This window comes from Calonectris borealis, chromosome 26 (assembly GCF_964195595.1).
Source record: "Calonectris borealis chromosome 26, bCalBor7.hap1.2, whole genome shotgun sequence".
NCBI lineage: Eukaryota > Metazoa > Chordata > Aves > Procellariiformes > Procellariidae > Calonectris > Calonectris borealis.
The window spans coordinates 2,011,520-2,076,530 of NC_134337.1; the positions used below are offsets into that span (position 1 = coordinate 2,011,520).

Sequence of the window (65,011 nt, forward strand, 5' to 3'; positions counted from 1 at the left end):
TGGGATTATTCAGATGTCAGCCTGTAGTTCCAAATTTTGACATGAGGCTTATGGGTAGATTATTAAGTGCTCAAAAATCCCTAAGGGTGATGCTTAATGCCATAGCGTGTGCTGGAATTAATTGCACATTACTGACTCTATCTGGATAACATTATTCAAAATTCAGGAATGAAAGTCAGAGAGATTCCTGTGAAAAGCCCCACCTGAGAGCATTTGGCAAAACGCAATCAGTTACTGCTTGGTAAAGTAAGTAAGAAAGACACAAGAGGCATAGTCAAGTCCAGCAGCTTTGTCTGTCCTATGGCATCTGCGCATCTGCGCATGTCTAAAATGCAACATCTGCACTGAACGCAGGAACAGCACAACTGCTGACTTTTCATCGAAACAAATACTTTGCATTTTGGGCTGATAGGATTCGTGATGAAAATCTCACAAACCCACATTAGGGGAGATTAAAAATAGCAAAAAGCTCATGGGGATCATGCACCGCTCCTTTGCCCCCAAAACCACCCCTTCCCTAGGCATGAGGGCCCCGTTCTCACCTGCAGCCTGAACATACACAGAGAGGCTCCTAAAATCTGGAGGAGAGGGTCCTGAAGGTTGTTCCAGCTAAAGATCCCATCATGTTCTTATCAAACCCTTGCTGAAAGATGCATATGAAGAGCAGTGAGTGCATACCGATTTCAAAACTGACAGCTATCTATTGCTGTGAGAGAGAGCCTCCTGCCCCACTTCAACAGCTGTCCTCCCCTTAAAAAGTGTGCTTCATTCTCAACCAGCCTCCTCTGTCCTCCCTCTGTGTGCCTTCGACACGTGAACCATCACCCTTATTGATGGACTTCATCTTCCTTGCATTGCTTTCCATCCGCCAAGAGCTGGACTTCTCCAGCTTTACCAGAGGAAACTTTTACTTAATCCATCACTGAATACTATTTCATCTTATTCCTCACCCTGGAAAAACGGCAAAGATATATGCACGATGCATACATCCTTGCAGACTCCCATCCTTCTCCTCTGAGGTGTACCTATGCAATGAACATCTGTGAACACAGGAGTGACTCAGTCACATCAAAATGAGTTGGCACAGGCTCCTGAGCAGAGCCTGGCGCAAAGCTACACAAGCTCCTACGGAGAAAGTCCCTAACTGTTAATAAAAGAATGATATTTAGGTACTCTCTACCTTCCTGCCCCCAGGGTACTCCCCTTTGTGGATGTTACTCCTTCTCTTTAATTTGGTCCTTTACTCTCTGCAGGTGCTGCTGCTGTTGGGTTGGAAAAACCCAGCTTGTTCAAAGCAAGCCACTGGGAGCTGGGAGCTGGCTCGGCGCCCCGTCTGGCTCTGCGCTTTCGCAGTTTCTGTTGCAGGGAGCAAAACAAATCCTAAATACTCCTCCTCTTGGTTTAAAAGATTACCCTGACTGTAGGGGTGATGTAACCACAGGGTAGGGTTATGGACACAGAAGAAAACGGGGGTAAAGAGAGAAGGAACCTTGCCAGGGATCTGTTGGGACACGCCGATCCTACATGATGGACTGCAATGAAGGGAATCTCCCAAGCTTGTGCGAAACGTCCAGGTCTGTTCCCAGCAGAGAGCAATGCTGTGCAGACATGACAGCGTTGACCCCAGGAGCATCATGGAAGAGCCCACCTAAGCTAGCATCATCCCCAGGGTGCAAGCTGCCCAACACAGACACACCGCCGACCACTTAGTCCCTAAAGTCAGTCCCGCCAGCTGCGGTTGCGACTCGCTGCCTCTTGCTCAGATCTTAGGCAGATGCCCATGTGCTGAGAGCATCGTGGTCCTCCCAGCGCCCTGGGCTCCTCCCAGCCCCTGCCCGTACTCGCTGCTGAATCATGGCCTTTGCAAACTCACCGACTTCAGCCAGTGAGTCAAGACCAGGGTTGTTCTTGTCAGCCGAAAAGCAGAAGCGTTTTCCTTACCTGCTTGAGCACACTCTGGAGCTCCCTGTTCGACCAAAGATCTGTCAGGAGGAGGCGAGCAGCTTCGGCCGCTTTTGGACAGGAGCTGGGAAGATGAAAGCAACCCCGGTGAATTATGGCAGGCCACAGAGCGGCACCCCGCGTGCATTACCGACAGCCTTTAAGTAAGCGCAACTCCAGCTGGGAGGCTGGCTAGACTTGATGGAGGACTGTCAATAAAACCGTCCTTGCTCTCTCAGCAATGTTACGTGACAACAACCTCTGGGACCGGAACAGGACAAATGAAAAAGAGGGGAGGATCCGAGTAGAAAAACGGGCATTAAACTGAGCTGAAGGAGTGTTTCTGGAGTGTGAAATCTGGGAGAGGGAAAGAGAAGGGAAATGGTGGCAACCCTTCCCTGGAGTCTGTAGGGACGGTGTGGGCGAATCACTGGGGAGGGCAACAGAGGAACGGGCTCCGTGCTGCCTGGCGAGGACAGAGGAGACAGGAGTATTTGTAATAACAACATCTGCAACCATAAGTCCTTACTCAGCACAAGTTAATAGATACTTGCCCACGTAACAGCTCCGAAACCGTGAGTCATAGGAGTACCTTTTATAATTTTGGAACATTTCATACGACAACCTAGATATAAACCTCCTTGCTGGTTCTTATTGCTGCTCCTGATCTGCTGGATCTTGTCCTGCCTGGACTCCTGATCTGGGTTCAGTGCGACCACCCCATCCTGTCTCAGCCAGGGTGGTGGAGAAGTACGAGACCAGACTCAGGACCCTCCCTGTACAATACAGCTTCACAAAACATTGTGTCCTCAACATAGTCCTCATCAGACTGTGAGAAATGGGACTGACAGCGGTCATCAGGAACAACCTGGGACCTGCGAGCACCACACACTGCGTGTGAAAGGACAGGAATGTAACCATATTCAGTAAATTTGGGGACATTTCTCTAATATACACAGCAGTTGTTACCAAAGACCTTGTAGCCTAAAAGAAATTAGCAAATTTAACCCGGTCATAAGCTCCAAAGGGACTGTGCCGCTCACACAGGTTGGTATTGCGTGGAGGACTGGGGGAGCTGTGGATAATCGGAAATTCTTGAGCAATGTTTTGGGACAGGAGAATTAGGTTTTATTGCAAAATCACTTCTCTGGTTATAACCGTCCTATGCTCTGTCACCAGAAGGACTATGTTTAAAAAAAATTTTGTGGCTGAAAAATTGTCTGTGGTTGAAAAGCCATTAAAAACCAATAAACCCAGAGGTATCTATGATTTGATGGTCAGTGCATGCCTTTGACACTCTTTTTGGAGAATATGTTGTTTCTCTCTTTCTAAGCTAAAGTAGTTATCTTTTTTTTTTATGATTTGCTTCTGTGATGCCAGATATGTACTTTTTGCCATTGTGACTTCAGAGCACACCTCAAAAGAATTTTTCTTTTCAAACCAAAGTTGCCAGCATCTGGTATCTGAGCCATTTCCAATTTCAGACAAAAGAATTTGTCCACTCTTAACTTGAAGGATTGATACTGTCTCTGTTTCATAGGGCATCTACCGCTACTATTTAGGTATAAAATGATTAAACATGAACTGATGGAGCTGTGATGACAACTTCAATATGTAAAGTAGCATATCCTAAACAAAAGTGCTGGGAATAGTTTGTGACTACAGCAGTGTAGAACATGGAGTAGAATATCAAGGACAGATGATTTGGGGGAAAACTTTCTTAAAAACAAGTTACATGAAAATCAAAGTTGATTTTAAGGACAGTCTGTTTTTTACAGGTAGAATTATTTGTAAAAAATTGTGGAAAGACAACACAAAGATGACCACTGGTGGCAGTGGCAGCAGTCATCCAAAAAACTATTGACTCCACAAAACACCAACAAGAACCTAATCAGAAGGAGATGGTGAGGCTGGAGGGGAAGCATGAGGGCAGCACAAAAGACGAGGTTTTTACATATCAAATAATGGGGGAAATAATGTTTCCTCAAAGGACAAAAATATCCAGAACGTTATGTATGTCACAGGAGATGCCAAGGAATTCTTGGAAGAAGGACTTCTTCAGGATGCATGAGTTTATAAAATTGATATCAAGGCGCAATCTTTGGAAGAAATGGGAAATTGGAAAATGTGCGGATGAGAAGAACTCTATTCCACAGAAAAGAATCAAGGAAAGACTTGAGTTCCTTGAAAGACTAATTTTGGTAAAATGTTATGGTAGAATTAAACTGCAAAATTAAATTGTATAACAGAAAAGGTGTGAAAAGTGAATGAACAAAGAGAAACTGAAAGAAATCTGTGATAAAGGGATTGTGAGATGAACCGCAAATCTGATGCTCTAAAGTTACTGAAAGAGATTTGGAAGAAAATCTTTCAGTGCAGCCAGTAGAATTCTTGAGAAAAATGATAATTTTATCAGTGAAATAATGTTGCTTGAAAATGAACAGAGGAATATTTTTCAGACAGTTGGAGAAGAAAGATGGAAAGGACATCAGACATCACAATAAATCAGTAACAATAGCTTGATTTTCAAGAACACCAACAAAAAAAGAAGGTAATATTCAATATTTTGGCAACATGAATTGAAAATAACAAAGAGTGAACGAACACCATCATCACTACGAAGCCTGCATCATAGATGAGGATATATGCAGGAGACGGAGGCAATTATTGAATTGGGTGCTCCAGGAAGGAGAAGAAACCACAGCTATCAGATAAACTGCTGAACTGTTGATGCTTTTCACTCAGAATACAGCTACAAAAAAACATCCAGAAAAAGAAACCTCAGCTTTGAGGAGGGCTGGTTGGCATTTGGGAAGAACATGGGAAAGGCAAAGATTCATAACTTACTTGTCTGTAACCTGGAAGCTCTTTCTAAAACATGAATACAAAAATGTTCGAGCATGTTAAACTAATGATTTACAGCTTCAAATACAACAGGAGACCAGTTAAAAAATATAGGTAAAGAAACATTTGTTGGGTGGCAGAAGAAGCATGTGCCACGGAGTCACTACGCAGACATGCCGACCGAACCAACTGGGGTTGGAGGTGAGGGAAGTGTGTCCATGGGGAAACCGAGGCAGATTAACAGAGAAAACTCTGCGAAATACTAGCAAGGTGCAACATGGCATGGTCTTCTCCATGGTGATTTGGTCACCGGTGAGACCTCCTCTGTCCTCTGTTTCTGCTGGCTGTGGTGCTGGGGAGGAGGAGGTTGATAGCGTGGGACTCGCCACACTCAACATCAGTGTGGGGAGCATGGGGTCTGCATCCAACCCAGGCAATAGCCCCCAGTACAGGTGTTGGATCTAGTTACTACCACGAGGGAGTGGGTGAGGCTCTTTCTGATGTAGGACTGGGCAAATCCCACCCTCAAATTTCCTGTTTATCTTCACAGCCTACACACAAAGTGGGAAAAGTTAGCTAATTTGTGAACTTACGGGTCCAATTCACTAGAGGGGAGATCTCTTTCACGTCTGCTCTATGGGAACAGTCTGAAATGATATGGCTTGAGTAAGTAAGATTACTTCTGGATGTAAATTGTTTTTTTTTTTCATAAGAATTGAACAGCATAAAAATCTTTGGGGACAGAAAGAATAATGGAGTAAAAGGAACAATTCAAGTTTTGGACATTGTAAGAACTGGGGAGTTTTCAGAAGGAATTTGTGATACAGACAGGAGGAACACACATCTCCAGAATTTAGTAACTCCTCGCAGTCTAGTGAGTCATTGCAAACAAAGCTCATCACACAAAACAGTCAAGACAATTAAGATACACACAATCCCAGTTGTGCAACACTTTGCTGAAGTAGTAAATTAGCTGACAACCGGTCTGAGGGATCCAAAGCGGGACATTAGGCAGAAGTTAATACCATTCAAAACAACGAAGACTTAGAAGAGGGCTGGGTTTCATGTTAATTGAGCTTGTTGAAGAGTGGAAGCATATAAAAGCAGTAAACTGACCAATGTTAGTTGGCTGAGGTCCAAACTAAACAAGGAGGCCACTTCTAATGACTGAGAGTCTCTCCGCTGCCGTGAAACAAGTGGTAGATTGTAAGTGGTTTATCAAAGGATGATGGAGAAGGCATATGAATGTCTTTTTACAACAGAAAACAATAGGTTAATTGAATAAGGTATTTTAAAACAAAGACAAATGATAGAAGAGATGAAAGCCTAGGAAGGAGAATACATGGTCAAAGACCATGTAAGTTTAACACCAGTTTGGCCAGAAATGAAGATACAGTTTGGCAAGGGTTGATAAGCTTTTGCACAGGGCTGTACAGAGTATGGATAACAAGCAGGACAGAATTACTACCATCAAAACTCAAACCAAGTCCTAAAAGAAAAAGTGGTAAAATATGTTGGGATTGCTCAGTTGTTATAAACTATATGTGAGTAGACCAGGGGAGGTACTTATAAACACATATACATATATGTTTCTATATATACGCTTCATCACAGCTGCATCTTTGCCACTTGAGGTGGATGTTCCAACAGTAAGTTGAACAAATCTGAACATTCAGGCTAAGCACAATCCCATTATATCGGTGGTGCTTGACTCTCAGACCTGACTTTCATGATAAGGTTTGCAGGAAGCTGTGAGCGGGAAGTCCGGGTGCTAATTAGTCAGGCTGCCTGCTGACATCCCCTGTTGTGATGGCTGGAATTTTTAACAGTGTTTAAGATGTTGGTCCTTCAGTTCTGTTTAGAATTTCTTAAAATTCAGCCAGCAAATTTCCTGAGGCCCCTTTACAAATCCCACCATGGATGACTCATGCCTGTTTCCAAGAAACCAGTGTTGAGGATTTGTGTCTACCAACAGTTGGAATTTTTTTGGCTTTCTCCATTTACAAGCACAGGGAAAGAATAATGGTTTACTATGGCTCGGAAGGGTATTGGGAAGACTCTGGGATTAATCTGGCTTTGCACAGAGCGCATGGGCTCAAAAATGCCTGTGCATGACCCTCTCCATGCCTTCTGCCCCAAACTCACCCATTTCGGCACAGGCTTACTACATTATTTAGCATGTTGCTTGTCAAGTAAGATTTTCCCAGGTGTGGGTTGGACATGATGAGGTTCCTCAGAGTGTAACAAGCTGATGTCATGATCTCGCCATAGCTGTTGGTATTTCCAGACTGGAATGACAGGAGACGTGATACATCTGGGAGCACCTGGTGAGCTAAAGAGGTGGAATGTTCCAATCAACATTTAAATAAAACCTAGCACAAGTGAATGACACTATTTTTGTTAGCGCTATTCAATGCAAGAATGTAGCGTTATCTCTGGAAGGAGGCACTAATAATGTTGGACAGTAACGGCATAATAGTCACCACTTGATTTTCAGAGACAAAATGAGTGCTGCAGGCCTCTGGAAGGGCAATGATATTGGTCATGGGTAGTCAAGTCCAACTCAGATCCCAAAAACTATCATCCTAATGAGGCTGCAGTTTTGTCATGGTCTATAAAGCATACCACATGCTTGTAGAGACTTTGAGATAGCACAGATAGCCTGCAGATATCACATGTAATTGCCCTTTTGGCCAGAAGAAATGACACTGCTTTGCCCAATTTTGGAGCTTGGCTAAGACCCATTATGGTGTTTTACAAAGCGAGGTGGGCAGATGTTAGAGCGTTAGAAATTAGACATTGTTCTGGAACCCACTGTGGTGGAAATTACTTACCCATGGTTTTGTGGAGAACAGGATGCCGGGACATGTTGCTCAGCAAAGAAGCCCCAGAACGGACAACTTCAGAGCTGTTGGACTGGAGGAGCCGTGCTATGCGAGGCAAACCTTTTTCCTTCAAACCAATCAATTGGCTCATTGCGTTGGACATCTGGGAGATAGAACAAAGATGTCTCGTGACTTCTAATGCTGGGACGACAAAACTGGAATGATGTACGGGGCCAGACAAACATGACTACACTAGAAAATAAGCATCTGTATAACACCTGCTTCTGCTACCATAATTCCACTTACTTTGTCATTTACCCCTTTTCTCCACAGACATTTGCAAAGTCAGTTTCTCATCTTTTGTGATATGACTAGTACTTCTGTCCTCTTTCTGGAGCCTGAGTTGCTCACCCAACTGATATTCCCAAAAGCTGGAGAAGTTTTACCTTCTTGTCCACGTTGCCCTTGCCCTTCACAATGCACTTGCAGCTCCCTGCCATGCCACAGGTAATAGGCTGCTTTGGAATAGGAACAGCTAATGATACCTTTAAAAAACAAGCTGAAGACCAAAAATACTCGTCTTGGATCCTGATCTCGTTTGCTTGTGTAAATCTGTAAGATCTCAGGACGTAGCCAATGCAGATGAGTGTTCATGGACGTTGAAGCACATACCCTTAATAAATTGCCCTCTTATTGATAGAGTTTAAACTGAACTTCTCAGCTGCTGCCCCACCAGAAAGGCTGCTGGAGATTGTTGCCACCAGTGACACATGTCCATCAACAGTGACATGGGGATGGAGGGAATGGGCTGGAAGTCAACCCTCTTCCAGTGGGCTGAGACCCAATTTCCCTCCCATGCTCCAGGAGGCACATGTGCCAAGTTACAGATTCACAGCAGCAGGACTGGGATGTGTAAAGCTGAGTCTGAGAAGAGATTCAGAGTTCTCCTCTATAAGCTAAAGGCTTCTAGTAAGCTTTGTAAGTTTGTCCCCAGCTTCCTTTTCCTTCAAGTGACAGCAAACCCAGCAACCCACCCCAACTCCAGCTCTGAGCTGGGATAAAGACCCTTGAAAAAAGAAGCCACTTCTGCACATCCAGGCAAATTCCAACCATTCCCTTCCAGAAGGCTGAGATGTGGTGCTTCAACACTGTCAGAGCTGGGTTTTGTTTGTTTGTTTTCTTCCCCCCTGCCCAAGAGACATTCTTGTGTAATGACCTTGATTGCTGAAAGCCTTTTCATTTCCATGGAGCACATAGCTCCAGCCCCATTTCTCTGATCATCTCTACCCATACTGCAACAGCCTCTCTCCACCTTGTTAGTGCCACTATTTAGTTAAACTGCAAAAAAAAAAAAAAAAAAAAAAAAAGAGGTTCCCAAAGTACTTCACATTGAAAGACCGGTAACAAAAGCTCCCAGGAGATCAGAGCTGGCAGGTTAATGCTGTCCTAGCAGCGAAGGCTCCTTTCGTGAGTCACTCCGTGTTTCTGGGTGGAACGCTTCACACACGTGACACGCCTCTCCTACGTATGAAATAATTATCTCTTTATCTCCCTAGCCATCTTATTTAAATTGGAATTGATGAAGTTTGACACAAACAGACAAGTCGAGGTTTGTCCACGTGAACGCAGCCTGTGAGGACATGCCCACGGTAGCGATATTGGGCACAGCAGAGCTGCTGTCGTGACGTGACCCTCGCCGTGCCCTAGCTGCTGCAATACCCACGGCGTCACGCAGCCTGTGTCACCTCCGCGCTGCCATACCTAGGGGTTAGGACATCTGTCGGAGCTATTTTACAAGCAGCTCTGATGTGAGGACAAGCCACAATCCACAGCACAACCCACCCTGTTATTAGAGCCACCTCCCACTTAAAAAACACACACAGGTGGTGGTGCACGCACATCCTTTCTCTCTCCTTTAATGACATCTGTCCACATGTGCACATCTGTGCACATCCTCACGGGTGTCCTGGGGGAGGGCGCCAATAGCAGTAGGTGCTGGGAGTCTGATCAACCTAGAGGAGCCCCTGGAAAGTGTATGGATCTGGGACAGACCCTTGGGATGTTGATTATAGCTCTCCATGAGACCCTATTTTTGGCATTAATAAATACCTCAGCTGCAGCATCCGCTGTGGAATGGCTTGCAATAGTGCCCTGAGGTTTAAGGAGGACATTTTCCTTTCTGATTACTGTAGGGTGCTGACACGTTTGGCTGAGCTTGTGTGCAGAGGAGAAAGGAGCGCTTACCAGCCCTCGGCTCGCAGTGAGATTCTGCAGGGCTCCAGCACAAGCTTCCAGGGTGGCATCCTTCTTGCTCTGATCCATCAGGGACAGGTAGGTGCGGATGGCATCAGAGTGGTAGAGCCAGCTGGGTCCTTTGGGTTTAAAATCCTCCTCAGGAAGGGGGACACCGTACTCGTCATTCTACAAAGAGATGAGAAACTGGAAGCTCAAATCCTGCTCCTCGCTTGCAGCCCCTGCCTGGGGCTGAATATCACATTTCCAAGCCCTCTGCGGCACATCTTACCTCCATTTTACCACTCCTGCTGTTGAAGCAGCCTGTGAGAGTTTTGTCCATATAAACGCTCCGGGCCATGTGGTTGAGCTGGGTGTATTTGTTGGGAACTTCGGCATCCAGGCGGTAGGAGAGGTTGTGCAGGATGCAGATGCAATTCTCCACAGACTGAAATCACCCCCAGAATAAAAATGCAAGCATCACATTAGGCAGAAAAATATGGAACAGCACCTGCTATAGCTTCAGAGAGGACATATACCATGCCATAATTAGCTTTTTTTAGCAGTTATACTGTATAAACTCCTGACCCTGCTTAAGGTAGCAATGGGTGGGAAGGAAGAAGGAGGTAGAGTAGACATGAATGAAGGCCACGTAGCCCAAATGCTATAGCGTGGATGTGAGTGAGCTGACTGACTCAATGAACCTGAGTTCCCACTGCCACAGACAAGTTGGTAAACAGGAAAAGAGAGCAGGAGTGCAGAGGGTGGTTACACCAAACCGCCCACCACGAAACGCCAAATCTTGAAAGTCTTCCTCTTGCCTTAATCAATTTCCAATGACTTTGTCCAAGTCACACCTACAGATTAGGGGACATTTTTTACCAAGAACAGGCTTTTAAGCCTCCTTTACCTGGATGTCAGCGTGCCCAATGTAAAGAGCAAGGGACAATTTTCACTAGATACCTGTAACCAACACCAAAACGTGTGGTTACATTTCCAAAGAGCTGTGTTCAGTATGTGCTGCTGAAACTGGTCGTCTTGCAAAAGCCGTCCCCAAAAGAGGATTTGCTCAATCCTGAGCTCATTTGAAATAATTTTGGTACTTTGCAGTACATTGAGGACTTCAGAGTGTCTGGCTAGTATCACATTTGCAGAACTCCTGAAAATGTGGCTATAAACACTATTTTGTCCAAGGTAAGTGCCTTTTACACATAGCAATCAGAGTCACAGTTAGGGGACTGGCAGAAAGATGCCAGCTCCTGGCTTGCTGAATGTGATGCCAATCTGGGGCTTATATGCTTGAGGATGAAGAGATGTGGTGGTGGGAAGAGCAAGAGATGGGGGTTAAGATGCTGGAAGGATCCCAGAGTGGGAGGGGAAGGGAGGAAAGAATTTTGGGGGCTCAGGAGCCAAAATATTTTGCTGTGTTTCTGTGTTTGTTAAAGGGAAATTGCAAACCCCACCTCTACTTCAGGCCCAGAGCACAGAGGACTTGCAATCCTACAACAGATCGCGCTGGGATTTGGAAGGACAAGAGCAGCCACAAAGAGTCCAGTTCCCTCTTGTGTTTGTTTGAAAGGGATTTTGAGATACTCTCAAAGTTGCAATTATTAACTACGGGGCTGAACTCTAGGAAACAGCTCGGGGTGAGCATCTGGTACCTTATCATCGGGTCGGTTAGAAGCCACGCAGTTCTGGGCGTAAGTCATGACTGAATCGATCAAGCCAGGGTAATTCCTCATGGTCTGGCGCCCCATGTCTGCAGAACTCAAGTTTCTGAAGAAAGCCATTGCAGAGCATGTCAGGAGAGAAGGAGGAGAGAGAATTAGTTGGATCCACTTACTAGTCTCTATGGGCTCTGTTCTGGCTATGGCTGTAATTGAATTCAAAGATATTTTTGTAGATTCAGCAAGGCTGGTGTACTGCTCTCATTTTGGAGGCCTTCTGTAGGACTGCACTGCTGCATAGCTCTCTTATGGCTCTTTAGGATTGACTTCATCTAGGAAAATGTCCTGTTAAGGAGCTCTGCATAGAAGACATACTCCTCGTGAGAGTAATTATCAGCAATATTTTGCCTTAGAGGCTATGCATGTGGCATTACACAGACTCATCACCTCCTCGGAGGTGTTTCCAAAGAGAAGACTCAATAAAGACCATCTGAGATTATTGTGAAAATCAGGAACGTGCAAATGGTTATAAGCATGGAGCTACAGAGGGTCAACAGCGATATTTGCATGGGAAATGAGGACAGAGATCGCTCTGACCAGAGGGACTGACCAGTTTGTAATGTTGTAATGTATTCCTGAGCACTGGTTGCTGCCAGGACAGAGGAGTTTTTCCAGTAACAGGAAATGTTTTTTGTTGTTTTGTTGGTTTTTTTTCCTTCCCTGTTTTATTGCCTTGTAGCTTGCAAATGAAAAACAAAGAGAGGTTGGCAGTCGTTGTGAGATATTCACTCCAGGCGTTCCAGAACTGGATTTGATGTTCACTGTGATTTGCAGCCTCCTCATTAACATGAATTCATCTGCAATCCAGAAATGCTTGAGCAGCAATGGCTCGAGCCCAGGGCAAACCCAAGGCTGTTCTCATCGCTGCGTTATGATGTGGCAGGGCAGTGAGTCAGAGCAATCCCGGCTCACCCCTGGGAGCAGGGTCTCCGGACCCAACCGCCCTGCTTTCCTCACTCAGCCTGCTCCCCAGTCCTGCCCCCCAGCCTTCTGAGCTCCCTCACTGACCTGCATCTGGCAGTCTTCACTGGGGGTGTTGGATATTACTGCCACAGACTGTGATAAGTCTCCGGAGAAGAGCCTGCCTTCAGGCTCTCCACAGAACTCCACGGAAAGCTCCTTTTACGAGCTACCATCATACTCCTTCCCTCGTTTTGGCGCGTTGAGATGGTCTTAAAAGTGGAGCACCTCATATGCAACGTACACCACGCATCCCGACGTGCAACTGCACAGGGAAGGTGCCTTCCAAGACAGGGAAGGGAGCAGCACTCGCTATCTTTCAGACACAGTTCCCAGCCACAGAAGACGATAGTATCAGGTCTCAAAAGGCCCCTACCGTATTCACTCATTTTGTTTCATAAGCAGATACAGCTCCTACTAGCTGCATGTCTGGTAAGGGTGCGGTCGGCGCTGCGCTCCCTCGGGGAGAGCTTCAGTTGATGAAAGTACCTAATTATACAGGGTATTTTTTTTTTCCCCACTTGTTCCCAGTGAGACAAGGAGCTCGCATCCAAGTGGAGGAGGGTGGTAGGAGAAACAGCAAGTCAGGGCGAAGATCCTCTATAAAAGGGCTCTGGCTTTCCTGTGAAAAAAATAAACTACTCTGGGCTCAATCTGCACCTCCTGTTTTGTAGCTGACCCACCTGATGAAATGAGCCGGGAAAAGTCCAGGGCAATGGGACTGTTCTGTACTAAAACAGTTATTAAAATCAGTGGGAAAATGCTTGTTTTCCCCACATAGAGAATTCTGTCTTTTTGTCACCTAAAACCCAAACTAGTTTGTTTTCTAGCAACCAAAATTTTCTCTGGAAGCCTCAAAAATCTAAGGGCAAAAAGCATGATGTTTCCTGGTCTGAGCTGAGCACTGTCAGATTTCAGTATTGCAGCTCTCCCATGACAAAGCAACTTATATTTTTTGATCAGAGACTTAGCAAGAACAAACTTATTTAAAAAAAAAAAAAAGCTGCTAGGAAAAATATTTTACATGTAATTTTTTGTGCACCTTCTCTTAGTCAGGAAAAGGCTCAAGGGGAATTTTTTATTAATACAATTGCAGTGAGCGTGTCTTTAGGTTATTGTAAGAGGAATTAGACAGCTTCAGCTTTTGTCAACAGACTCAAGCTACAGTAAGTCCTGCTTGATGACTCACCTCAAACACCCTGTAGCGTTGAAGAATACTTCTGGGTCAATAATTTCTCTTGTCCTATTGCAGCTGCCATCAGACCAGCCAGAGAACGGGATGATAACGCAGTCTGTCAAGACGGGGAGGGCCTCCTGTATCAACTCTTCTTTTAATTCATCGGTGGAGGAGAGGTTCCAGAGCAGTCCTGGGAAGGAGATGGGAGACAAGCTCAAGCAAAGGGTCACTGTGCATTACAAACTTTCTTTAGGTCAGAGTGAATTCCAGCAAGTGAAGTCCTTCACTCCATCCCTCTTTGAACTAAGGGTGCAGAGGCTGCCCTAAACCCTAGTCTCTGTCCACCCCTATGGGAGACAGCAGGATGGGCACCAGGAGTGTGGTACATGTGGAGGTGGGCGTCTAAGCATCCTCCCTCCTCCCAAAATTGGTGTTTATTGCCATTAGGTTGCAGGGGGAAGGCATTTCTCCAGCCATCTCATAAAGGCTTGCACACAAGTCCTCGGTCACAGCTGAGGGTGACCTGCACCAACAAACTCAAGTCAATCCTTCAAGAAAAGGTGAAACACCAATGAGATAACCTGCCCATCCATATCGGGATTGCCAGCACCCTTGGCCTTCCCTGGGAACAGCACGGGGGCCAGGGGTGCAGGAGGGCGTGGGCCTGGCAAGTGGCCACAGCTGTGGGGGGAAACCTGGGGCAGATGCTTCTCCCGAGGGCACTTATGATATGAGGAACCCTTACGGGACATCAAAGGGCCGGGACCTCCTCTGCCTTCTGTTTTAGATTGCCATTTGGTGCGACAGGAGCATAAAACATCCTCTTTGTGGTATGAAAGCACCATGGCTACTGGGCCTTTGCGTGCTGGAGCAACAGAGACCACTGGCAGGGAGGAGCATGGTCCTGGTTGAGGGCTGAGCAGTCTGCTCTGTACCTGTCAGTTGTTTCTGAATTTCAGTGTTCCCTGTCCTCCGTAGGAGGCTCACGCACTCCCTTATTCCATTCTGCCGCCGAGTTTCTATCTTATTGGTTGGATTCTTGAAGACCAAATTTCGGAGGGCTCCAGCTGCCGCCCGCTGTACGTTCTGGTTTGTGCTGCGGAGCAGCTCGACGAGCTTGGCGATTCCCCCCAGCCGATAGACCTGTACCAGGAAAGACGTGCTGCCATCAGCGTGGTGTGCAAGCATCGCTGGGACAGAGACAACTAGAACTGTCATGACAATGCAAGGAGTCCACATGGCACATACTCAGGGGAGCTGAAAAAGCAGACCTGGCAGCGAAGGATGGCTAGAGCTTGCAGATGGCATGTCTCGTTCAGGCCATGGGTCTGGAGCACAAAGGCGCTGGCCTTGAGGTTGGAGCTTAAACTCTGGAAGTGGATGTCTATGAGTAATGGCCATGGACCAAGTCCTTTGCTGATGTAAATGTGCTTGTTCCCACAAACTTTCACCTACCTCCATCAGTTTGCATCAGGTGAAAATGTTGCTCTGCCTATCTGTAGAGGCCATTTATAGCAATATAATGACACGATGTGGTAATTTATCTGCATCCTGAAATCACAGGCTGAGCTTAGAGGGATGGTCACGGTACAGTGTAAACACCCTGGAGGTCAGCCAGAAGCAGCACTGGGCCACACTCCAGCACTCAACAGGGGCAGCATCGGGAAGGGGTGTGAACCCCGACCTGCAGGACACCACACACATGCCGGGGAGGTTCCAAATTCCTCCAGCTGAGCTCTCCAAAATGATGAGGGTTCCCGCTGTAGCATGCCCTCTGTACGAAGTCTCCCGGGGACATGATCCCGCATGGAGCCCCTCCTAGCACAAACCAACCCATCGGCTGGAGATTTGCTGACAATAGAAAATGAATGAGCACCTTTAGAAAGGGAAGAAAACAAGCGTGCGCTCGGATGACTCACATACCTGCTCTGACACATCTTTCTGGGAAGCGATGGGACAGGCCAGTGCTCAGAGTGTTTTCAACGGTAACGAAGGGTGTGGCCACCCCACAGTTAGCGACTGTAACGTGGGCTGGGGTACCCGACCTCAGTTCAGCCTCGGCAAGGGCACAGAGGTAGATCCCCACGCTGTGCCAGCACGTCCAGCTCCGCTATTGTGCCAGGAGATGGAAAGCCACCTCTACAGGGATGGCATCTCGATAAACCCGTGTTTGCATGACTGCGAACACGCCAGGGTGGGGATAAACTTTTGTGACAGTCTTGCTACAGCAGATCCATCCTTGAGACTGCCTCCTTTGCTGCACGTTGGCATAAATTTAGTGATTGGAGAGCAAGAGCATAAGAAAAATAAGCTGTGCTCTAAGGAGGGCTTCTGTTTGATCAAATGTCTTTGTACATCACTAATTAACCCATTGGCTTAGATGGCTGAAAATGGCTGAAATGGCTGAAAAGTCACTGAGCAATGCACAGTGAAGATCACAGTGGGATTTAGGGCAATTTTGTGTGGCTCTTACAGTGCAGCTCTGAGATAGCAAAAGATTCATGTGGAATAGGCTGCAATTGGATCCAGAAGAGGACACTGCGTCTGCATGGCTGCTCCCATATCGCCAAAACCCGCCAATCTGTGTCACAGCAGCTTACGGTGATAATGTGGACACAGTCTCCTCTGCTGCCTGGTAACTATTCCCCTGTGTTAAAATCCTGACTGACTGCTATTAAGAGAAAGTGGCCACCAATAGCTGAAAAATCTACTTAATTAATTCCTGAGTGTGCCTAATGAGGTATAAGGCTCCATCACAAAAATCAAGGGGACCTATGGATCCTTGGTACTGAGGAAACCAGTTCCATCCGTCTCATGTGCCATCACATCCAGCGTGACAGCAGAGCTCTGACGGAGTTTGCTCACCTCTTGCTTGGCAGACTCATCCTGGAAGCAGGTGTGCTGGAGGTAGTAAGCACCCATGGCCTGGTATTTGTCATCAGAGGAGCACAGAAGTTGTATGGCTTTCTGGATAGTCATTGTACCGCCGTCTATTTCATCACCACATATTCTGTGTTAAAGAGAAATACAGCACTGGTTGAGTGCTCAGCCAAAAGGGCTACATCAGTACTGGGAATTATTAGGAAAGAATCAATTACAAAATGTAAAATATTATCACATTGTCTCATAAACCACGTGGTGCACCCCTAGTGCATTTCTCTGCCTCAAAAAAACAGATGATAAAAGTGGAAAATATACAGTGGAGGACAGCAAGGCTAATAAATTACGGATCCAGTCTATCCAGAAACAAAGGAGACAGAAAATAAAAGCTCAATTGAGGTGCTAGATGTCTGATCATGTCTAAAGTGGAATGTTTAATGAACAGAGAACCAGTATTCACTGTTCCTCAAATAAAAGAATTAGTGGACAAGAGTAAAACCATCCGTCAGGTTATTAGGACAATCTAAAGAAGGCAGATGCTTTTCCCACAGCATGTGATCCTTTGATGTGAAATGTGGTGGAAGCAAAAATGTGAGAGCAATTGATGGTCTCAGGAGGCTACAGCAGATGGCTTAGGAAAAGACGACAGGCATGTCTGGAGTGATGGGTTGGACAAATATTGAGTTTATGAAATACTAATAATAGCGCTGAGACATCCTGCTCCCAGGGTATGTTTACATTGGTAGTCTCCAAGCTCTTCATAAAAGTTGGCCACTGTCATCATCTCCTGTTATAAGGTAAAGAATGTGCCTACAGACTCCAGAGGAAGGACATGAATACCTGTGGCTTGGAGCAGGACTGAAACCTTGGGAAAAATACAAACACCTGAAGATTTGTCCACTTGTTTAGAAATATGAAGGTCCTGTTCTCTTTGGCTTGTACTTACTTAGCATCATCTGTGATGTTTTAACCATATAAAATTAGAAAAGGGTACAAACTTTCAGACTGATGAAGGGGCTCTGAACTGCAAAGCTTGTCTGTGTTTCCAATTATATAATTTAGTCTAATAAAAGTTACTATCTCTTCTTAGCATCCTTGCACCTTAGGCCTGCAGCTGGCTGCAGCAGATCTCCGCTCATGGCGTTAATTTGCATCAGAGTAAATGACCATGCAATGTTCAGGACTGAGAAGAGTCAAAACCCAAACTCCTGTTTGGTTATTACTATTTCAGCAGTGACGGGATACAAATGGGAAACGCTCTGCTAACAGTGGATGAAATCAAGGAGCGGGGGGGCTTTGCTCGGCCAGCTAGGTCATCGTTGTGCCTGACGGATGTAATTCCCTGTTCAGGATCCAGCTGTGACTGATGGGGAGTTTTACCTGGAGACTGGGGAGATCAGTTCCTGTTTGAACCACATTAATTTGTATACAAGCTCTTGCTCCATGTCATACCAGTGGGTGACTATGGAGAGGGGCTGATCATCTTCAGACAATCCCATAGACTAACAAAACAGAGTGTTTTTTAATAAGTTCTTTAAATGAACCTATTACATTTGATGTATTAAATATTACTATGAGGGAGTGGCTTCTTCTAGGCACAGGATAGGCAGACATATTTTGAATGTGCTGAGGAAATGTTAAGAATAAAGGTCTAGAAAGGACACCTAAGTGTGGTCACCACCGCCAGCAGCTTACAATGAGATAAAATATTTTGTCCTTTAGCATCGAAAGGTTGACCTCCACACAGCACAGGCCAGCGAATGATATCCCTAATTCTATAGCAAATTTCATACAGAATATCAAAAGCCAACAATTATGCTGTGACACTGGAAGACAGCATAAAAGACTGTTTTGTCTCCCTTACCCCCACTGGTATAAAGTTGCACCCAATTTAAATTACTCATTTAAGCATCTGTGTAGTCAATGGAGAGAAATAGGTGCGTCCAAAGAACAGCTTGCCTTTGTGTCTTAGACATTTTTCCTAAGACAGGAAGACCTGCCCACTGGAGATACCTCTGCCTCTGTTGGTATACAGGAATGATAGACAACAGTCTTGGCTTGGACCTTAAGCATTCAATGTCTAAGGTTAGATGAACCTAATTCCACTTTTATTTCTACACTAACAAGAAAACATCACTTCACCATATGATTTTTCATCAGTTTGAACCTCTAGCAAAACTTGGCTCCAAGAAACTTCCATTACACTTGTAACAAGGGAAGACAAAACTGGAAAGACAACGTTTAAACTAGAAACTATGGAACCTCAGAAATATTTGATTTGAATCCAGGATGCTGTGATTTTCTCTTAGTGTTTTTCATGCTCCTGAGACACACAATAAAGCTGAGACGCCGATGGATCCAGCAGGAGTAGCACCAGAGGGACTTCTCCTTTGAGAATTCAGGCCTGGGCTGGCAGTGTCGGGAGGGAGGCATGTAAATAAAAATACCAGGTCAGTGGCCATGCAGCATATGTAATCATGGTGAATTATTTTTTTCTTTTTAATTTACCAAATTGAGAAAACCCCTAAATCAGGTACACTTTTTATGAGAAAGAAGGATGTCCACTTGGTCCAGCTACTCAAGCAAGGTAATTTTCTACACATCCACTCCATAAGAGGGTCAAACCCTCCTTCAGCAGGGAAAAACTAGGTATCCAGGTCCAGTTCTGTGTGGGAAAAGATGGGGAAGGTTCCGTTTCCCCTGCTGGCTCACCAACAGAAGTTCACAGGGAGTAAGCAGCCGGGCGCAGTCATGCTGCCCGAGAAGGAGTAGTGATTTCTCCCAGCTGAGAATATAATCACCCTGGCAAAGCCTGTGCTAATGGGAGATTGTTCATCAGCCAGTCACGGATATTCCTAACCAGATCTACACTACGAGAACAACAGCCTGCTCCAAGACAAATTCTTGGACTGTGGCCATCTCCAACCTGGGCCAATGTGCCTGGTAGGAAGAGCTCCAAAGGTTGTTCTTCTTCCACAAGAAAGAAGCAATCAGAATAGGGAGAGACCTCAATTAGAAATGATTCAACAGGAGACAAATTAGATGATCAGATTCAGTTGTGGAAGGGAAACAAATACTTGAGAGGATCAGTATCACAGAAAGGCAAATTCCCTCATTTTATACTAATGCCTTTCGTTCACTTTGTATTAGCAGACTGGTTTGCGTCAATCAGATCTAAGTCTCCATCCTGGTGGTTAGGGCTACAAGTCCCAGGAGAGAAGGAAGCCAGAAACTCTGACAAATTCCATTGTTCATTAATGAAATCAGAGGGAAGACGCTCAAAACAGAGTATCGAGCACATCCAAGCCTTCCCGAGTCAGGCTACACCGGAGCAAACCCAATAGCCATGCTCTATGCCAAGCAGCCATGTCCACCTCTGGGACATGGCACCAAGGTTTTGATGCCACTGAAAGCTCAGGCGTTGCTGGGTGGGTAGATACCAGGGAAGATGGGCACAGGTTGACACTGAGCCAGGGAGGCGGGGATCCTCACCATGTGCAATGATATGAACCCTGCCAGGACAGCATCACGCACAGCTCCACAGCAATTGCTTTGGATGCAAACGCACAGTGCAGACAAGTTCACATCACAAGGAGCCAGCACTGTGAAATAGTCATTTTTAGAGGCAGTTTATCCCAAATAAGAACAAACCAAAATGAAGGTGCCTATCATTGTGTTTGGTTCTGTTTTCATTGTGTGGCATGGCCCTGGAGAACTTATGTTTTGACACTGATCACCTTTATTTATCCCAAAAGAGAGGAGAGCTATCAGAAAACACCCTCAGTACCTTTTCTGACTCTTTCAATAGCTTTTGTATGTTTTCACAGTTTATAGTATTTCCAGAGAGACTGAGCTCCTGCCTGGGAATGAATGGTTACAGGACACATACTTACTGTCCCCGAACCTTAGCCACAGCTCACAGAGGCTGCTGCAGCTTGGCTGGGGCCAAGTCAGCGTCACCATAGACAAGTATGACCATATGGAAACCCAAAGGGTTGCCCCAGCCTTTACTGCCTCCTCCGTAGCTGCCAGCCAGGATATTCAAGGCTGTTAATAATATTACATATTTCCAGGTGTCTTGAGAGACACTTGCTTTCACATAATCTCTAATGAGGTGTTTTAGTCTCTTTCTCCCATATACGGAGAACACCAAAGAGAAATGCATCTACGTCTTAAAATGAGGCCAAAGGTGCATGTGGTATTATGGAAGACAACGCATATTGTAGGTGTCCATTAATGGCTCCTGATCTGTATCAGCAACCCTTAAGCGGGGGAATGTCTGCAGACACCCCAGCTCACCTCTTCATCTTCACAAATGAGAATACCCTGAGTCCTTCACAAGGGGTGAGATTAGTCTGGCCTCTCGGTAATGTCTCCAGCTCAGACACCTCGGTTTCCCCTGAAGTCAACCAAGAGGCACTGACTTTGTTGGGGGGTAACTCACTGACCTACCTCAGATTTCAGCTCCATTGGCCACCGACCGCATCTCTGCAAGGGCAACAGGGGCACCCAGCTCAGGTGCAGGCATCTCCCAAAGAAGTGATGTGCATGTAACCAGTTGACTACTGCACAGACTATTGCAGAGCCACAACCACCACGTATCACGATCTAGCCTGGCCCTGGGCTGTCAGTCCCATGTGCATGTGGTATGTGAAGCACTACGTGCAACACGTCTGCAAGCAGAACTAATACAACATCAGCTGGTGGTAGCCACAGTTTTCTTGTACCTCAAGTTCCAGCTGGAGGGGGACAAAGACTCCAAGTTTTCTAGGATACGTTAAACATCACATCCTTTATTACTGCTTCTTGTTATTGCTACCTGATGACCAAGGAGGATGTAGAAACCTTTTTCCTGACTGGGCTGAATTGCAACATGTTATTTAGCTAAAAGCTGGCTAGCTCAAGATGACACACTGACACTTGGAGCATGTTGCAAGTACCACCCGTCAGAGGAAATGGTTAAAAGCAGGCAAATATGCGTAGTCTTCACCAGCTAATGAAACCACTGTTGCTGCCAGTTTCTGGGATGAAAGGCTGCAGATCTGCGGGATACCACGAGAGCCCAAAAAGGAGAAGGGTTCCAGGGAGAAGAGGGAGCCCTGTACACCAAGAAAACTCCCTCCAGCTCTATCAGGACTCACTCGAGAGAGCCGTGTTGTGGCAAAATGTGAGTGCTGCTCATTGAGAACTGCCTTTGGGCAGGAGCCACCAGGATAACCTGTGAACTTCTGAGCCCAGGACAGATATACTGAGCTTGGAAATGTTGTTCCAGATATGACATAATACTTACAAAGGCTTAAGCCCCTGAGTGGTTATGGAGAAGTATGTCTGGAAGGGACATCAGAAGGTCCCTCTCTGCTCACTGAGGCAGGATCATAATGACAGGGGTGGTGGAAGAGAATAAACTTCAGAAGGAGGTTTCTCAAAGCCAGTCAGTACTGTTTAACCTCCTGATCTGAACAAACAGTACAAAACCCAGATTTCACCACCAGAACCAATACTATGGGGTCAGTAAAACCCTACATCATGGTTTAGTTTATCATAGAATCATAGAATGGTTTTTCCCAAAAAACATTTAGGTGTTAAACTACTCATCAGCTAGCTGGAGGAAAGGTGCTTTCATCAACTAGAGTTGCTTCTATAAGAGGAAGGATTCTTCTGAGAGATAGTTATCAAAGAGACAGCTCTTCCATGTCTTACACAGCCAAAGCCAGTTCAATAAATGGAAGCAATCACACAATCAAGAATAGTTCCAGAAGTTAAATAACTTTGTGACCAAATGCAGAGGGACTGTTCAGTACAGATAGTTTGACAGTTCTTGCATACTCAGTATTTTGATATCTACATGCCACTCTCACTACCAGAGAACGTCCAATGACCCTTTTTTCATCTCACACCATCCAAGGATATCAGATCTGTAGCACAGGACACCTGAGAAGCACCACTCTTGAACCAGTACTGACACTGTCCATAGTCGCTGCATTACAGAGCAGTTTTGTATCACAGAGAGACCCAGTGGATCACAGGTCCCGCTGTAATCACTCTCACAGCAATGGAAATTACCCCACAGGATCACCTCTGAAAGTGTGGAAACTATCTAGCCCTTCCCTTGCTCATAGAGACGGTTTGCTAACCTGCAGACAAGATATCCACCTACGCAGATTTGCAGCATGAAAACTGAACACAAAATTCTCCTTGTTATAAAGGCAAAAACTCTACCTGAAGAACTACTGGAATAGGAAGAACAGAGCCCCGAACAGGGAACTACCAGCAGCTATTACCCAGCTAAGCCCTTTTCCTGCATGCAGAGGTTAATAATGGGATGCCTACAAGCAAACCTCTCCCTACTCAAAGATCAGGCTACCCAAATGAAGATCGAGCTCTCCAAGTACAGAATCCTCCAACCAGTCCTACACAGCAAAGAGAGTCCAGATATGGTCCTAACCCATCTCTGAAGGCCCCTTCCCAACAAAAGCACGCTACAGGCCAAGGCTAACAGTGACCTGCCAGATACTTTATAATGACTAATGGCCTTCCAAATAAGTAATTTTTTCAAAGAGGACAACTCCTTAGTATGTTTCCAAAACTTTAAGGACAACTGCTGCCAACCTCATCTCCTTTGAGTCAAGAGCAGAAGTGCTTGTACAAACTGCCCTCCGAACTATTCCAGCTCTGCAGCGAGTTTCACGCGAAGCGAGGGGGTGTGCCCCAGCCAAATCAGATTTACTCAGGGGACACAGCCCCAGTTGAGCCTACGACTTGAAGCCCGACGTTTCCACATCAGAACCAGTTCTGCCAGATGAGCCATGCCCCAAGCCAGGAGAAGTGTATAAATGGAGCCACTCCCTAACCAAAGGGCATCCAGCGCTGGAGAGTATTCCTCTCACAACAGCAGTTCTCCTTCTCTTCAGAAAATGCCATTATTCTTCAAGTGACCTTTCCAAAGCAATGACCAAGTCTACAACCGTGAGCGCTGCGCAGTGCAGAGCAGGGCTTTCTTTGGAGAAAGCCTGCCTGCCTGGGACTAACGTCTCAAAAGCAATATTTTCTATTTTCCCTAGGCAGAAGCCAGCTGCAGTCCCATGTTTAATCATTCTGCCATCCCTCCCACTACACTTTTATGCTCTTTAGTCAGAAATTCCCTAGAACAAGTTACTTCCAGTTTATATAACGTCTCTGTTTCCTATTCCAGAGGAATTACAAAGCTTCTGAAAGTAGCAAGCCAATGCCACCGGTGCTCCGGGTTGGCCAGGGCTAATTTTGCATGTGTTAAACATGAAGTAACTGTGCACATGGGAAGCTAAGGTTTCATGACAACATGCTAACGTGCGAGTGACATTTCTTGGCATACACACTCTGGGACATACTCCTATTCAAGACAAAACAAGGGAGGCTGAGCAGAGAATTAGCCAGAGAAATCTGGAAATCAACATTCAGATGTGAAAAAGGGCATTATTTGGCTCACACTGCTGACTGTGAGGGGGGATTTTCTCAATATCTACATCACGCCTTGGGTCAACGGCTCAACAATCTCAGGCCTTTGGTGTGAGTTACGACAAAGGCTATGAGCCCTGTTAATTAGTCTCACACATATGCTGCAGCGTGCAAATTCTCTTTTGGACCAGAGATCACCAGGAATGAGCTCGGGAGCTTCTAGGGTTTGTGTGACAAGCTGCCATGTCTGTCTGGGAGTTGTGATAACTTCAGGGTCGGTGCAGAGCAGGCCCTGTATGACAGTGGTGCAGCAACGGTAGCGCAGTAGCCCCTGGGAACACTCGTGGAAGATGCAGACCCTCTTTCTCCAGCCCATTAAAACACTGCAATCTTGAACTGCAATGTTTTGCAGTTCAAAACATGCAAATCTTAGTCTTCCAAGACTATGGTTTGTGCAGACCAAATCTCTTCCAAGACTATGGCAGAATATGGTTGGTGCTCCAGAGCCGGAGGCAGCGTAGCCATCAGCATCAGGGCAGCTTTGAATCAGCATCACTGTAACGCTATCAAAACCCCACCAGGTTTTTTTAGTGAGAGCTCTGCTGCATTGCACAGATATACCCAGCTTGGGAGTGTCTGAGCTCACTGGTGTGTTTTATATGCCCTGTTGTTGTAGGCAACACTTATAGGAAGGGATCTTATCCATGAAGGACCATCCTCCACCCTTGCATAATTCCTAACCCCAATGGGACTGGATGCTCTGGACAGGAAGGAATTGAACAGCTTCTGTTCCCTCCTCTTTCCTGGCTAGGTAAATTATTCCAATTAGGCTATGTATTTCCATTTCTGACTCAATTTTTTCTGGAACCCAAATCAGACCTTTTGGGCGAATGAAGCGAGGGCCAGGTGGAAAGACAGAGGGGTAAATATGACCGCTCAGCAGGTTCTCAGCTCTGCTCTGAGTCAGACCCTCAGGAACCAACTCCTTCAAAGTTAGTTGATTTTTTAGGTTTGTTTTCTGCCAAATCAAAGCAGTGTGACAGCCAGGAGAGGCACCAAACACCAGATTTTCCACTCTTCACCTCCCCACCCTCATCTTGCAAAGGAGCTGTCGGCTAATACCACCACAGGGACTGGGGGATCATCTTGCCCAACATCACACAGCTACAGCAGAGATATATACACTGAGCCAGTCGTATTCGTTTCCCTCCATAGCCCATGAAAAGAAATAAGCCCTTTAAGAGCGTGACTCATCTGACCCACTTTAGTCTCTACTGCAGGATGCGATTAAGCGCGGTGTGCACTGGTGAGCAGATCTCCAGTGGCTATAAAGCAGCTCAGGTGACTAGCTCTGATGGACAGACCTCCACAGCAGATGTCTACATGTACTCAGATTCAGCTCACTGCAGCAGACTTACTTGGAGCTGGACTGAGCCTGTCCATAAACCACGTCCTGCTTGCAGCTCATCATGGGCTGGGCATAGACCACATCGGGCTTGTTGCTTGAGGGGCAGGAGAGGGCCCGTGCTGGCATTTTTTTACTTGTCCTGGTAGTTCCTTGCTGGGTGCTACAGCTGCTGTAGATGCTCTGGCGGTTCAAGGTTGCCTTGTGTTCTGCCCGGCCCCCCACCTGACTCTTCCTCAGCGTGCCCCGGGGCGGTTCGCAGTAGAGGTCGGGCTCGCTCCGGCTGCTCTTGATGTTCTGCACAAAGCAGTAGTCGCTGCCGGCCCTGGCGGGGCTGCAGACAGCCTTGCTGTAGTGCTTGCTGCCCCAGCCCTCCATCTGGCTGTACGAGCTGTAGCGCCTGTTCTCCACGTCCCGCTTCAGGGTCCCGTTGTACAGCTGGCCAACGAGAAAACAAAAGACAAAAAGATTAGGAAAGCGTTGAGCTGCAGATCAACATTGCTAAGCCCACTCCTGTGTGGGTGTCACGGCTACCAAATTCCTATGCCTCTTAAGTATTTTTTGTGGCCCAAAATTTATGGGAGGTTAGCCCACCTGCAGCTCTTACAAAGGTGCCAAACCCTCCCTTGAAATCTGGGGACACTTAGTGATCAGGATACGGCATCCAGGAGCTTGAAAGCAGAATTGAATGCTCAAACATGACCCTGGCATTAGAGAAAATGCCTTATTTTCAACACATGGGGTTAGCGGAGCTCACATCACAGCTCTTGCCATCACAGAGAATGATGCCCCATTCTGACCTTCCAGCACTGCCTGCATTTATTTCTAATTTCCTCATGCTATTTTGTTCCCCTTCCATCTATAAGTTCCTTAGGAAAGGAGTAAAGGGAGTGAAAAATCAGTAAGAAGGGATTCTTGAATCTCATTGTGCCAAGAAACAAGTGGAGACAACAAATATCTGCTTATGAGTTACAAGGTGTGTAGTATCAGCTTATATAATGGGATGTTCTGAGAACAATGGAGGATATGCAATAAGAATCGAGATGACTAAGCCAGGAAGGAAAAAGAAAAGAATAAAAGACAGTAAAAAAAGACAACTGCAATTAATCAAATGAAAAAATGGCTTTAGCTGGTCTGCTGTCAGTTCAAAATGTCTCCACCACTTCACCAAAAGTCCTCCAGATTTGCCTCAAGTACACCAGGATTGAATCCAATATTCTTTTGCAATATTAAACCTTCTGGATATCAATGCTGGCACCTGGAAGCCTGCAGGGTTGTATCCAAGTGAGAGACAAGTCACTAAGGTGTGTACTATAGAAAGGAAAATAAAGCAAGCTATTTTAGTGCTGTTTGCCCCATAATATTGAGCTTTTCCACTGCATCCCCCTCAGCATGCTGGCAAGCAGATCTCCAAGACATACAGCAAACAGGCATAAAAAGAACTAAAGAATAAAACTGCCTGCCCCACCCCGCTTTGGTTTATCTCGGAAAAGCTCGTCTGTGGTCTCTTGTTGGGCCAAGGTCTTTTTTTCTCACCTAACTTTAAGCAGCAGTACTTTGGGTGCCTCTTTCTGCAAAAGCCACCCAAGGATCCCTTGAGCTGGGAAAGAAAAGTCAACACTGGCACCTTATTATTTTCATGGAGGTTCAAGGCACAAGGTGTGAAAAGCCTGTGCCTGGTGCAATTGTTCATGTCACTGAAAAAAATCCATACTTCCTAACCTAGAAACACCACGTGACAGAGAAATTGGTATCCTCTGCAGGCTCACCCTGAGTCCCGCTGCTCTGCCCCAACTTCATCCCAGCCCTGAGCACACTCAGCATCATTTCTGTCTCCAACACTCTGCAGAATTGTCATTATGTTAATTAATTAAGTCAAATATTTCCATTAACAAACTGATCTTCTGGAATGCAGTGAATCCTCTCTGCTGTGTCCCAGAGAGTTGCACAGGTAACGGCTGAGAACTTTTAAAAGGGGTTACCTAGCAGGCATGCCATCTGGATAAGAATCCCGATACACAGATCGCTCTGTCATTTGGGCACCAGTCTGAAGCAGTTTTCGTAATTTCATTCTGCAGGTTTGCATCTAAACAGGTGAATTGCTGGAAGGGGAGCAAACTCTCTTTGCGTTTACTCCAGAGGACACAGAAAAAACCTGTTAGTACTGCAGCACAGCAGGTAACAGGTTTGGTGCATACTGCAGAGCTCCCAGGGATTTGGAAGAAGAATTTGCATGTGATAAGAAGAGCAAGGACGAGGCACATGGGTAAGTGCGATGAGTCTCGGGGGCTCCCGTGGCAGAGGGGCAAGCCCACTGAAATTTCCAGGATGGCCGTGCACAGAGGTTCTCTCCATCCTGGTTCTGCTTTGGATGCAGCATGCATGCAGCAACGGCAAAATGACCTTTCATGAAATCATGATCTACCCCCCTGCGAATGAGTATGTCCTTCTAAGGGTGATATCATCCTCATTTTTTCTTAATTTTCCAGGGTTCAGAAACCCTCGGGACGGTGAGGGACGGGACAGGGCTGCAGCAGGAAGGTGCAGGGTGGACTTTGCTGCTCAGAGGAGCGGGAAAGCCCCTTCCAGGGCTCGCTGCTGGCAGCGGCTGGCGGGAGGACAGAGCAGCAGCTTGTTAGATGTGAGCCCTGGTGTTTTTCTTCATGAGTCAGTACAAGCTGGGATCGTTTTGTAGGGCTGTCAGGAGCTTGGCAGAGCCATGGAGCCCCTGGGCATTTGCTGAAACCAATTCAGCCAACCCTGGAAGAGCTAACTGGTTATTTATCTAAAGCTATTGTTTGCTCTCCAGTGTACTCACACGGGCTCTCTGCCAGCAGAACGGGCGAGGGAAGGTGTGAGTGAGTCTGTGTTTATAGATACAGAATTATCAATTCTGTGTTTCCTGCTGTGTTTTACAGTGGCATATAACATTGTCCTCTTTCTTGCCAGCCCTGAGATGAGTGAAGCAAAGTGACCGCCTGTTTGGAAAGACACCTTTCTGCAACACAGGGAGCCCTGAGAGGCAAGTCAGTGCAGGTCCTGGCAGGGCGGGGAAGCCTTTTGCAAACTCATGGGAAAATAGTTCCCGTGTGATGTGAAGCTCATTACCAAAGTCAGTGCATGACTTTTATTGCTGATTCTACCAGATGCTTGGCTGAGCCCATTTTAATCTCTTTCAAGTGGCACGGACCTAATTGGTATCTTAGAATTCCTCTTTGCAGCAGGAGCCTGATCCAAAGCCTCCAAATCGATGAGGAGTCTCCTGCCAGCTTCAGCGGATTTCAGACCTGCTTGCCAAACAGTCTCTATGAATCCCTGCACAGCCACGGCTGACCTGATCGCTTCTTGATCTCGGCAAGGTGCCGTGTCTGTGCCTAAAGAGCAGATTTCTCACACTAAAACCTATGTCCCCGTTTCAGATGTTCACCAAGCTAAGTCAGACACCTTCACTTCTAACACAGGAGCAGACGTGGCCGAGGGAATGGAGTTCCCCGTGTCGTTATCTCTTCGCTGGATGCAGCGATCAGTGAGATAGGATGCACAGCAAGGTAGAAGCGAGGCACTCTGCCGTCTGGAGAAGAGATGGCATCTCTGAAGGTGAAGGTGATGCTATTACATAGTCTGTGGTTTAAAGAGCCACCTGACAACAATCTCGTAACTTTTGCTGATGCCATTACGTGTGTAGAGCGAGCTCTCCCTATGCAGAATAGCATTAGTGAAAGGAAATAATCAATCTCTCACCTTCAAACCTCATAAACCGCCCAGATTTCCTAACACCCTGAATTGCATCTGCCCACTGCTTGTGGGTGTTTGCGTGGGGGAGGTGGGCCAGGTCCACACCTCCTCCCTTTAGGAGTGCGGAGAAATGCTGGAAAAGACAAGGAAGTCCCTCAAAGCGGGGTGGAGACAGAAAGCGGTGATTCCATCTGCACTGCAAGATCAGGAAACCATTTTAAAAGAGCACAGGCTGTCACCAGGACTTCTCCCCGTGGGACCTGAGGAGTCAGGGCAGCTTGGCAGGTCTCTCCTTTCAGCCAGACACCATCGTGCACTGGCAGTCCCCCGCACTCGCAGGAGGCAGGAGGGTGCTCACGTGCAGCCGGGCAACGCCGACATCCTGAATTTTAGCCTGAGCTTCGCCTCCCTCCTGTGAAACGAGCCTGTATGTTTGAGGCCAAGCCTTGGGAGCTGTTCATTCATATTAAAACAAGGAGGCACGGGGAGGAAAGGCAGTGAAGATGAGCACTGATAGCGCGCAGGTGTCTTATGAGGCCCAAGGAGTAAGAGCTTTCCTTCACTGGCAGCAGCAAAGAGCTGCCTTTAAATTAATAGCTGTTTATGGGTCACCATTCTCAGCCTGCAATATGGGACCATTTTAGGAACATCAGTTGGAATATCCAACAGTCGCACCAGACAGGTAAATAATACCTCTGACCTCTTATTTCAACTGGAATAAAACTGGTGCTAGAGAGAAAATCAAAATGGCGTTATCCCAATCATCCATCATGAGTCCTTTTTGTCTGTCTTCCACAAACCCTTTTGTTTAACAGGAAAACTCTCTCTCCTCCTCCCGCTTTCCAGAGAAGCAGAAGCACAGGGCAAGGCGCGCCAGCCCCTGGAATCGCGCTCCGATCTCAGCGCTGCCTTTCCACGTCGGAGGCCCTCCCAGATAACTGGGTGTTTCTGACTTCTGCATCTAAGGACGCGATCAGTTCATTACCTAGCTCTAATTTTTTCCCTTGCAATTTGTTTGTTTCTAGAGCAGCAGACAGAGAGAAGTAAAGGACTCCGTATAAACACGTCAGGAGCAGGTTTCTCCCAGGCTGGAGGGCAAAGCACAGGCAATGCAACATGACAGCGTCCCACCCTGAGTGATGGGTGGGGAAAACTCTTGATGCTACTTGCGAAACGCTTTAGCTGCTGCCTGCTGCACACTCCATCGCAGGGAGAAAAATTGCAAAACCAGCAAATATATTGTTTATCTATTTCTGAAAGGCTCTTTCCCACCTCTCCTGGGTGCTTTTTCATCTGGTTCTTTATGCAGCTGAGATTTAGGTCTTGATGGTTCAGTTTGTTCTGGCCAGGGCAGGTAATGTCCAACTTGCCACTCCAAAGCATAAAGCCTCTTGCAAAACCTCACAGGGAGACCAGCGTCTGACCAAGCAATGATATGCAACAACTCTAAATCTTTGTTTTCTTTGACAGGATTGCCCAAACCACTATATTTTGGGGGTTCTTTTAAACTTGAATGTGTCATCACAGCAAATGACAAATTTTGTCCTGAAATCCTTACGGAACAAAGTTCGCACTGACGATGAGAGATTTTTGCCCACAGAGGCAAAGCTAGCCAGGGGTAGCAGGGAACGTTCCCGTCTCGTGGCGAACAACTCTCATGCAGATAATGCATTTGGGAGAGAAAGCTCTACAACTTTCTCCCACAGAGAACATTTGTTTAAGAACAGTCTCTAGTGCAGAGGGATCACCGTAGTGCATATTTTTCATTAGTGCCATAACGGACATAATTGCTACAGAAACCAAGCTGCGTGGGCCAGCGCAGCACAGAGCCTGAGACCCCAGCAGTGGTGCCTGAGGAAAGCAGCGGTGAGCACTGGTGGCCCAGTAGCCACTGGTCCCCTACTGTTATGTGCCAGGATCCAACTCAGTTAACTGCTTTAATCGGAGCAGCATCAGACATGCCAAATATTCCTCGGTCCGGGAGCAGGGCTGCTCTCAGAAACGTGACTCACTACGAGCCCCAGGCTGAGGTCAGCTCTGTGGGATGATGATCTGCTCACCTTGCTGGAGGCAGAGCACCCTACCGTCCGAGATGCGCCTGCTTCCCTACCCAGCACACCAGGGGCTTGTTTGCCCCTCGTTCGGGGCAGTGCCGGGGGGGCACGCTGCGGCTTACACCCACACCATGCCGGTATAGTTCCTCTTGTGGAAGCAGCGGCTCGGGGAGGTTGGGTGTGCTTCCGCACCTTGTCCTGATACTGCATCATCTCGACAGTGGGGACCTGGGAACCCCCCGACCCTCTAGCAGGGACGGACCTGCCGACCCAGCAGACCAAGGCAGGAGCAGTATTGCTGCAGGTGGGGATTAAGCTCAGAGGGTCTTTGCTGACGGCATGCATCTCCTCCACACACTGCCTTCCCTTGGTGTTTGGGATTTGGCTGCGCATCTCCAAAGCTGTGCCTGCAGTTGGGGTGAGCAGCACACTCGTGCAACGCACGGGCCACCGGACTGTGACAGTGGCTTTGAGCCCAGTGCTGAACAGATCCCATTTTTGGGGTGGTATTGAGGTGTCAGACTCAAGAGTGCAGCTCATGCTGAGACTTCTCCTGCCATGATTGCACTGCTCTAGGTGCCCAGTTTAGCTTACTTAAACCTCCCTCAGGTTTGGCTGTGTAAATTGTGGTCACCACGGTACCTTCTGTGGGACCTCAGGCACTGCTCAGGCCTTACATCAGGACATGGCATAGCCAGCTCCTGCGGTCGGATGGCTTTGGGAACTGGTGGCCACTCATAACTCAGCAGGGTGACAAATGTCTCTAAGCATCTTCTGGGCTCAACAGCACCTGGATTGAAAGATCACCTAACACAGAGAGGTTTGGAGTCACTAATGTACCCATTACTGCATCCCACCACGGTCACTGTGCAAATGGGACTGGGGACTTCATCCCTGAAGGCTGAGCCGACCCCTGACACGTGAGCCAAGGAAATGCTGCAGCCAAGTGCAAACCTGCTGCCCTCAGAGTGCCTGTTTCTGGAGTGGTCCCGCTGATTTCAGCGTTACCTACTGATAATGAGAAGGTACTCATTGCAATGCTAGTTACAGTGGTGCTACAAACAAGGCACACCACAAGAGGAATAAACAGAAAATAGTCTTTAGTAATGGGTAAATCAAAGGTTTTAGTCAGAAGTGTTGACTGATTCAGAGAGAGGTCTTCCTCCAGATCTATCATTTCGTTTGCTCTGATATTTGAACATCAGTATCGTTGGTTGGGAAGAAAACTCAGAAGCAAAAAGCTTGAGATTTCCGAGAAGACACAAAACAAGACAAAAGGAGGAAGTCAGGAATAATAGTTTTTAAGAGCTGTGGATGAGACAAGATACCTCCTGTCGTTTAGAGTCACCGTCTAAAGCAATGCCTTAGATTAAGGCAATCTAAGAGCAGTGTCTAAATTGCAGATGCTGTGGAGCAGTAACATGGTCATGGATTGCCTGTTACACCTTTTTAACTCCAGAAGTATTAAGAGTAAGTAATTTTCCTGAATGCTATACTGGGTCATTTCCCTGAAATATCTGAATTTGCCTGTGCATCTCATAGGACTTTGCAACTTCTCAGAAACACTCACAGCACCAGCTCCAGCTGGAAAGAAGTCCAGCAATTTTGTCTTCAAAAATAGATTTGCTTTATCTTTGTTATCATGTCTTAGAACCCAGTAATTACAAATAGGAAATGTTTTTTAGAGTGCCTAGAACCTGCACAGACTTCAAGCAGGTCTGTAGACCAAAGTTAAAGTTAACCCAAGCTGGAGGCTGGTCGTGGATGTGTGTAAACCTTTAATGCTTTTCTGGAAGAACCAAAATGGAGGAGGTTCCTCGGTGTGATTGGGGAGTATGATGTTTGTTAAGCTCGTTAAGCAGATTTAGGCTTGAGGTTATATGTTCCAATGCGCCAATGGCACTTGGGACTCATCTCCCCTAACTGCAGTCATCTACCTGCTGGGTGACTGCTCGGATCCAGCTACCAGTGGAAGGAGATAGGCATCCAGAGGGGCTGATTCATCCTGACCTGACAGATCTCCAAGATAGGAGGAGATGAATCACCTCCTCGTACCTCTCTCTTTGTTGGCTATGGGAGGAGTCTAGATGACTTGTCAAGACTAAATGGATGATTTTCAGATAGACACAGTTAGGTATGATAAATTTTACTGTGAATCCTTCACAAGTCCCAGTCCCTTTTTCTTAAGTAACCCAGATCCTGAAGACCTTTGCCGAAAAATTCTAGAATGAAAGGCTTGTAAGACACTTAGGTTTGGAGAAAGACCTTCCCTCATCAGTAAATGTAGAAGAGCCCTTCAGAGAAAAGCCATGAGCTGCATAAGTCTATGGTGAACCAGAAGTGACTGAACTGCTATGTCCACAGTACTCTGTGGTGTCTAATGGAGGTCCTGATCTTCGTAATCATTTTGCAAGCTGTTCACCAGAACACCAACATTGCTGGACTGAAATCCCCAGCAGCCAGTGGCATTTCTAACTACCTAGCATTTGTATCCAGCTGTCGTAATGATTGGGAAGAGGATCAGGAATGAACAAAATTAAACAATAATCCTCACACCAGCAACACCAGCTGCAGTACCACCTTGCCAGCATGAGCATGAGCTGGAGGGACAATTGCAGAGCTGGGGCTTAGCCTCCTCTCTCTTTAACAAAAAAAAACCCAGCTAGAAGCTACTGGAATGGCTGGAACAGAGCAGTTTTGCTTAGACAAAACATAACAAACTCCATTCAGGAATCACAATAGACAAACAGCAATATATAATTGAAACAAAACATCGTAATCACTTGACTTACAAAGCTCAGAGACTCCACCTCTGGCTCAGGAGGTCCCTCAGTTGCAATTTTCTGGTGGCCACAAAAACACTCTGGGATGTACCATGCCTGCTTGCCATGCTTAGACCCTTTTGCAGGGGCCCATCACTGCCTTAGTGATGGAGACAGGACACTTGGCTGGGCGGACCTCTACTCTGACCCATCATAGTCACCCTTTTGGTCTTAGACCAGGCAGAAACGCCACTGTCTGGGATTTAACCAGCCCAGAAAAGGACATTGAAACAAGTCAACAGACAGTCTGTAAATAAAAATTTCAAAGACATGCCAGCGCTCCCAGTTCTTCCTACTGAACATGCAGTAGGCAGTAAACCCAGTGATGCAAACCTAGCAAGTGACATCGCTGCCTTGAAGCAAGCATGCTACACCAAGGCCATTAAGGAAGACAACAGATAAATCTTTCTGAAGCTGAGGAATGCTGATGCTATGAACAGGCAGAGGATCTGGCAACTACCAGGAAAAGCTTCAACCCTCTGTCTGTGTGCTTGAAGCCAACACAAGCAACTTTCCTGGTTCAACCCTTTGATGCTTGACAGGGAGCTGCTTTACAGTCCCAGGGCTGTTGAAAGGAGCCCTTTCTTTTTCCCATATTCAAATCCCAGATCTGTGAATCGCTCCTTTCTACATTATAGCTGATGAAAACCAAGGAAGAGCAGAATACAGGTCTGAGGTGGCAGGGCAACATGAGCACAAGTTGTCCCAGTACATGATGGAGTGGTTTGACGTGATTCCCAGTGTACAAGAATCTGTCAGCAAGGACAGAACTGGGACCTCTGTGGGATGTATAAACTCAGATTGCATAAAGACAAGTACTATCTCACCTGTGCTTTTTCTGGCAATCTGTAGTATTTTCTTTGGAAATCACTATAGGATAAGTGGACTGCCTCTCTTCCAAGCTCAGAGAATATCTGAAAAGGGTCTGCACTAGTATTGAGATTGGGAATAACAAGACAGTTATAATGCAAATTCCCTGATCATCACCACTCAACCACATTAATGTTGTTCACAGAGAAGTTTTGGTACAGGAAATAAAAATGGAAACTGTTCCACGTGAGCAATGGATGTGCTCCAAACTTAAACTGAGTTGTTATCAGTCTGAACCCATGACTGATCCTTCAGACAGCTTCAAACCTCTTGTGCCGTGTGGATATTAATCCACAAAACCAAACTAAATCTTGTCTACACTAAAATCCCCAACCAACATAGATATAAGGCCCTCGATCATCCTCTTCCATTGCATTTAATTACTTTCTAAGATAGCTATAGCCATGTGTCATGTCTCTCGGGCAAGCTTCTGAAGTGCTATGACCTTGCTCCATGACGGCTCCTGCTAGAGGGTGCTTTCTGTACAGGTTACCTCAGGAGTATGCCACAGTTCCCAGATAAAAGAGTATCTTACCGGATATCCCCAGCTGCTGTTTCCTGTTTGGGTTTTGGCGTAATAGCTGCCCCGGGATGTCCCATAGCCATAACCATCAGCTAAACCGTCATACATGGAACCTGTAAATGGAAAAAGCATGGTCAGCAGGAGAAAGAGGTCCCAGCAGGCACCCCTTCAGAGCATAGCACTTTTTTTCCCAGTGAGTTTAATTACTGAAGAATAACAGAGTTAGAAACCTTAACAGGAACGTAGGAAAGACAGAAATAGGTTGAGCCTTTGCCATTGCAGGCAACTCATAGAAGATGTTCATTTCAGAACAGCTCTTGGAAACTCCAGCCCTCAGACCACAATCAACAGCCTAAGGTTTTCAGCACAAAAGACCAAGTGCCATAAAATCTACAGTGGACAAGAGCAGACAGGGTCAGAGACGGGGCCAATGTCTCAGGTCTTTGCTGTATGAGAGGAACTGGATGATATTTTGTGCTACGCATCCTAGAAGGTCTGAACCTGGAACATACTTCCTTTACTCTGACTTGGAGGTAAATAAAATTTGCCTCTTCTCTGAAGGCAAAACCAGTCTGGCTTTTCTGGTCTGAATACTAACAATCACATCAACACATGCAGCCTGAGCAAGGCTTGCTAAATTCAATAAATAACAAATAACAAACATGATGGGTAAGTTATGATCAAGTCTATTTAACACCTGGGGATCTCAAATCGTCAAACACTAAAAAACCTAATTGCACTGCCTTAAATTTCAATCTCCAGTCTCTAAAAGATCACTCTGTGTATTTGTACTTTCTTTTCCTGAAAATGTATTAAGCTCCATCATTATTTTTGGTGCGCTGGGGAGGTATATAAGACTAGATCTCAGATACATTCTGTAAAGATGCAAATATCTTGGATCAGGGGGAACCCATCAGCCATTTCTATTATTTCTCAGCGATTTATTCAGAGTGTTTGGATTTACCTATCCCAGCCCTACTAAAAGCTCTTCCAGCTGTCTCACACCAGTAGCCCTTGGCAGTGCAATTTTTGGATCCTTCCTAAAAGTATTTTACTCATTCCTACATTCATCACTACAAGGAAAAATTAAGCAAGTCATTCTCTTTCCCTGCTGGAATTCCTTTAACCCTTTCAGATGGTCCAAAAGAGTTTAAGGTCATTTAAGTTTCATTTTCAAGAGTGCTCAATAACTGAGGCATCCCAAGTCCCGTTATGAGGAAGTGCAAACCCTACACTCCAATTAACTTCCAGGGGAAGCTCTGAATGTCTAACAAAGTACAAAATCAGGACTTACCTGTCTTCAGTTATGCACCTAAACTGGTGGGTAATGTCAGAAATATCCTAATCTCTCTGATTGTTCGATAAGACTCATCTCTTAGATAAACTGGATAAGCTCGACCACAAAGGCCCTGAAGCCACTCAGGTCTTCTACAGCCACTGATCCTTGGAATAAATCTAGTTTATTGCCTTGCCTGAGGCATCCAGAACCTGTTATGGTGATTTGGTTCGTGGCTAAAAATTCTTGCATTTTCTCAGGAAGGTGATTCCAGTAGATGCGGTATAAATAACGAGATTTGCTTTCTATTGTCAACAAGAGAGGAGCAAGACTGCATGGATGGTAGCATCTGAAGAACATCACTGAATGCAGAATAAGCAACAGCAGAGTAGTTTCACAGACATACACTTGTGCAGAAAACCACAGGATCTCATTTTCCGTAGTCTAGAGACTTGGTGGACATTGTTCCCTGTTAATATCTCTCCAGCCCTGATTACTTCATATATATATATTAAGTTCCACAGAACTTCCTGATAAGGCAAGGAAATTACCATTGATGTGCAACGGGAGATACAATTCAGCTGTGCCCTTCACCTTGTGCTTCCCTCCGCACCCTGGGATTTCCCAGAAACCCCAGATGAGGACATTAGTGTTGGCCTTCAGCAGAAGCAAGGCAGGGCTTGAAATGGTAAGTTTGGGCTAGGTGGTTCACCAGGGGACAGAGTTAGCTAGTAACAATAGTTCTGAGCACAAAGATAAAACAATCCCATGATAACCGTTTCCTGGGAATTCCTTCTTACAATCAACCTCTTGTTCTGTGCAAACATCGTGTAACTCCAGGCAGGAGTACCTGGGAGCATTTTCCTGACACTGTGAGTGAGCAGTTGGAAGAAAGGATTTCTGGGCATGACTCACAGGTTAATCTGACCAGTCCTCCCTGGGGACCGTGCTTTTCCTTTCAGGATCCATTCTTGCCATGCACTGCACTAAAGACTTTGGGGTTGAGCAAGGAGACACCAAAAATAAGCCAGTTTAGGCACATCTCTAATTTTCTTGTATAAATTCACCGCTACATGGCCAAATTCAAGAGACCAGGCAGTTCATGCAAGTTTATGTTCTTCAGTTGTTGAAGAGTTGCCTTAACCTCCAAGGACTTGTATATAAGAGCTTATAAATATATAATTATATATAACCTCAAATGTTCAAGGCATTTTGAAGCCGCCTTGCTGATTGGAGAAGGTGTTTCTCCTGCCACCACGCAACTGTGATTTATTGCTTGGAGAGCTCAGTCTGAAGGCCAGGAAGAACCTGGGGATTTTCTCATGGAGGTGGCTAAAGAAAACATCATCTTTGTTTAGCCCTGCAAGTTTAGACACTTCTCTGCCTGGTTCATGTTGAGAGCCAGCTTGGAGATGTATCACCAGCCCTCGGGGAGAGGAAGGATATTCCTCTTTTCAACGACCTCAGGGGTAAAGACCATACCAGCTGGTCATAAGTCCTGAGAATCTGGGATAAAAACAGACTATCTCCTGAAAAAAAACATTTTGGCAGGGGGTGGAAATGCTCTTTGGGGGAGATGCCTCCCTGGTGCGTTTTTCCTAGCTATGTCCATAGGTCTGTGTCCCATGTGCTGTCATCCAAGGAGCTGTTTAGGTCTCTGAAGTGCCCACTTGCACTTGGACAAACACAGAGCCAATTAAAACCGCTGTATTAGTAGTAGATAACAGATGAGACAGAGGCAGAAAAGACACGGATGAGAATCACTCAGATGAAGCACAGCCTCCCAGCGACCATGGCTGTGGGCAGAAAATACCCCCGAGGGCTGCTCAGGCGCTGGCTGGGCTGTCGTAGGGACCCCTCTCTCCCACCCCCACATTGTCATTCCCCCAAGGCATTTCCTTCAAAACTTGGTCAATCTAAAATCTCATTTAACTTCGGTGGGACAGTTCACGAGGGTACAATCTACAACAGGTAAGGATGGCAAGATCTTGCATTTCAGCACTGTGAGCCCCACTGCTTGCCCCACATGCTCGCCTTGCCCTCATCCTCCTCTCTATCCCTGTTATCGATCATTGCAGAGCAAACTGAGACTTCCATCCAACCCAATATGCCTGTGCTTGACGAGTTATTTATTTTCCTCAAAGGCAACTTTACACCCCTTGAAACTAAGAGACTGATGGCGAGAAGAATTGTGTCAGAAGAGACATTTCTCAAGCACGACAGCGAAAGACTTCAGCCGGACACATAAAGCTAACAGGGAGCATTGTGGAAGTGGATGCATGTTAATAAATATTAATCTGTGGCAGGGAAAGGCAAGACAAGAACCCGTCACTGGTAGTGCAGGCTAGACGAGTTAAATAATAAACTATGCACGGCTTTAAAACAATAAGGATGATTAAACATAGGAAAAACGTAGCAAGAGAAGAGGGCCTGTGAGAGGCACAAAGCAAAGCCTGGATGCCTCCTAGGAGGGAAGTGCTAGTGAAATCCCAGAAGTTGAGATTCTTGCAGGAATGACCAAACTTCATTTCTGCCTTCTGGCTTATGAGCTAAAGGGTTTGGGTATTTTTTCTATACCAATAATCTAAGGTTTGTGGAAGAGTGGATGGCTTTCACTGAATCATCTCATGCTGGGGGAAGGTTACAGAAGTCTTCAGAAGACTTACTATCCCCAAAATCTCCTCTTCCCTTCACATCAGAGTAATGACCCCCATTAGACCTAGGTGGGACCCCACTAGAGCTAGGTGGGATTTCTCCCCTCTCAGCCACAGCCATCATAGCAAACCTCTAAATCACAGCTCAGCCGCAAGACATTTGGATACGACACTCCTTGGTTGGGTTTCCTCAGATCTTTGCTCCCTGCTATACCCTGCCAGCCAGTGACGAGTCACTGGCAAAACTTTTCTTTAGCCAGAGGACTTTGCAGACTAGCGCTGTTGGCTACAAGGAGCTGGTTCAGCTTGGCCTGGCTTTTCTCCTGCCGTGCCACTGAAATTCATTTTCCCTGGAAATTTGCATTACTCGCAAATTCAGAGGGAGCCATCCAGTTAGCTATTCCCATGGTGAGAAGGGCAGACCCCACAGACCCGAAACCCAAGGAAGGCAGACTCCACAGACCCAAACTCTGCAGCCGTCCTTGGAAACACCCATAGCTGCTGTGCTGAGAAAAGGTCCCACTGTGGGTGCAGGATTATGCTGCTTGCAGGGTTTCTGCTCACTGCCCTACCCCGGTGCACCCCACTTTGAGCCCAGATCACCTTGCCCTGCTGTGGCTTGTGCACGTATTGGGTGACACCAGATCTTCAGAGAGTGGCCACAATGCCTTGATCTGCTGGACCTCAAATAACCAACTCATTTTATGTATCCATCAATTAGCAGGACATTGAGAGAACGTCTGTTGACCCCCTAAAGAAACTCCAGTTATGGGATACAACGCCCACCTCTCTACATGCAAGAGAGGTCCATGTCCATGCTCCCCATCCTACATACACAGGCGCATGCATTCCTGAAGCTGGGGGAAGCTCTGCACCGCGCTTCAGCTCCTGCTCAAACCACAGATCAAAATGCAGCAACAGACGGCTGGACCTGGACCAACACCTACCCAGACACACGCAGGAAACTGTCTGGGTGCAGAGGGAACAAAGCACCCGAATATTTATCGAGGGGCTTTGTGAATTCCCCAGCTTGTGCTGCCTTTGAGGAGCATCTCTGAGAAATCATTGGGGGATGCAGGTAGCTGATGTTGGAGGAGCATTTGAACAGGCAGACATCCATGCCTGACAGCCTGTTTGTAGGAAACATTAATGGTTCTCATTAGGTCTGCTCAGCTAACCTTTGGACCAACAGGAGTAAAAATCAATACTTGGAAGTTTAGCCTGACCCTCGCAGGCTTCAACCCAGGAGAAAACCCCCGAGAATAAATGGCAACTTCTTGCCCTTCTGGGATTCTGTCCAGAAACGCACTGAGAGAGCAGCCGCGGGGGTGAATCAGCCATCAGGCCCTTCGTGCTGGCCAACCTCCCCGTGGTGGGAACGGGAGAGCCTCAGCCCCGTGTTTGGAGGCAGCTCCTGGGAGCTGGATGTGACTCAGCTTCCCTGGGACACAGAAGCCAGAGGTGCACATTTCCACGCAATTCCCATTCCCAGACATTTCCAAAAGTGTCTGGAGGAGGGGTTTAGCTTCAGCCTGTCAAGCAGAGACGGGCAGGTGGGAATTTGGTTTTTTTCTTTCCTTTCCCAGAGGTTTCACCTGGGCTTCTCTCCAAGCAGAATAATCGCCCTCTGTCTCCCTTCCTTCCTGCCTATGGGCAGCAGTGGGAGACATCTCTCCCCTCTTCCCCTTGAAATACCCCTCCGCTGGAAAGGGAGGCTGGCAGTGCCCCAATCCCCATCCACAGCCTCTCGTCTCCTCCTGGTTTGTATCTTATTTTGTCAGGTCTGGCACCATAACACCTTAAGCAATAAACCCTCCTGAGGTGGGAGGAGGTTTGCATCTTCCATTTTGGTGGCGGAAGAAAGCTCTCCTTGCCCTGTCTCCCACCAACCCCTTGGAGTCTATGTCCACAAACACACAAAAAAAGAGAAAGCAGAGATTTGTTCCTGGTGGTGCCCATCACGGGTCACTGCACACATGCCATCCACCGTGAAGCTGCTCTATTCCCTCCGTCGCAGCCATTGCAATGCATACAGCCGGGATGGCTCCTATGGGAGCACCATCTCCACGCTTCACCCAGCAGCCTAGTGCCACCCGGCTTCTGTTGGTAAGCCAGCCCAAAACATGTGTCTGGACCATGACACCTCACCAGCGCTGGATTCAGCCTCACGATCCAAGCCATAGTCCCTGAAAGAGATGGCAGAGACTGGCCCAGGTCACCCAGCTTTCCAGCAAACACCCCTCACTCTGAACGTGGCTGAACGGTTCAGTCCCAGCCCCGGCCCCCCCTCTCCCCCAAAGCCTCGGGCTTTCTTCTTCCCAGTGAACTCAGCCAGGCCAGTGAGCTCGCTGCAGCTGCTGGCGAAAGAACCTCCGAGAGCCAGGAGGTTTTGCACTGTGGCTGTCGCAACCTTCTGGGTTTGCAGCTCCCGGCTGGGGAAAGCTGGGGTTTACCTCCAAATCAGCTGTCTCCAGACGCAAGCACAGCGAAGAAAACCATTTGCCAAGCTTTGACCCAAAGAGGAAGGTATTCCAGCAGGAAACCTGGCTCCACGACTCAGCTGATTCCTTGCTTTCTATGGCACAGACTCGGTGCATGGAGGTGGACTGGCTGCCCGGATCCCTACACCCCTTTCTACCCATCTGCAAAATGGAGGGGGCTGCGAAGCATCCGCACTGAACCAGTGCAAGCCACTGTGGTAAGAAAAGGTCACCTCTCCTCCTAACGCATCTCCTTCCTACCACTCACACTGGGGTGTCCCAGACGCTCCCACTGTTCTCAGCCTGCAAATGGGAGACATGCTGGGAGCTTTAGAGGTGAATCCCGAGCTCAGGTTTGTGTCCCGTGTGTAGGCAGAGCTGCCTGCGCTCCACCTGCCACAATGCCCAGGAGACAGCCGAGCCCCGGCTTGTGGCCAGCTCCCGGCCCCACGGCACGGTGGAAAAGCTCTGGCCATCCAGAGGAGGGGATGGGTCTGGCGGAGGATTCCAACCATGGGGGCACTCTCAGAGGAAGGATTTGCAAAGGTTAGGCAGCTACTCCAGCTTTAGAGCCAGGAACAAAGGGTTAATAGCACCACACTGAAATGGCCAAGTGCCTCAGGGATGTGGAGCAGCGCAGCACTCCCGGGAGATCAGCTCCACCGGGGAGGGAGTCGATGCATCCAGCTCCGCGTCTTGTCCTAACTCTTCCATCCAGTGCAAGAGACCTCGGCATCCCCTGCCCGGGGTAACCCGTGAGAGACGCGAACCGGTCTGTCCCCCACAAACAAAAGCCCACAAAAGCACCCCACAGCAGCTGCTCTGTCCCCAGAGAGGAGCCCCTTGCTGTCCAGAGCGCGGTGGGATTTTACCTCGGTTGGAGTGGCCCACGCTCGACGACACGGACGACTTTTGCTTCTGCCGCTTCACCGTCATCATCACTTGCTCTTGGACCCGCTGTTTTCCCGTGCCCTTAGTTTTCAGCTTGTGGTCCGAGGGCAGAGCCAGAGTGGAGCTGGCCTGGTCTTGGAAACACTCATATGCCAACGCTGTTTTCAGTGGAGAGTGAAGCATGGCTGCCAGCAGACCGTGGGGCTGGGGGGGAGAGGGGGCTGCACTTCACCTGACCACGCACGACACAAGGCGACAGCAAACGAGTCTCGTGCTGGGGTTAATCTCCCGAACCCCTCCTTGCCATACGTCCCGCAGCCGAGGGTGTCTCAGGGCTCCTGCTCCCGGCTCGGCTCCCCGGCGTGTGAGCAGGCACACCCTCTGCCAGACTGGATATACAGCCCTGCCTGCACACACCCACGCGCTCCCCGCCGCGGCTCGCTTGCAGCCCCCGTCCCGCCGCTGCGGGGCACGCGGCTCCCCGCTGCCCTCGCCCTAAATCTGCCTCCCCCAGCCTGCCCCAAAACAGACGGGTCGAGGGGGGCGTGCGGGTACCCATGGGGAGCAGGCAAGGCTTGGGAGGCATGAGGGTTGGGGATGGACATCGCCGTCCCCTCCACTGTGAAGGGCTCACGGGTGAGGCTTTGTGGGGCTGGGTAGGAAACGGTGCTCTTCGGCAGCCGGAGGGCTGGAAGATCTCCCACACAGCCTGCTCATCTTGTATTTTATTATTTCCCTTAGTCTAAACTGGATCAAAATGGTGTCTCAGTGCCAAAAGCCTGGGGACGCCCCTGCTAGTCGGAGGCAGCATTGCACCCGCTATGGGTCAGAGGAGCAACGCTGACCGCAGTGCCCATTCCTGCCTGGGGGTCCAGCCTCCGTCCCGACGAGATGCTCCCGGGTCAATGTGTCCCGCTCCCCATTTCTAAAAAGCTTCCTCTGCCTGCACAGGTTGCAAAACCACCCCACTGAGCCCAGGACTGCAGGGTCGCCTGCAGAGCACCTAAAGTAGGGGCCGTGGAGGGTCCTGCTGACTGCAGGGTGCTGCTGTGTTCAGGGGGGTGAACAAGGGGACTTTTGCAGGGACAGCCCTATGGAGAAATCAGGGCAGCTGCCAGGCAAAGAGTTGGGGCAATCTTTGCAAGTAACTTGGGGTAGCATGGAAAAAAATAGGACTTTTAAGCAAGCAGAATAGAAGATAAAATGTCTGTACAAGAAATGACATGCCAGGTTATGAATTTGAGCAGAGAATTTTCTCTCTGCCAAGCCACACTGCAGCAACTCGTTTGCAGAGACCCGAACACCTTGGTGCTGGTGTGACCAGTTTCAGGTCACAACAAGCACTGACAAAGCTGCCAATCCACAAGAGGCTGATACAGGAGAAGAGGCACAAAGCCCATCAGGAGGGAGGCCGAGGGGAGGGCGCCCAGGGCAGAGGCTTCCTGGGTCCCCCAGGACTGGTCCTGGGTGCTTGTGTCAGTAGACAGCCCGGAGAAGGGCCAGGAGGAGCAGGCTCCTCCACGCTGCCAAGTGGAGAGGACTTGTGGAGTTTCTCTCCGGTGGGAATCATCAGTGCTCAGGGTCTCGCTGCCCGCAGGCCTGGTGCTTTCAGCTCGCAGATGTTGTGTCCCTCCTTGAAAGCAGCGGGAAAGCACTTTATTTCATTCCCATTCATCAGGTTTCGTGTGTCCCTGGTGGCTTGTGAGCACGCAGGTGCCATATTTCGTATTTCGTAGGAACAAGAGCAGTATCAGAAAGCACAGGGCATGCTCCTGGGGAAGATGAACGTTGTGCACCTTCCTCCTCTGATGCTCCAGGATGCTCCTCCAGTGAAACCCAACAGCAGAAACCCAAGCCTTGTCAATGAGACACAGGACTAGAACAACTAGAGTGTAATTACCTTTGGTCCCCTCTCCCCATGTTTCCTGACACCTCACCCAAGGGATGCAGTGGTTTCACTCTGCTCCATCACCCAGCCAGCCTGGACATTTAGACCGTGCCCAAGCAAAGCCAGCCGGGATGAGGGGTGAGTGCTGCCCAAGACCAGGCGGCTGATGCCCAGTGAGATGGAAGAGGATTTTCTGCTGCTCCTGTGCATTTCACAGAGTGGGGAGAAGTCTGTGCGCTTCCAGTCCAGGTAGGGAACAGCGAAGCAATACCTGGGTGTTGTTTTCCTCTGTCCTACTTGTCTCTCCTGAAAGCTTGTTATCGATGCCAAACGATGTTTTCGCAAATCAATGACAGGCTGTCAGCGTCAGATGGCTTCTGCACAACAAAGTGCCCAGCTCTTGCAAACCTGTAATGTCATTTCCCCCACGGCAAGGAACAGCCCTCACCCTGTCCCCGCACGGGAGAGCCAAGTGTTTATCACATCCCGTCATTTGGCGGATAATACAAATGCTACGCTCCGGCATCTGCCCTGTTTCATAACTCACCCAAAATGCTGAGCTGGGCTGCGGAGCTGGGGACAGGGAGCTTATAGAGGCTTCCAAGAAACAATAGTTTCTTCAGGCGAGTTTGCACGGTCTAGCCCAAGGGAGGGAATCTCCCAGGTTTCTGCAACAGTCTCCAAACCCATATCTAAAAGAGCAAAAGGTACCTAAACAAAGGAGTTTATTGCACCTCTATGCAAACTGCTGTTTCTGCTCTGAATCACGGGCTGGGGATGCTTACTTAGCAGGGCATGGTGAGTGTCATCCCCAGCAAGCCCAGCGCAGCACCGGCGCAGCAGCAGAGCTTGCATCTCCCAGCGCCCGAAGCAAATTCCCTGTCTGCCTTTCTGTCTGGAGCTCGCAGGCAGCAGTGGGGGAAGGCTGAAAGGGAAATTAAACCTGTGCCGAATTTGGGGTGCGATCGGCAAAAGATTGGAGGGTTTAAAAAAAAAAAAAAAAAAGAAAATAAATAGGCAACCGGTGATTTGAGGGAGACGGGGGCCTTCGCTGCGGTCCGACGGCTGCATGTGTGCGCACCAAGCATCGCATGGCGATGCTGTGAATCACCGCTCCGCACCCCACACCGGGACACGCCTTGTGCATCTGGCCTCTTCAAAGCATTTTTGTATGAGTTCCTGGGATTCCTGCCAACTCGCTGATTGCAATCAAAGGGCTCGCTGGCCCAATACTGCTCCCAGAGCGGTGCGGGGTTTGCTGTTCAAACTTGTCAGGCACTCCTGAGCTGAAAGTGTCTACGGATCGCTGCAAAATCTACCGGGGGAAAATAGTTGGCCCCCAAAATTGGTGACAGAGAGTCCTGCCGTGGGGGGTTTTTTAGCACCTAGGGTTGCTTCTTCCTCAGGGCAGGTGGTGACCAGGAGGGACAGGGGTAAGGTGGTGGGAATTTCTTGTATTTCCCAGGATAATGCCATTTTCTGAGCAGTGACTCAGCCTCGCCCCAGCACAGCTGAGACTTCCCAGAGCCTGGCAAGGTTTCTCCATGAGGAAACCTGCTCTTCAGATTTGCAAAGCCTTAGTTTCACTCTGCCTCTCATGAAAGGCTCTCTTTCTTCTGTGGGACCAGAAAGCACCACAGGAACGGGGCAGATGGAGAGCTCAGATCCAAGAGGATAACCAGGATCCAGCTGAAAGTGAGCGTGGAGCTGCCAAGTTGAGGAGAGCCACGCAGAAGCCTGCTGAGACATGCGGACAGGTTGTTCTTGAGCAAAACCTTCCCTCCACTCCTCACACACGTGTGGTGCTGAGATGTTTTTGGGGTGGTGCTGTGGGAGAACAAGAAGGCAAGATCTGCGCCAGGCAGATCATGGGCTGGCCCTTGGCAAAGCAGGTAGGCTTCACCACGCCCCAGAGATCTCCCGTTGTGGATGGGAGCTTAAGTGAGGAAAGTAAAGAAATCCCTGATTCCTCCACGAAAAGGAAGGCCGGCTCAAGTAGACCAGCTGCGAGGCTACATGCAGTAAGATGAAAGCCTTGCGTAATGGAGATGAAGTACCTGGGGACAAAGTTAACGCATCATTAAGGTGTGCCCTAACAGAAACATGGAATAATTTAGATAGGAAGGGACTGACCCTCTGCCCAAAGCGGGGACAGTTTTCCTCCAAACCTTGTCCAGTTGAGGTTTGCTGGAAATCCCACAACCTTTCTGGCCTCGCTCCCAGTATTTGAATACCCTCATGGTGAATTTTTTTTCCAGATATCTAAGAGGAATTTCCCATGTCCCAGCTTGTTCTGGTTGCCCCTCTTCCTCTACCCATGCACCTCAGAAGATCTAGCTCCATCTTCTCTGCATCCTCCAGTTAATTAGCTTCAGAGAGCTGTAAGATCCCTCCGAACTTTCCCTTCTTCAATCTGAACCAACCCAGCTCTCCCAGCCTTTCCTTGTGTGTCCTGTGCTCCACTCCTTTGGAGCTTGCCAAGCCCTTGCCCTTGTCAGCTGGACCTCCATGGGCTCATGTCCCTGGTTCCCTGTTTGTGGCAGATGGCACATGTAATGCACACAAGGGGACACAAAGCAGGGCAGGATGCCTGTGGGCTGGAGACCACCCTTAAAGCTCTGTGCAGGAACCTGCAGGTTCCTGACAGCAGGTCCAGACTCACCACTATCAAGGCTGAGGATACAGGCTGTCCCTTCTGCCCTTCCCTACACTCGGACATCCCCTGCCAAACAGTCACATCCCACCTTTGATGAGCAACAACATCACAACTCTGAATTGCTTGCAGTGCAGAGGGCTGTGCAGGATTGTCGGCAGCTAAAAAGGGACATGCCTTGGTCAGCAGGTCACTCTGGAAACAAGCACCAAAAGTGGCCATGCAACTGCCAGGGAAGGGCAGGCATCAGGGAGGTGTCCTGGGAGGGGAAGATGGTGATGGAGGAGGAAGGAGCTCTGCTTCCTCTCCAGGAGAAGGCCATCAAGTTGGCCAATCCACCCAGTTTTCATCTCCTTGTGTCCCCATCTCACTTGAGGAGCCTCTACAAAATTGGTCAAGGAGCTGCTGACCTCCTCTCATCTCTACCCAGTACTTCTGTCAGGGCAATGTCCAGTTCAGGGTGAGCTCAGCCTGTAGTTGTCTCTTCACCCATCTCTGTGAAGGAGGTGCACTGTGGGGGAGATGCTTCACACCAAGACTTACCATGTGGGACCCTGCTGGCAAAGCCCCTCCTTGCTACAGTCCTTGCCCAGCAGCCCAAGCGCAAAGCTTGTGACAGTGTTTGAGTGAGTCTGGGATAACGAACTCCTTTGCAGACCGAGTCCCAGAAGACTGCATGATGATCCCAGCTCGGGATCTCTGGGGCTGGCCGTCTCCCAAGGACTTCCCTGGTGCTGGTGCACCTCAGTGGCAGGTTGCTACATCTGCAGGAGAGGACGTGTGGGAGGGGATGGGTGCAATGAGGAACTCCTTGTGCTCATGGCGCTTACCTTTAGTGGTGTTGCAGCCTGTTCTCAGGGACCAATTACCTGGGGTTGCTGCAAGAGGCTTCCCTTGAAAGTGGGCAATGCTGTTAAGATAAGCATGGGAGGTTGGTCTACATGTCTGTGTCATGCTACTGCCCACCACATCCAGCCATGTGGACTCGGGGCTGGGGTCTCGTGGCTGCCTGTGAGGATGTGCCAGCCCCTCATCAAGTTCCCGCTACAGACTGCCAAGTGGCAGTGAATCCTGCTTGACCATGCCCAGAAGACCTGACAGGCCTCTGTGGTAGACACCTTCTCCCTAGCTTCATCTACCTGTTCCGTTTGTCTACGTCTTGAGGATCACCCAAGGACCTGAGCAATGCTTCTCTTGCTTCTAGATGTTCAATGGGTTCAACCATCCCATGTCTGGCAAGTCCAGAGGGAGATGGCTGTCAAGGGAGGCAGTGCTTGAGGATGGCTGGGGTTGGGATAACCACACTCAGACAGGGGAGAAAAACCCCCAAAATCCCCCAAATCCCAGAAAAACTGCCAAGAAAAACCCCAGAGATAACCTAAGTGTGTTTTGGAGGCCCCGTGGGGTGCATGAGCGTTACCTGGGTGGTGCCCTGTAAATGCAGTCAAGTCAGGTCCTGCCAGGTGCATCTGCTGCTTCCAGGAGCGGTTGGAGGGAGGGCCAGGGTGTGGGGCACCATCTCCAGAGGTGATGGTGCCAGGCCGGGGAGCATATGAACGCACAGCGCAAAAAGTCAAGGAGAGGACTTGAGCCCATGCCCACCATAAGTCAAGACATAGTTCAGGGAGGTGACTACAACCAAATAGGTGTGAATGGTCTCCTGCAGATGGGGACCCAGGTGGAGAAGGGTAGGTAGACAGACATCTCAGCCAGCATGGTACCTGGACTCCTCGCCTTCCCATGCCCGTCACAATCTGGACCAGCCCAGAAATGCTGCAGGGAACGGAGAGCTTGTTCCCACCATGGAAGGCGCAGAGACAACAGGGCCAAATTTAGAAAGGAAGCGGTGGTGTAAACGGAGCGAGGATGCCCTCGATTCCATGGCGTTGTGAAATCCCCTGCATGGCTGGTGGGGGAGGAAACCTCACGGACCAGCTTATGTAATGATTTAGCAACATATCCCCGACTCGTTAAAGCAACCTCCGGGGGGGGGAGCGGGGAGAGGGAGGCGATCACGCCATAGTCCCCTGGGACAGATGGGGAACGCGGGGTGTGACTGGGAGCGGAGAAGGTCTGCGAGCACCACGTGGCCCGTGGCCCATGACCCACGCCACGGCAAAAGCTGGCAGCTCCACCGGGTTACGCATGGCCGCGCGCCCACACCACGTCTGGCAGCGCCGTCGCTCCATCACCGCGTGCTCTGCAGGGAGGTGCAGGTGCTCCTGGCACCAGCGGAGCCTTATCCCTTCCCTCCAGAACACTGGTCCAGTGACTTTGGGACGGGGTTTTATTTCTCCCCACGCCCTGCGATAGGCAGTCCCATCAGAGATTCATCCTGGCTTAAGCACAAAGATGCTGTTTGACATTGGCATGGTTGCCCTCTCACGGGGAGGATCAGAGCAGCCCGAGCATTGGGATCACCAGTTTGCGGTGAAGCCATCTCACTACCTGTCCTCCAGGCCTGGCCTCTTGCCTACCCAAACTCCAGGAGGGTTTGTCTGCAACTGCCAACGTAGATGATTCCTCCCCAGATGAAAACATTGGGCTGACCCCGTGTGCACAGTGTCCTCCAGCCTTAAACCCATGGGTATCTGACACCAGCACCACTTGGCACTGCTGCCCACTGGGATCCGTGGTGGGTAACTGTGTCCTTCGTCAGTCACATCGAAGCCGCACTCATCCCCTCCTTTGGAAAGGCAGCTGCTGGAGGAGTTTGCCTTTCCATCCTCCTTGAAGCCTTCCCATGCTGCATTTGGGAAGGCTCTGATACCTGCACAGCACCTAATTCCTCCCTGGTGAGAGATGCACCAGGCCGTGCTGATGGAGACCCTCCTCCACCTACACGCAGGGCTGTGGCGTCCCCTCTGCACTCCTTGGAGGAGCCTCAGCTGCTACGAGAAGCCCTGGCCAAGGAGGAGAAGAGAAGATGGTTGAGAAGAGGACATAGACTCCCAGGTTACTCCCAAGACCAAGTGAGCGGCACCAGGCTCCCATCAGGGAAGGCTCTGGGATGCCATGGACTGTGGTAGCACATCTCTGCTCCATGCTAGAGATACTCACCGGTGGGAGACACGTGGGGCAGGGCTGACCCATGGGGACTCGTCCTCCATCCCACCCCATCCCAAGGGTCCTGTGGTGTCAGGGTCAAGCACAAGGAGACAAAGTGGGGTGGGGGGATGAAGAGGGCAGATGGACATCAAGTGTGGGGCAGAGGCAGTGCTCGCAGGACGTTATTTACTCACTTGGCATCCACTGCGGGGTGCAGGGAGGGACTTTGATGATAATAATAATCCCAGTCCTAAAGGATGAACCAGTTAACCTAGAAGTTCATTCTCTTTTCTAAAAAATTATGAAAGCCTGTTAAATAAAAACTACTGTGAGCCAATCAATAGATTTATGTGAGTCACACTACTAACATCAGTTCTTAAGAATATTGTTTATTGTAATAGCGAAATCTAATACTAGCTTTTAGAGATAATATTTGAGGCTAATCTGTACATGTCATGCACAGGTTATCTGTTTCACTCGTGTCTGCTTTCCAGGAGGAGTCCATGCTGAGGTGGGCTTCCAAGATGGACAGGTATTCACATGTTCACCTTCAGACTAATCAGGGAAAAACAGATTTTCAAAGCCAATATATGGCCGGGCACATGAACAGTCTTCAGGTAACAGTGCTAGAGATGAGGCGAGGAGCTTCCTTGACATCAGGGGATGTTCAACCATTCGAGTCGTACATGCACAGAGCTGATCCATGCACAGCCTCCAAGACCCTTCTGCCAGGTCTCTTCTTGCGAAATCCCCTCTCTATTGGAAATATGCTGAAGGGCCAGGCTACATTTTTGCAATCCTGTCTATACGTGCAGAGGGGAAGCTGGGCTGCTCCGGGAAGCACGGCGCTGCCGGTCCAGCCCCTCTCCCCGTGGCACTGCGTGCCGAGGAGCGAGCACGGCTTCCCCACCGCCGGGACAGCCTGACCTGGCTCCGACACCCAGCTCAGAGAGCTCGGGGCAGAGGAGGTGCGCACCTCCCCTCGGCCTTGGTTTAAGGATGCAATTTATTCTGCCTCCCGGCTGGTTGGCTGGGCTCCTGCTCCGCATCCCTGCGGCCCCAGGCACCACGGTGGGACTTGGCGACACCAACTGGCAAGTCCAAAGTGGAGTCGGGGGCAGAAATGGTGCTTGGCCCTCAGCTGGGATCTGATGTCTTGACCATGACACAAAATCAAGGAGGACAACAGGAGGCTCGTCCTCCAGAGCACGTCCCTCACCTCCTGCCATGCCGCTGGAGGACAGCACACACCCATCCCTGTTTTATAATGGAAACAACTAACCAAATCATCCGTGCAGGAATGTCCTACACACGACATGCCCTGGTGCAGAGAAAGCAGGCTGTGGTTTTTGCACCAGCTCCTCCTACCATTTTCGAGGTTGCCAAGGCCCAAGCGAGATATGTCATTGTCAAGGGCCATCTCCCTTTTTCAAGTCTTCTGTAGGATGCAATAAGCTATAGCACGTGTGTACATGTCACTGCCCTTCACTGGGGGAAAATCATAGAAAGATTTAGGTTGGAAGGGCCTTTGAGAGGTCCTGAGTCGAATATCATGTTCAAAGTAGGGCTGCAAAGCCAGCTTGGGTTGCTCCAGTCCTTGCCCAGCTGAGTTTTAAATGTCCTCAAAAAAAGCTCCCATGCCAGGGCTGCGTGTCTCTCACGGGAAAAAGCAGCTTCTGCACAGTGTCACCGGTCCGTTCTTGGTGCACCTTGGAGAAGGACCTGGCCCTTCCTCCCATGGTGGAGGAAGGCTGCTGGGTACGCCCACTTCAGCTTCTGCTTCTCCAGGCTGAGGGCACCACCTCCTTTAGCCTCCCCATCCGTGGTGTGCTCTGGCCCCAACCACCTTCCCTGACAAGGGAAAAATGGGTTTTTAAGCAAGTTGACCACCAACCCCATGGACTTACAGAGAGTTTCACTGCACAGACTAGGGATGATCACTGTGCAACCAAACTGGCCAAATCGAGTTATTTTTAACTACGAAGTCATTCATAACATCTGGGGGACTGCAAACATCCCTGTGAAAGGGTAGGAATGAGTAGTCTGGCAGCTAAAACACGGCTAACACCGGGGTCTACCGTGTGTGTTTGCCATTTCTGCAAAACTCAAGGCTAATGATCTGCAGTGTGAAGATGCCAAGGTTGCAGAGTAGGTTCACCACTTCTGTGACACCAGAAAGCACGGTAACGGCTGAGGTTGAAATACACATATAATTTAATTAAAATTAAATCATTAAGGACTGCTCTACTGCTTAGGAATGACTGAAAATAAAAATCTTACCTTGCTTCTGTAGATCAAAGTGCCTTGTCTTCCTTTTGTAATAAAAACAGTCTGAAATTTTATACAAATGTTTGATCTAGAAAACCAGAAATGATGTTCCAGTAGTTATTAAGTAGCAGCTGCCCTGAATAATTTTTAACCTCAGGTTTAAGTTGATCTGGCAAAATAAAATAAAATTAAGAGCCTTCTCTGCAGAAATGGGTTCTAACACGAATTTTCTAGACAGCTCTACTCCATACTCTGCTTGAGGCCTCATGTCCTGGAAATTTCCTGCCACCGTGGGCAACAGAACGGGAGTGGAAAAGGCACCTTGCTGCAGCCCAGCAGGAGCTGTTGAAGGAGGGCGACCTCCTTGGGAAGGGAAACTACTTGTCCTTGGCACAGCACATGGCATTCAAAGCATTTCCACTGGCAGTGGGAAGGAAAAGAGGACAAATTTGCGACTAGGACACTTTTTTGGCTTTGGGCAGTACAAGAAGTCCTGTCCCAATAGCTAGGACACAGAAGTGTTGGCCAAGGGGACTCCCACCCAGCCCAGGGATGTCCCGAGGGTCTTCCCTGCTCGGTGACATTGGCAGTGTCATCACATCCCTAATGCAAGGGGGACAGAGACTAATCCCTGGTCCTGGGGCCGGTAGCATGGACGGGCCCCCAGTCACCCTGCTTTGGGTGCTTTGCTCTTGGGAGCAGGCTGCATCTACAGATCACGCTCTTCAGACCCACGTGGTGGCCTACGACATAATTATTATTCTCAGAGTTTTTTTTTTTCCCTGGCTCAAATGTCAGAAATAATTTGAGGGCAGTTGTGGGGTGGGGCTTTTATAGCATGAAACCCAGGCTTTGTCCTGAAGAAAGCTGGGTGGAATAACTCAAAACAAAGCTGAAGAGTGAGCTAACAACGGAGGAGGCTGGGTCAGGACTGGAGCTGCTCCCTGGGTCCCCCTCCTCGGCAGCACAGGTATACCTAGACAGGTAGGTCACTGTGTCCCCGTGTCGGGACACAAACACACATGAGACACCAGCAGATGATCCGTGTGTGGTCCAGATTTCTCTAAGGCCCTCGACAGCTATCCCAGCAACCCAGAAAGCTCAGTAGCCCCAACACAGCTGCTGGAATGGCCTCTGCAGCATCACAGCATCTTCCCGCAGTGCCTGCTCTTCCCCACGCAGGAAACACAAGGGTCCTAAAGGCGCAGCGTTGTCCCAGGGTTTCACAGCTGATGTTCTTCCAGGGGACAGGAGGCTGCACCCAAACTCTGACCTATCTTGGCTGCTGGGGATGGTTAATGGGGAGGATGGTTCCTGGACTCTTCCTACCAGCAGACTGGAAAAGGGGTCTTGAGGGGAAAAAAAGAAGCTGCTGGTGATTTGAGGCAAGTGCCTTGCACCCCAGTAACACATGGACAAGCACTGGAAGTCTTTAAGAAGACAGACACCGCTTTTGAGCAAGGGTTGGTTGCTCTGGGTCCTGCACTGAAGCAGAGGAAGGACCAGGCGACTTTTTGAGCTTCCTGCCCACCCTGCAACGTTACAATCCTGCCGTTCCTCGGGCACCATGAGGCTCCCTCCACCGCAGAGGGCCAGCAGCCAGGACAATGGCATCTCTGGCCGAGACAGCAGGAACAAGCAGTGACAGGGATGGTCCGGGCATCTGCCATACAACCAGCTTGGAAGAGGCAAGCCGTGCTCCCAGGGCGCGTGGTCCACGCCGGCACACGCTCCTCGCACGCTGCCCAGGGCTCTGCCCTGGACCCGCGGCAGCGCACGCCTTGCTCAGCAGAAGGGGGCTGCTGCAGCGGCTGGTGGTTGCTGTCTGCCCGGTCAAGCGAAGGCTGCCACGCACCTGACTCACGGCCAGGCTTTCCTGGTGGCTGGAGGTAACTGTGCAGTCAGCACGCATCCCTGCGGGGTGTGCCGGCTCCAAATTCCTCCTGCCCAGAGATTTTGGGGTCATCGGCATGAAGCTTACTCACATATTTCATTATATTAAAGGCAACGAGGTCCAACGAGGGCCAGTTTTCTAGGAGGGTGGAAAGGAGAGGTGGTGCAGCCCTGCTTAGGCATGTGCACAGGCACTCTCCTGCAGCCTTGCTGCCCTGTGGACCAAGGCTCCTGAAGCTGTGATTTGCCTTGTCGGACGAGTTTTCAAAAGCCAGCTATCAGCTCCTTGCTCCCAAACACGTGTCCCTGTAATAGAGGCAGTTTATCCTCTGCTAGAATTGAGCAACTCAACCCTCCTCTTGCATTACCGAGCCTTTCAAGCATCATTTGATAAGCAGTATGAGCGCAGCTCCTCAGGCATTGCTACATCTTTTGGCGTGCTTTGCTCTGCCAAAACTGTGTTTCAAGCTAGCTATAAATTATGCTTCACGGTCGGCTTTCATCTGCTTGCCATGCAACGGGCGAGAACAAAGGCCACTACGTGCCACACCAAGGCAGAAGAGCCAGGAGTCGGGTGTAGGCACAGGCAAGGCAGGCGGCAGTCTGCTGGAGGAAGCAAAACAACCTCAGCCCGCTGCCAGCCTTACATCAGAGATGTGGAAAGCCGGGGTGGCTGCTGCTGCCAGCAAAGAGGCTGTGGTATAGTGGCTGCGGGAGAGGAGGGGAGAGAGGGCAGAGAAATCTGGGTTTGCCTGCACGGTGCTAAGCAGTTACAGCAGCAAAAGCCGCAGCAGCAGGAGGCAAGGGGGGAGGCAGCCAGCGTCCCAGCAAAGGGACCATGCAGAACGCAGGCGACCGTGCACGGACAAGGTAGGGGAGAAAGGCAGAGCTCTAGACACAGAAAACGAAGAGCTGCACAAGCCAACACCTCTAGAAACTCCAGCTACTCCGAGGCCACCCTAGAGGGAATGGCATTGCCCAGACCAGCGGTTCGGGACAGGTCAGCGAGTGGCTTCGCTTGCACGGGAATGAGCAAATAAGAGGAAATGTCATTTGCAGGGTAGCAGAGCTTCATAGGTCAGTGCCTCTGGGTCTGTCATGCAAATCCACATCTGCTGGAGAAGGCTGTGCCTGCCGAGGGCGAGGAAGAGCCAGTGTCACTGGCGAGGCTAAGGGAAACAAGCTTCAACCAGTACAAGCACATTACGGTTTGCTACTCTGCGTGATTTACTCAAGTTTCATTTCAGCGTGATCCATTTTGGTTGAGTTCTCAGATGGCTCTGACCCCTCAGAGGGCCACAGCCCGTGGGGCAGACACTCAGCCCTTCCGGCAGTGCCAGGGCTGGGCAGAGAGAAAGGAGTGAAGCTGGAGGCCTCGAAAGTCCCTTTTTACAGCAAGAATGAGCTGCACAGATGTTCCAATGATTTCTTTATCTTCGTGCAAACACCCCAGCTCCTTGTGGCTTAACAGGATCTTTTCCATGAATCAAGGTGCCTCCTGAGGCTGCTGTGAGAGTAACCAAGTGCGCGCAGCATCACCTTTTACTGAACTGGTGCTGCCTGCTGCGTCCTGGCTTAAAATAAAACTCCTTGAATAACAGTGAGCTCCATCAGATACAGCAGCGCTTAGTTTAATCACACGCCTATGGCCCACAGACCGTGTTCAGTGGTAACACAGATGGAGATCCAGTCCACACTGTATTGACCTCGCCTGACTTTAGCAGCGAACGGCTAACAACATCCTTGCTGCAGCGTTTTTGTTTTGTCTTTCATGTCACCAGGCCCAGAAGTAAGATTCGGCAGGAATCGACACTTCCATCCAGCCTTGCACTGCCAGCGTTACTAACAGGTCCATTTGGGTTGAGAAGCTTGAGAAGCTTGTGCATCTCGATGTGCTGCCCCGTAGGAAAGCCGCCTATGAACAGAAGCTGCCTCGGATGACCCTGTTGTGAATCCAGCATCACGGCAAGCGTGCCCTGTGAGCTGCAGCTTTGCACCGACTGCCTAAATCACACGAGAGGTTCGGCTGAGATGGGCAGCTGCCAGACTCCCATCAGATGTTGAATCACTGCTGAGACATGCTGCAGAGGGTTTAGAAATACTCCAGACTTGTCCAGTCTTTGCACTTCTTTGCATTGCCAATTGCAGCAGAGTTTCAGCCAGGCATTTGAGGGTGAGTAACCCACACAATATTAGCTTTCGGTGCCCGCACCCCTCTAACTCACCAACAGACTGCCTGTGCTAATGCAGAAAAGAGATTACAGCTTAAATGGTGCTGGCAGAGCATGCAAGGGACCTCCAGGGCCAGGGAGACATGGTGAAGGCACCCACACACCCCTGGCACCCCAAACCTGCAAGGACAAAGGGTAAGGACTGGGAACCTGGCAGAGGTAGAGCTTCTCCCACTGGGAGCATTGTCCCTGCACATGGGGTATCCCAGTACTCCAGGGAGGAGTGCAGATCCAGTGCAACCAGTGCAGATCCAGGACCAACAGAGTCAGAATGTGGGTCCATCTTGTCCTCCATCTAGCCCCGTGTCTGTCCTTCCCCAGACAGACATGGTGGAAGAAGAGATCCAGTTCCTTTTACTTCTCTTGAACAAGCAAAAGCTGACCCTGCAAAGTAGGCCCTCTGTACCCCTGCCTCCAGCAAGCCATGGAGCAACCCAACATCCCACTGGGTTCCCATTCACCCTCCCCAGGAGGGCCACTACCCAAACTGGCACAAAGCATCCTTCCCTGGCCGCCTACCACCTGGTGTAGGTGTTACAGGACGCTCTGGAGTTGGGACTCCCTCCTTCAAAAATGGGCAATGCTACGAGCAGTGTCAAATTCATCCCTCTCACGTGGGCTAGATGCTCCCCCAAGACTCCCAGCGCAATTGCACAGACTAGGATAGGCAGGCTAGGGATGGCTAACGTCAGTCCTTGCACGCTCCGCTCTGCCAATTCATAGCACACTTGCTGCCTGGCTGACCAGGTTGCATGGGGAATGGGAGACAGTATAAAAGAAAAAAAAAATCTTACCTGAGATTGAGAAAAGGAAGGGAGCCATGGGGGGCTGAAAGCAGACCAGAGCCGTTCAACATTTAGCTCCCCCACCTAGAGCAGGACACTGAGCTGGACGCAGATGGAGCTATAGCCCCCATCCTGCCCCAGCGCATAAGGCTGCCCCGGGCTGGTGACGACAGAGCCTGGTTCATGCAAACCAGAGCGGCTTGTGTGCACTCACACTCTGCTCCCGGATCTCTCCATCCTCCGGCCGCGCTGCCAGAGCTGAGAGCGTGTCAGAGGGGGAACGCAGCAGGACACGCGACAGGGTACCACCGCTCTGCCCTCCCACACAGGCTGGATTCCTGCCTCGGTGCAGCCTGCAAACCCCTCTGCGTGGGGCTTATGTGCTTTTCTCACCTCCCTCTGGGAGCTCCAGCAGCAGCCGCCTCCTGGTCTGCATCTCCAGACCAGCTGCACTGACTCCGCTCAGGAGCGACGGGAGAGACAGGCTTTGGAAGCAGAGGTGATGATGTTTGGATATAAGCTACAGGAGCCTGCAGAAGGGCACCGTCCTCAAAGATTTGGGGGAGAGGCTGCCAGGGAACCCTCGAGTGTAGAGCTACTCCTGTTCTAATCTCATCATCCAGGAAAGAAGTGTTCAGCCCTCTAGCTAGAGGTAAGACGTGCCAATGGCAGCTCCTAAATGAAGTCTCATGGAGGATGTCAGGGCTCTAAAGTGTCTCAGGCCTCTGAAGGAGCTGGAATTGCAGAGCCTCCTAGGCTGGAAAACCTTCTCTGCATTGTCCCTGGGGAGACCTGGAGGGCTCTGCAGTCCTGTAGCACCACTCCCTGGAGATGAAGGGATGGGACCGGCTGTGCAGCCAGGGAGGAGCACGGACAGAGGCTGTTCCAAGGCTGCCTCTCCCTGCCGAGCACTGCCGTCCCCAGAGGCAACCGAGTCCCCTCCTGCAGCAGCCAGATCCAGGAGATGGGTGCAAAAGTTGGCAGCCATTGCTCCAAGCGTTGCCCAGGGCCAATCCATCACCGTCTTGCCCTGCAAGGAGGATGGGCTGTGAACCTCTGTAGCTAGAAAGGAGTTATCCTTCCCAAAGGGGAATTCAACCCCATGGACTGCTCACGGACTCACACCAACACAGCCAGACCCTTCCATGTGGAAGGATGCTACACGGCTGGATGCATCGATGCTCTTCATGTTGAAAGGCTCCCCAAGGACACCAGCATAAGTCACCACACCACCTCCTGCCTCCCAGCCAAACCAGCCTCTAACCTCTTAGGTGCACACAGAGGCAGGACTGCAGCAGCGGCTCCTTCTAGAGGGCTTCAACAGAAAGCTGAGGCGCGTAGCCCTGACCAGCACGATCCTGGAGAGAAGGGAGCTAGGACATACATCTGTACAGGGTGAACATATGGACAGGCACATCCACAGCACACAGCAGACTGGGAACCTGCAGAGGAAGAGCAGGGGCCTTGGTCACTGACTGTGATGGGTGGAGAAAAGCCTTCGCTAAGCAGGGCCTGAGAAGGGAAAATCACAAGGAAGGAAAGAAGGCCCAGAGTCCCTAGGGCTGACGTTAGCTCTCAGAAAATAGCATGGAAAAGCACTGCTGGTTTATGAGCAGACCTGATCTCATTCTCCAAGTCACTAAAGATCACAGAAGTTGGAGTCCTAACAAAAGACTTTTTTTTTTTTTCTGCAAATCAGCCGAATACACCAAGCACACCTACTGCCAAGGAAGGCTCCTGCCTGAGGACCTGCCTTCTGCTCCAAGAGGATCCATCATCGCATACTCAGGGGCTAAGAGGGGATTTTGCTCTTACGCTGGTGAAACCTGCTCTCCAGCTTGTTCATCCCAAGCTGGCACAGCTGCTCACCCTCAGCAGTGGTACGTACATCAAAATTAGCCAGGCCCAACCCGACCTGTGAAGAGAGGGGAAGAAAATCCAAGCGCTGGCCGAGGCTTGGCACATTAATCAACATGCCCTGCGTCCTCCACCTGGGGTGGGAGTTGGCAGAAGAGCTCATCTGTCCCTGCCAGCTCAGGAGCATTGCTCTCCTGGGTGCTCATAATCTGATTTTAGACACAAACTCCACTAATCTGGTATTGCTGCGCCCTCATCGGATGGGAATTTGGGGGAGTGGCTCCGAGGGACTGGAAGGCAAGTGCCAGCAGAGGCTGGGCGCTGCCGAGGCAGGCTGCAGCCGTGCCACGCACCAGCAGCCCTGCTGCACCCTTGGTGACATGAAGCCACAGGCTGGGGTACCCGTATGGCATCCTTTGACTGTCACAGACGGTTCCCGGAAGGAAGAGACTTACCCCAGCTCCCCAGTTACCACCTTCCAAAGTCAAATAGCAATTGCAAAGAGCGATAGCAAACCATGAAGAAGGGATGCAGAACAGATTATAGGCATATAATTTCTCTAAACGCCACCAAGCTGGAGCACAAGTTCAGCCATCCCAGGGTGCCGGGAGCAGTTGGCCAGCCTGCAGGGAGCGTGGCATGAGATCTTTTTGCTGAGCCAGTGGCAAACAAGCAGCACCAGGGATGCAAGAGGGGTTTATCAGCGCTGCCTGAGCAGCACGATTCCTCCCTCTTGGCTGTGCCAGCGACTGGGTGATTGCTGCCGCTGCCGGCATCCAGAGAGCTGGTTTGGGACCTAGGTGAGAAGACTTTTATTGCAAGAAATGAGAGAAATAGAGTCAGGACATCTCTGAAGATCCCAAGGCTTTTCTAGACTGCTTTCCTGTTTGTGACTCTGGGGAGGCCGCTTACTTTCAGGAAAGTTTGACCGGCAGCTCTCTCCTGCCCCTGCTGCAGCTCTCTCCAGGCCACGCTCTCTCCCTTTGGCCTCCCCACCCAGCAACATCAGCTCTTCCACTTTGGAGGGTGATTCCTGGGAGGGGGAGCACCGCTTTGCTGTAATCAAAGTGCACAGGACAAACAAGCAGCGCTGCTGGCTTCGAAACACTCACCTGCTTCTCATGCTGACCGGCCATTTCCAGCGCAGCAGTCTTACCCGTGCACACAACCCGTTCCTTGTTGAATTGCTGACGTTGCTAGCCAGGCACTCTGTCTTGCAGCCCTGCGTGACACGTCTGGCTCAGCCCTGCTCCCAGGTGTTAAGTGCCAGCGCTTTAAGCACGTGGGGCTGGAATATAAAATATTCAAGAGAATAACAGCAGAGGACTTGCTTGAATTGATGCTGACATCTGCGCACGGGGAAAAGTCCGCAACTCTCAGCAAGACTTGCAAGAGCCCCCTGCTCCTAGTGTGCCAGGTCCTTCCAGAGATCACTCAGGCTTCAATCTCAAATGTTCAGGTCCTTCCAACAAGCTTGGCCCTTGTGCTTATCAGTCAAGGAGAAAATAGCAGAAGTAACCCTACTGCTGCACATTCGCTACACAGAACCTACCACACACTCCTACAGTGTCTTCACCAGTGTAAGTCAATCTGAAGCTGGTGAAAACTTGGTGTTTGTCACTCAGCCTTGCAAGAAAGCATCTCTCTCCTCTTAGCATATTGAGATACAAACAGCAGCAAGTGCATCTCCAGGTATGAACGTAATTCAAGCTGCTGGGATCCATAAACAGGCAGATTACAGGGAAGATAATCAGGTCATTGCCAGTAGGGAAGCAGAAACTGAGACGGTCCTCCTCCAAGGGAAGGGAGCAGCATGTCCCGCTCCTTGCAGGAATTAATTTTCCCTCTTTGCATGGTGCAACAGGCCACCTCAGAAGAAACATCTAAATCCCGATGGACCCTCCTCCAGGTGCAGCACTGCAGCTCCCAACTGAGCATGAAGGAGCCCTTCAGCAACAGGCACTTGCTTTCTTGACCATGGTCCCGTGCTTCTGCCTCAGCACGGGGGTGCTGCATTTCCCCCCCCTCTCCTGGGCCGCTTGTTGATCTCAGAAATTCCCATTGGCCTTGGTGCACTGAGCCCGGCAGCTGAGCGCTTCTTGACCGTATCAGAAACTCTGCGTGGCTGAGGCTGGGAACGTACTCCTGCCTGGCCCAGGTGTCCAGCAGAACAACACTGAAACCTTGAGAATTTTCAGTAATTACCACCTGGGACTGTGGCCAGGATGGAAATTTAGGGATGACTCAAGCCAATCATCTTGCGAACCTATAAACGGTGGCCCTAAGTGGGGCCCTTTGAGCTCTCTGGGACCGCAGTGGGCTGTGCCCAGTATCTCTCTCTGACTGGGACACCTCTCAGTGCTTGCAATGTCTTGAGCTAACAATATTCGGAGGCCCGTCGTCCGATGGGACCTGGGCTGAAACTCTTCACTTCTCGAGACTCAACCCTCGGCCATTGAGAAATGCCGAGACATTTTACGTGAATATTTCTTCACCAAACTCGAGGGGAATTTTTAACAGGTAGCTTTTATACATTTATATATACATATTTCTGTCTCTGTGTGTGTGAACTAATAGTAAGCATAACCTGTAATTAAGTCGTGATTGTAGTAGACTCTACTAACTCTTACTTCGTCAATGTTAAATTAGTTAATGATTAAGTGCTGCTAAAGTTTGTTAATGATTAGTTAATGATTAAGTGCTGCTAAAACTGTGAATGAACCCTAGACTGCTGTTAAACACATATAATCCCCAAGATATAAACTGTTAGACATAACATGATTTTTCTTTTTATGTCTCATCCATGTAGTAATAGAGTGAACCTTGCCATCAAACTCTGTTAAGTCGCACCATTATAAATCTCTACTAAAATCATTTTCTGCTAATACCTTTGACGGTGATTCTTTAAGCGGCTTCTAAACCACCCGTTCGTGACAAGCGCATACACCCATTTCACCCACCGAACCATGGCAGATGGCTCAAGTGGACACTCGCTGTCTCTGCCCAGTCTCCATGCTCCTTCAAAGGGTGGGCAAGTAGCACATCAAGGGACTTGACTGCCCTGGCTACCAAAACTGCTCGAGATGTCAGCATATCAGGACAAGTGGCCTCAGCATGGCAAAGAGCACAGGCCAGGCACCGGCACTGCCCTACCCGTTCTTCTAGGATGGTACACGCTACGAGGCTGGAGCCAGGTCCTGGGAAGCCCCGCTCTCCTGGGAGACGGTTCCTGTAGGGAGATTTGGGGGGGGTTGGCGGATGGGAGCACTAACCAGAGGTGCCCACACGTGGTGGGAAAGGGAAGAACAGACAGTTGTGCCCCTGATGGAAGTAGACACCTGAAGGAGAGCAGCCCTCTACTTCTCTTGCATGTAACAGGTGGAATGTACACAGGCTTCATCTGGTGGATGGGCCTGAGACAGGGGTCACAATACAGTGGTGAAGGTTATCATGGTTTAAATAAAACGATGCTTGCTTAAGATTAGCATGCAACACAAATGTTCCCAGCAGCAGCTGGTATTGATGGCTTCAAGGAAGGAGGCGTGAGATCACTTGCCATGGGCACATCCTGATCAGTAAGTGGCTGGCTTATGCTGCCATGCACATTATTGTATTTTTTGAACCTAATTTGCATGATTAGAGACTGCACTACTCTGCCACTTCATCAGCATGCTTAGATATTCACGAGAAATAAACTTATAAAAGCCTTACATCTGTTGTTCCTCTGTTCTTCCAAGATTCAACAGGAACTTACAGATGTAATACAGGGTGAGGGGTGAACTTATACAGCCGTTACATGTGAAATTGCTGTTGCAACAGATATGGATTGGCATTCAGGAACTGGCTGGGCTTCCTTCTCCAAAATAAACACTTACTCATGGTAGTTTGTACTGAATTATGGTTTAATTTCATAATCTACTGTTGCTATGTCTGTACAACATTGTACAAAATATAATCATAAAGAACATTTCAGCCCCACATAAATGTTTGACTGGCTGTCTGAGGATCCAGCGGCTTTGAGTCTTTGATCTGGACTCTTCTGTCTTTTAGATGCCGTCATCAAAGTACCTTTGGTGGAAAGGCTACAATGCTATACGTTCGTACAGTCATCATAACATTTTTGCTTTCCAGTCTCCTTCTCCGCTTAGTGATGGAATCCCCCAGCCATGGCAGAGGATCTCTGGTGGTACCTCATATTTCTGGTCAAATATGAAAGATTTAACCTCTTTTTGCATTAGGCAAAAACATTCTAGCAATGTCATGAGGTAGGGGCAGTTATGTTTCAAAGGTGATACTAATGTGGTAGTTTAGGACTGATACATCCTTTTTTACAGCACTTGCTATAGTAGGTTTTTTAAGTACAGCATTGATCTGATCACACTAATACAACTGGTTCTAGATTTCCATTCATTCCCACCAAGGCATTTTCACTGTGAGTAGCTCTACCCCATGTTAGCCTAGTCTGAGAATTTATCTCTTGCCCAGATAAAACTAGCAGGCAGATACTCTTTTCAACTTAGAGATTAAGGGAAATAATATACTTAGCTGCTACTGGTAGTGGAATACATGCAGAACTGCTTCTACCAGAATTAGAAAACCTGTTGAGAATTACATGGAATCTAAAATGATTGCTTCGGATTAGAAAACCACACGCTAAAAGGCCAGCTTCATAGATCTCTGATGTCAAGAAATATTCTTGTTGCAGCCTGACAGCAGGTGAGTGGTGTGGCAGAATGATCTCTCATGCCTGTGTTCTCCATGGAAAGTTTCATTTTGGCCAATTATTTTTCCTCTCATTTTCTGTGTTCTTGAAGCTTCTCATCTGTGTTTTAAAGGTCTAGTGGAAAGCCATGATCATTACAAAAAGACACAATTCTCTTAAAGCTTTTTTCCCCATTTTAACTACAATGCAGCATCATGTTCAAAATGCAACTACTGGATCTGAAAAATAAAACACTCAGACTATAATGCACATCTGAAAATAAATACGTAGCCTTTGTATAGAGCCAGTTCTCAGCGAAAACCTTCTCATTCGCATAGTAGTGCAGAGATGTTCTCAGGAAGGTTATGCTACAGGGTGGAGTCTGAAAATAAGAGAAAGAGAGAAGTAGCTCAATATTGTAATGAGGGAGATAGTCTGTAAAGCACACTGGAAGGGGAACCTGAAATAGTACAGGGCCAAAATGACCAACGTCTGCAAAAGAATTACAGGGGTTTAACTGACCCATTTCTCCACTCATATAGTCCCAACGAGGTATTCTGAATTGCATTAAAAGGAAAATATTTGACTCAAAGTAAAGGATATTTCATAACGAACCGAGTAAAATTGCCAACGATACTTATCCGAAATTATATCCACCATGCGTCTATCCTCAGTCAGCTACACTGATTCTCTATTAACATCAGGATCCCCAATGATCCTGTTTAACTCCTGCCACATTCCTCTCTTTCCTCCCTTCTCATTGCCTTTGGCCACCTAACACCAGCTTTTTCCTCATTGCTTCACCTAACCTTGCACATCTTGCAGGATCTTCTATTCTGCAGCTCCTGCGCTGTAGAAAAATCTAACCTAGATATTACCTTGTTAAATGAAGATGGGATATTTCTTTCTAAAAGATTTGCTCAAGGTCAACCAAAACCTCTGGCTCATGTAGAAAT

The 65,011-nt window shown here is 48.8% G+C and overlaps 1 protein-coding gene across 1 annotated transcript; it reads right to left on the minus strand.

Moving 5' to 3' along the window:
- Nucleotides 1–571: 571 nt before the first annotated feature.
- PKP1 (plakophilin 1) lies at nt 572–42,913 on the minus strand. Its single transcript, XM_075174231.1, has 13 exons — nt 42,712–42,913; nt 35,442–35,542; nt 25,439–25,863; nt 16,572–16,716; nt 14,642–14,849; nt 13,719–13,896; nt 11,504–11,618; nt 10,135–10,290; nt 9,855–10,031; nt 7,620–7,773; nt 6,931–7,117; nt 1,942–2,026; nt 572–643 (listed from the first exon to the last, which is right to left on the minus strand). The coding sequence occupies exons 1-13, from the start codon at nt 42,911–42,913 to the stop codon at nt 572–574; spliced, it is 2,205 nt and encodes a 734-aa protein (XP_075030332.1).
- Between the last annotated feature and the right edge of the window lie 22,098 nt (nt 42,914–65,011).

Bases quoted from the DNA above. Each gene is read 5' to 3' on its own strand.
- PKP1 (XM_075174231.1), bottom strand. From the start codon at position 42,913: ATGCTTCACTCTCCACTGAAAACAGCGTTGGCATATGAGTGTTTCCAA. The intron at 25,864-35,441 runs GTAAGATACTCT...CTCGTTGGCCAG, and splicing joins ACAGCAGCTGGGGATATCCG to CTGTACAACGGGACCCTGAA. The intron at 7,774-9,854 runs GTAAGCGCTCCT...TCTATCTCCCAG, and splicing joins TCACTGCGAGCCGAGGGCTG to ATGTCCAACGCAATGAGCCA.